Source organism: Pseudorca crassidens, chromosome 13 (genome assembly GCF_039906515.1).
Source record: "Pseudorca crassidens isolate mPseCra1 chromosome 13, mPseCra1.hap1, whole genome shotgun sequence".
Lineage (NCBI taxonomy): Eukaryota > Metazoa > Chordata > Mammalia > Artiodactyla > Delphinidae > Pseudorca > Pseudorca crassidens.
Window position 1 is genome coordinate 53,749,825 of NC_090308.1, and position 72,089 is coordinate 53,821,913.

At 38.3% G+C, this 72,089-nt stretch overlaps 1 pseudogene; it reads right to left on the bottom strand.

Moving 5' to 3' along the window:
- Window positions 1–28,997: 28,997 nt before the first annotated feature.
- LOC137204698 (S-phase kinase-associated protein 1 pseudogene) lies at window positions 28,998–30,443 on the bottom strand (annotated as a pseudogene).
- Between the last annotated feature and the right edge of the window lie 41,646 nt (window positions 30,444–72,089).

Genomic DNA, 72,089 nt, shown 5'->3' on the forward strand with positions numbered 1-72,089 from the left:
AATGGAAAAGTTTTCTTTTTTTTTTCTTCCTTTTTTATTTCCCTCTCCCTCTCTCTCTCTCTTTCCATCCCTCCCTCTCTGCCTTCCTCCCTTTCTTTCTTTCTTTCTTTTTTTTTTTTCCCTAAAGAAGCCTGGGTAAGAGAAGAAATTGGTTGAAGATGCAGATAAATCTTAATAATGAAAAAGAGATATGGAGGAAACACAGTAACAGGGGAAGTAGGGGGATCTGCAGAATGGGTGGTTTTGAGGGCTTGTAGGGAAAGAAATTTTAGACACTTGCACTATGGGGAAGATAATTGAAAGTTAAATAGAAATGAATAAAACATTGCTGAGTTGCAGCATGCTGTAACTGAGGTTCTGGAATCTGAATGCGAAGCCTTAGAATTATCGAACATCCCTAAGAAGTCTGGCGGGGGGTGGGAGCTGGGCAGAGATCTGACGTCCTGGTGGAGTCCACTTGCAGTGTGAGATTGATGATGCTCGTTAAGGGGAAGGATAAGGGAGTAAAAGCCATGCTGAATATTTTCTGTGTTCCAGAAGTTATGTATTTTTCTCCCCCCACCCTCTCTTCTCGAATATATTAACCTATGATATCTTAATATTCCCTCTGCTCATTTATCCAGTTTTTATTCTTTCTCTCTTTTTCTCACAGCCTCCTCCATGTCAGCTTGTATCATTTTTCATCGTCACTTCATGATATATTTGCCATAGGCTCCTGCTGTTTCTCCTTCTCTTACTATTTCAGTACCTGTTTCCTGTGCCTTCTCACTGAAGTTTATTTTATTTTTCTCTTCTGTTTTCTCTGAGTTTTAGTTTTTTGTCTTTATCAGTTTGTATACTTCATATCTTATTTCTCAAGCTCCCTGATTCTTCTAGTCTTTATCCTCTGACCTTTAATTTTCTTTTTCTTAAAAAAAAAAAATCAATTCCTTCTTCCCTTTTCTCTCCTCCTCATTTCAGCCTCTGTCTTGGCCTTTCTCCCCACTTTCCCAAGGGACTTGGGGTCTTTATTTTCCAATTCTCTTGGCTATTTCCCACTCATTCTTTTCTAAGCTGCTTTTTAGCCTTCAGACTGGTTTTATTTCCAGCTCAACTCAACCTGGTACAATAGTACTCCTAGCCCAGGTAGATCACACATGAATAAGGACCTCTCCCTGATAATAGGGCTGTTCAGGGTCAGACATGGGGGAAGAAACAACAGTAATAAACGACAACACATCGTGACTCGATATTCAATGCCTCTGCTAGGTTTTTAAGTTCTTCCATGCTTTGGCCATGCTCAGCATCTCCAACAGTCTTCCAGAAATCAAACCTCCTTTAGTCAAATGAATCCCATGAATCCCAAATCCTAAATTCTTGCTATTGCTCATATTGTTTCTTCGCTTGGAATATTCATTTTTCTTCTCTCTTTCAGAGCTTCAAGACATTGCCTTGCATGACTATTCTAGTTTTCTACTGATCTTTCTTTTCTTTGAATTTCTATAGCATTGGATGTACCAAGCAATTTAACTCTAATCACATAGTGTCTTAAATATTTTCCTGTGTGTTAGTTTGCTTTGACCAATTGTAGAGGAAGCTCTGAGAATGGAGCATATATCATTTAATTCTGTATTATCCACAGCATCTAGAATGGTTCTGAGTACATAGTAGGCTCTTTTGAATATTTAATTTTCTTGCTTTTAAAAATTATTACCCTTATACAGCATAATTCACATTACATTTTTAAAGCCTACTTACAATATAAATTTTGCTCTCAGATTAAATGACCAAGGGGCATGCTATCATTTATTCCATGCACCAATGATCTGTGCAACATCTCCTCCGGTGTCTTCCTGAGCTGGCAGGAGCCAGCCATTCATTTAAATTGGCAGCAGACATGGAAATGAATTTGTGTGCTGTCTTACTTGGTAATAAAACTTAAAGTGCAGTGTAATTTGTGATGGTTTGAAGCAGTAATGCAGTTTTGGCAAGTGTGCTATATCTCTACAAGACTTACTGTTAGAAGATTTTCAAGCCAGCAGGTTATAGACTCTCCTCCTAAAAACAATTGATTAAAACTACCTCCATCTGGACTTGGCCCAGTCCTTATTGGCAGTAACTGAAGCACAGGTTACATTTTTGGTTGAAGTTTTCAGACCAACTTGGCTTTTTCTGGTCTATTTCTGGTCTATTTTTTATCACCAGATATAATACTTCTCTTAATTTAAGAGATACAAGATAATAAAAAGTGTGTCCAATTCAAGTTGAATTCAGAATTGAAGCAGCAAAGGAAATAATCTGTAACCCAAGGAAAAAAAATGGTGGGAGTAAGAGCATAAAATCTCTCCAACTTTCTCTACAGCAATAATCCTCACATTCTTGGTTATGTAAATGTGAAGCAGTTGGATGTCAGTATGCTAGATTTGATAGCTTTTCAATAGCTAGCTCTATCTGGAAATTTTAAACCAGGGAAGTAAATATTTCTACATGCAATGTCCTCCGATCTAGAATTTATTTCAAAAGAGTGAGTTTTAAAAAAAATGAATTCTGACTTTATATTTATTCCTTGGTTCTAATAAAGGCTTTTCTTAAGTAATCCCTAGGTTTTCTATTATGCTGGACCTAATAATCATTCTTAAAGTGATGTATGTCTTTAGAATTGCAAAGTTTACTAGAATTCATCTTGTCTTGCTGGATAAAGTATATTAAGCTCCCATGACACATTCATGTGTTCATCAAAAGGGATCGATTTATTAGCCACCTGCCTAGTAGTAACTCCCAGTGACAGAGTAGTTCTGCTGGAAGTCTCTTCTGGGAGGTTTACCAAAGAGAGCATGCAAATCTTACTTGATTTAATTGGACTCCTATAAACAGCTGTCATTATGTTTCCAAGGGATTTGCTTTATCTGGGAGTCTAAGAAGTCATAATTTTCATTTAGAAAAAGAACTTGGTCAACACTTTCTTTCCTCCCAGTTGATGAGCTACTTTCCTGGTTTATCTCCTCAACCTCTTTCCTGCCAACGCCCTTAACACCCTCATCCTCTCAACCGACTGCTGCACCCAGCCTGCAGAGCTCCAAATGCTGAACAATCCAACCATCTCGGGTCACCCTTCCTTCCCTCTCACTGCTGAAGAAAATTAGATAACCGCTCAGATTGGTGCAGCTTTAAACATTCCTACTGAAAACACCTAGAATCGTGCTGTGAGCCAGAAATTATTTATGCAATCCTTGGGCAGCTTCATCCATTGCCAACCTCAATTCCTTCCTGACCATTTCTAAGGACAAGTAGTCCTTCCACAAATGCGCTTCCGTTATCTCATGCTCTACATTCTCCTCTCCCTCTTCTCCCTAAGACCATGTCTTTTCAATTAATTCCTGTCTCTGGTCTTTCTGAAACCTTCCGTTCTCCCTCTCCACTGACTGACTGGCTTCAGTATGAGCAAGTCACTCTTGCCCACGCCCACAGTGGTCAATAAACCTATTCACAGACAGTGATAGTTCCTGTCCATTCACATCATATGGTTGAATTTCCTTGTTCCCTTTGAAGTTATGTATGGGCATATGATTAGCTTTGGCTAATAACAGGTGATGAGTTTCACTAATGGCTGGAAGCTCCTAAGGCCAAGGTGATAAAGCCTCCACTTTCTGGGCCCTCAAGTGACTGTAATAAACATAGAAGCGCTGAACAGGAGAAATACAGCTTCAGATTTTTGGGGTTGTTTATTACTGCAGCATAACTTCACCTATCTTGACAGACACAGTTTTCCTTCTTAATAAGCTTTCTGAGACTCTGCTTACATTCTCTTATACTACATTTATTCTTCCTTTAACAACTAAGAAACTCTATTAACTTTTCCCCATCTGTGTGATTCCTTCCCTCTGTTAAATATTTTCTGACCCCATCACTCCATCAAGACTATTCTTGTTAAACTTGCCAATGACCTCTTCATTTTTTGATGCAGTGGACTGATTTTCTTATCTTACTTGACCTTGAGTAGCATGTAACACTGTTGACCTTGCGAAACTTTTCACTTCTCATTCTCTTCTTTCTTTTGCCTCAATGTTTTGCTTTTTATTTGGCCTCTTTCCTTCTATTTGCTGCTCAAATACTGGTGTTCCTCAGTATTTAGCTTTCCCCGCTTTAATCTCTCTTATAGGTTCCATCAGTTACTGCTTATTCAGTCATGATTCCAAACCTACATGTAATAAAGGTAATATTATACAATAGTAAACTAAGACATTTTGATTTTTACCATTAAGTCATGAACTTGCCTCTGCTATTTTGATTATGCTGAAGCCATTCTTTGATAATGAAAGAGAGTCACTCTTATATAGGCATCCTCTCCAAATTATTTCCAATTGTGAGTGGTGAGATAGTCTACTTTCCTGTGGCCTGTTGGGAAAAAAATTGTGTTTGTATGAAAATGGGCTTGAAAGTCAAGTAATACGTAGAAAGGTGGTTTTGCTAAATTTCTTTACGATCCCATTTAAATGTTAAACCTAAAGGAATCAAATCATTAAGTTCTCCCCTTGGTGTAGTTAAAAAAAAAAATTCTTAAAGCTTAGGCAGGAGGCTGGGCCAGGAAGGAGGATCAGAAGAAGTTTTTTGTTTTGTTTTCTGTTTCTTTCTTTCTATCTTTTTTTACCTCTTCTGCTCCTGGGGACTTGTTAAGCAAAGAATAGCAAAAGGGAGGAAGTAAACAAGGTTATCAGATGTGTGTTTTGGTCTCCTCACCTCAGGCTTTAAATAAAAGAGAACACCAACCAGGGCAGACAGGCTTACTCCATCCCTGTTGGGAGCTTTAGGAGAAGACTGCCATGTAAGGTAGACCTCCAACAACAGGTTCATGGTGTCAGCATAGGCAGGCAGAGCCCTGTGATGGAGCAGGGAGGAAAGTCTTTTTTGTCCTGCTAAACCTCCCTTGGTGTAAGCACTTTGTTGAGAGCTGGGGCCTGCCCTGGAGCTGTTGCTGTGGGTCCACAGCAGAGACTGGGAGTGGATCACTCTGGACCTGAAGGGCTGGATGGAGAACAGGGATGTGACTTAGAGACATCTACAGTCATGAAGTAACAAGGAAACTATGTCAGCAGAGAGGGAACCACCAGGCTGTGACTAAAGCAAGAGATGGACCAGACAAGAAACGGATTGCAGAAATTACAGATGTCAACAGAAGGTATAAGTGTACAGAACTTGGTCAACCATACCTGAGAGGACAGTTGACTGACCTTTTGATGTCAAGACCGTGAAGATCCAGAGAACGCCATATGGATTTGAAGACCCCTTCACTTTCCTGCCATGAAGTCACATGAACACTCCACTCCCACATTCATGATGTCATAGTAAATGGGTTATGGGAGGGGCAACTGGAAATAAGAGAGTCTAGGCAGGTGTCTGAAGGAATAATTAAATTAGTTGTCGGAAAACAGTTGAAATCAGGCGGGTCATTTAGTCTCTCCCACAGCTCCCCTTAGTAAATGAGACTTGTGAATAAGGTCAGTTGAAATACACACCAAATAAGAAAACTGCATTTTATATGCTCATTCAGGTTGTAATGTGAATTAAATTTATGATACCTGCGTGCGTGCGCGTGCACACACACACACACACACACACACAATTCAACTATTTTTAGCTGGAAGTCTCATCGTCATCTCACGTTCCAGGGTCTCCCAAATCCCGAAAACCTGCCCTATTTCAGCAATTCTCCTGTCTTGGTCAGTGGCTTTACAAAACATAGAAACCGAACCAAGGACCTGTTAGTCTTCTATAACCTCTCTCCTACTCACTTTTCCTACTCCCTAGTCACCCATTCTATAAATCCAATCTCATAGCCATCTCTGATTTTATCATGCTCACTATAGAGAGATAATAATGTTTACATCAATAGAACTAAGCAAATAGACACTCACTGTTTCTTCCCAGAGATGGAACTGGTGACCAGTATTTTGCAGAAAGTGTTAGAGGGTTAGAAGGGATTAGATCTTCCTAAGATTCACACCATGAAGAACAGGAAAAACTAGACCTTTAAAGATACATATGTAATAAAAGTATAAAAATGTGATGCATACATATCATACACACCGAAGTCTAGGTAGTGGCTAACTCTGAGGATGGAGGTTAGGGAGCCACAAGATTCTGGTTCTTAACCAACAGGAGAAAATTGATGTGGAGCGATATTAGCCTGTGTTAAATCTAGAAAAGATTGTCATTATATTAGCTAATATATAATTCATTATGTCAGAATATTTCACAAATAAATATATTAAAATACTAATTTTGAATATTGGCAGCCATAAAGATAATTACCTACAATTATTTTTTTTTAATTTATTTTTATTTTTTGTGGTACGCGGGCCTCTCACTGGTGTGGCCTCTCCCATTGTGGAGCACAGGCTCAGTGGCCATGGCTCACGGGCCCAGCCGCTCTGCGGCATGTGGGATATTCCCGGACCAGGGCACGAACCCGTGTCCCCTGCATCAGCAGGCGGACTCTCAACCATACCTACAATTATTTTTAAACAACAGTTTTGATACTTACCACAACATTTGGCAGGCAGGTACTAAATAAAAATTTGTAGCATGAATAAAGAAACAAGACTTTTGGGCTTCCCTGGTGGCACAGTGGTTGAGAATCTGCCTGCCAATGCAGGGGGCATGGGTTCAAGCCCTGCTCTGGGAAGATCCCACATGCCACGGAGCACCTAAGCCCACGAGCCACAACTACTGAGCCCACGTGCTGCATCTGCCGAAGCCCGCACACTCTAGAGCCTGTGCTCTGCAACAAGAGAAGCCCTTGCACCACAACGAAGAGTAGCCCCCGCTCGCCGCAACTAGAGAAAGCCTGCGCGCGGCAACGAAGACCCAACACAGCCAAAAAAAATAAATAAATAAAAATAAATAAATTTATAAAAAGAAACAAGGCCTTCATAGCATGAGAGTGGTGTGGGATTAAGGAAAAGGAGTTGCCTTTCTTAAGGCAGTTTGATATTGTTAAAGAACAAAATTCAACTGAATACATTTTGAAGATTTTATTGGCTTTACTAGTTGATTCATGAATCAGGCAGCATCCCATCTACCAAACTGAGAAAAGCTCTGAAGAACTGTACAAAATCAATCCCTCTGTTTCCTTTTTAATGTCCTAAATAGAAGAATTCCTCCAGGTACTGACATAGCTGTTTGATCCAGGTGGACCCAAATGAGAATGCCACCAGCTTTGACTTGTAAGAGAGCCAAGTGGGTAGGTAGCTTCTGTGACAGAACAAAGCCTCAATAGGACAAGTTCCTTTCTGGGTGTCCCACAGGTCACACAAGTATTTCAGAGGTCAAATTGCTCTTTCATATCCTGAGGATGCAATAACCATAGGTGTGAGCTTACTTGCTTTCCTATCTCCTCAGCAGTGTACCAAGTCAATTACAATTTAGATAGTTAAATTCCTGAAATCAAAAGAAGAAATTCATCAGTCCTTAAAACCAGCCTAAGATCCTGTTTCTTCAACCATATTCAAATTGAAAGCCCTTCTGAAATGCAGAAAAAGCAGAGATTCGATTCTTATTTAGGTTGATAGTCTTGGTGCCTAGGACAGGGCTTGACTGAGTTTTCAATACACTGGTTTAAACAAATGAATATGGGGACAGAGTGTGGGTAGGAATATACCAATATCAGAGTACGGGAAGAGAGTAGAATAGGCAGTTTCCCCTCTGCAAATGGATGCAGAAACTGAGAGCTTTATATTGGGCTAATAAGCAAGCACGTGTATTCAGGGAATAAAATAGACTCCGGTGAGATTCCAGATAATAGGTGAAAATATTTGCTGAGTTCTGCCTCATGCGTGGCTTACAGTTAATGACCTCTAAACAATCATCTAGTATTCATTAATCTCAAGGTCATAATGATGCACACATAATGGTTATACATGTGGAGAGTTCCCCAAACACCCGAAAGTTCTTTTGATCTTGTTTATTTAAACAAATCTATTACTCCATCCTCTACACTTTCCGTTGAAAATAGAATACTATAGTATCTATCATTTCCTCAGTGGTCCTGGAAGAATTAAGAACGACGAGAGATCATTTTAAGTTAAGACGGAAAAAAATACTTGCAAGCAAGCACCAAAAGACTAACAGTGGTTGTGGGTTAGAATCATACGCATTTCGCCATCTATTGTTACAATCTGAATAACGTATTGCTTTAAAGTAATACGTTATTTTAATAATGAGAAAAGTAAATGTATTAAAAAACCCTCCAATAAGGTCCTAATCAGGGCTCCTGACTGTAACTCTCATGGCATATTTTCTGCAGCTATACAGTCTGCTCCACGGGGAAGTCCACCGAGCTCACACATGGTAGCATAAATCTGCTTTTGAAAGAGGGGAGGACTTGTTGAACTGGTTCCTCCCACAGAGAACCACTAGCTATTCTATATCATTCTGCTCTGCCATGTGTCCAGAAGTGTATTATTAGAACTTGCTGTTTTAGGAAAGCGCTTATTTACGGACCAGACCTAACTTTACCTTAACTGTGCAACTGCAGGCTGGATTGGGGTTTATTAATACATTCTTCTCCTGGCCTGGCCTCTTTGCACCCTGTTAAGGGCCCACAGTTGTTCATGACAACACACAGTAGAAAGACGTGGAGGTTGAGAAGTCATCCAACTATCCCCATAGCCATAAAAATGCTCAAAATAGAAGAATTTTATTAATATAATTTTATTTATGATGATAAAATTAATTGATTTTTTATGATTTTTGCATCACAAAAGTTAATATTATTCATACCCACCCCTACAGAGAGCTCTTAAATATGGCCCTTTATGTAAATTGTGTCCATCAGCATGTCAGTGGGAATAATCATTCATATTGGAAAAATTCTCACCTCCATTTCAGACAGGCGGTCACAGGTTCACCCTGAGAAACAGCCTGGGCAATTGTAATGAAATCATAATTTTAACAAGCACCCTTTTTATAGACAGAAGACAAGTTTAATGTGTCGACAGGAGCCTGAACAGTGCCCTTGAGAGGCATGCATTTGAGAATCGGAAAGCTGAGGAATCCGCGATTAACTACTGAATATGTAAATTATGTTCTCTCTTGTACCACCTGTAATGACTGCCGACTCATATTAATGAGCTGGTGATACAGTAAGAAACAACGGTGCCCTTTCAAAGCCATAGGTGGTAGCGGCAAGCTGATTTATGATCTAAGGCTTATCTTTCTCCATTATCTGCATCACTTGACAAGCGTCCCCTTCCCCCTCCCCTCCAGTGTTTCATATCCAACACCTAAGCTGCTGGGACTTCTTTTCCTCCACACCGACAGCACCATTTGCTTCTTTGCAAAAGTACTGTCCCAGCCCAGTGATCCAGAAGTTGAACTCAGTCATTCTGCACAATAAAGATTACAGCTCCTGGCCCGAGTCCTATCTCAAAGCTTTCTAGCCCAGTCGTCAGCGGTCGAGCCTCAGACGCGTCTTCATTCAGCCGCGGTCTGTGCACTTGTTCGGCGCCAAGATAAACCTGGAGCAGGAGGTGCTCCGATGGCCAAACAGAACAGCTTGCGGTTTTTGTTTTTTTTTTTTTTTTTGGCGGTACGCGGGCCTCTCACTGTTGTGGCCTCTCCGGTTGCGGAGCACAGGCTCCGGACGTGCAGGCTCAGCGGCCATGGCTCACGGGTCCAGCCCCTCCGCGGCATGTGGGATCCTCCCGGACCGGGGCACGAACCCACGTCCCCTGCATCGGCCGGCGGACTCCCAACCACTGCGCCACCAGGGAAAACCAGCTTAAGGTTTTTGACAAAACCTAGATTGTTGTGGCTTTTTATTCTTAAAAAAATTTCAAGCATTTCATCCTCACATTTCCATCAGGCTTATCTATGGCGGACCAAGGAGTCGTAGTTTAGCTACGGTGTCAATGAGAAACTGACCCCCGAGGAGGAGGGATTTGTTTGGCGCGTCCAGGCACCTGCTGCGTTCCTAAACCCAAGCCCCTTTTCATCTTCTTTGTTCTCTTTCAGGCGGGAATTTTCAAAAGACTAACCCAGCACTCAGCCTCATGTATACCGTATGTCCCCTAATTCCACAGGTTCAGCTTTGTTTTGGCATTACAGGGTTTGGACTAAATGAGAATATAAGGTTTAGCGCCAAACCACACCTCTTGGCCCTTCCTTGAGTAGTTTAGCTGGTGCCCTAGCTCAGCAGCTGGATGTGAAGTTAGCAGCGCCACCAGCCAGGGAAGCACCGCTCCGGCCGGCTCCCCTTTCTCCGACGGGCTCTCATTTGTATTCCGTACTGAACAAGGGCCGTACTGAACAAGGACGCTACAAAACGGTTCTATCCGTCCGCAGGTAAATAAGCCTTAAAGGAAATCTTTCAGCACAGACCCAAAGTGCTTTATTGTCAGCATGCCTTTTAGGCAAATAACAATAGTGCTTTTGTTAAAGATGCGTTCCCTGAGATTCTTAGTGTTCCATTGGAAAAAATGTAGCCCTTCCTGACGGTCGAGTAGGGTCTTGTTTTATCATTATGTTTAGATGGAGTACTGAGTAAATGGAGGGGAAGGTGGCTTCTGCATGGCAAAACAGGAGTGCTCTGTGAAGTGTTTCATCCTGTCCTGAGGCAGCACTGGTCCAGAGCTGCGTCTGCAATTTCAGGTTGCTTTATTGGAAGACTCTCACTTACCTCCTCTTAGAGACCTCTGGTAGCAGGGGGTTAATTCCACAAGCTTCTCTGGTCACTTGTTTAGTTACCTTCCTCTTCAGAGTAGGCCAGAAGTCAGCTAAGCGCTAAGAAGAGGTCAGGGTGGGCGAAATTAGAAAAAAAAGAAAAAGAAACATAGGGTCCTTAGTCACCCATGTCCTATCATTTTTGTTTCAGTCACATAGCTCATAGAGAAACTTAGGGTGTTTGCTGATGACCAACAAGACCATCAATGCAGTTAGTTATCCCCAAAGGCAGTGAGGTCCTAAACTATCCACACCCCTACGCACGTTTGTTTGTTTTTTTTTAATTTGAGAAGTTTCAAGTTACTTAGCACTTTGAACTGCAGATTTAGATGTTCACTTGTGACTGAACTAATTTAAAAAATTTAAAATGTAACCACTTTATTGATGTATAACTGACACAAAAAGCTGTACATATTTAATGTTATAACTCAGTGAGTTTGGGAATGAGTATACATCCATGAAATCATCACCACCATCAAGGCCATAGACATTTTCATCATCTTCCAAAGTTTCCTCCTGCACCCTTTATTATTATTAGTTTATTATTATTATTATTTATATATGTGTGTGTTAAGAACACAACATCTACACTATTAGGAAATTTTAAGAATACAGTATAGTATTGTTAGCTATAGGCACTATGCTGTATAGTAGATCTCAAGAACTTATTTACCTTGTATGACTAAAACTTTGGCCTTTACCTTTCCATTTGCCCCTCCCCACAGCCCCTAGCAACCACCAGTCTACTCTCTGCTTCTGTGAGCCTGACTATTTTAGAATTCATACAGTATTTGTCTTTCTGTGTCTGGCATATTTCACTTAGCAGAACATCTTCCAGGTTTATCCATGTTGTCACAATGGCAAGATTTCCTTCTTTTTTAAGGCCGAATAATTCCATTGTAAGTATATACGATGTTTTCTTTATATTTATTTATGTATTTTAGCAGTTATTCTCATTTGTTTCATTTTGTTTGTAAAAGTGGGGGGAATGTCATAAGATTGCTCTTGGATAAATGAGTGGTTTTTTTTAATACAATATTTTCTTCATCCATTTGTCTGGTGATGGACGTTTAGGATTTTCCCATATATTGGCTATTGTGAAGAATACTGAAATGGACATGGGAGTGAAAATATCCCTCTGAGATTCTCATTACAATTCCTTTGTATAAATACCCAGAAGTGAGAGATTTCTGGGTCATATGGTAGTTCTGTTTTAATTTTTTGAGGAACCTCCATACTGTTTTCCATAGGGCCGTTCTAATTTACATTCCCTTCAACAGTATGCCAGGGTTCCCTTTGCTTCTTATTCTTGCCAATGCTTGTTATTTTTCCTTTTGTTTTGATTTTGCCATCCTAAGAGGTGTGAGGTGATATCTCATCGTGGTTTTGATTTTCATTCCCCTGATGCTCAGTGACGTCTGTTAGCTTTTCATATACCTGTTGGCCATTAGTATGTCTTTTTTGGAGAAAGTGACTGAACTAAATCATAATCATTTCTGATTTCCCTTGCAACCTTTCAGGTGTGAAGTCCTTTAAAGGGAGAGATGTTATCTATACAGACACCTAAAGAGTTAATATTTTCAACTTTGTTTAAGGACAACGACAAATGTCCATGACCTGTAGTGTTAATTCAGCAATGTAACAAGCAATTTAGCAGTTATTGAGTTCCTTTTCTGCACCAGCCACTGGTCTCGAAGCTTGATGTATAAGAGTAAATAAAATAGAGGAGGTTCCTGTTCTTATTGAACTTAACATTTTGGTAATGACACATCATTCTGATGAAAGCAGGAATCTGAGCTGATTCATTTAGCAGATGCAGAAGCAGAGCTCATTGCTTGGGTTCCTGTCTTCTCAAGACTTTTCTGTTTTCTTTTAATTATTGTGAAATGACTAACTTTGTTGAGGAGCTATGCAGTACTGTTGGACAATCTGAAGATTCTTGAAACTGTCCAGGTGTGTTCTTTGTGAATCTGCTGAATTTGAGCCCACACTTGACTTGACTTTCTTTTTTTTTTTTTTTTTTGCGGTACGCGGGCCTCCTCACTGCTGTGGTCTCTCCCATTGCGGAGCAGCCATGGCCCACGGGCCCAGCCGCTCCGCGGCACGCGGGATCCTTCCGGACCGGGGCACGAACCCGCGTCCCCCGCACCGGCAGGCGGACCCCCAACCACCGCGCCACCAGGGAAGCCCCTTGACTTTTCTTTTTAAGGATAAAAGTTATTGGGGGAAAACACTCATCTAGCATTATCCAGTAAATATTATTTTTTCAAGCACTGAATAGTTGAATATCTTCATTGCTTTTTCCCCTTTACGGTCTTCAAAATTCAACCTCAGACAGGCTTTTTCTAGTACTAAAAAGGATCTGATTCAGAGTTATTTGACAATCAAAGCTACGTGTAATCTCTCAGCTGATTATCTGTATTTTGTGGCAAATCTTATCTTCCATTTTATTATAGCTAAACCTATTTTAGATAAATATTGCTTTAATAGACTCTTTAAATTCGATATTCATTGTATACATTGAAGTAATTTGCTTCCCAAATTTTTCTTGTGAATTGTTATCTGTCTCCTCTTTCCATCGTTTCCTCCACCTTTAATCTCAATCTCACCAGAAGTTCTGTAGCAGAAATGAGATAGAGTGAAGGAAAGTCAGTATAAGAGAAAGGAGACTACGCCAACATCTTGTGTCACATATCGTGAGTGGTAAGGCAGGGGAAGAAATATATTTCAGAGAGTATCAAGGTGGAGGAACCAGATCATTTCCTTGTATTTTCAAAATTCAGTTTTCACAGTGTGGCACCATTTGTTGTTGTTCTGGCTCTTGTTTGTTTTGTCTCAGTTAATAGAATACCAAATTAATATTCAAATGTAACACATCCGAAGTCTAACATGAATTATTTTAGTACTATCTATTCTTTAGATCATTCACCCTTTGATGACTCCTATAAATGTGAAAAACAAATTCACTGTGTGGTACTGTAGCCATGAACAGGCAGATGCCCATTAAATCCATTAAATAATGCATCTGCGGAAACTGAGCCACAGAGAGATTAAGTAAGTTACTTGTTCAAGACCCAGAACTAGTGAGTGGCAGAGTGGAGATCTGAACCAAGTTTTCTGGCTTCAGTGCCTGTGCTTCTGAGGTCTACTAAATACTGTCTCTGAAGTACTGGGAACTTTTATGTACTTTAAAGTGTTTTGGAAACACCTGGGGAGTTTGTAAAAATGCAAATTTCTGGGTCCCCTTCCCATGGTTTCTGATTCAGTTGGCATGGGATAGGTATCAGGAAGCTATTTTTAGCAACAGTTCTAAATGATTCTGACGGGCATGGTCCATGGATCATTCTTTGAAAGCACTGGTTTATAGTAATGGGGAAAAGAATGGTAGAGCTGTTAAAGGCAAAGGCTCAGAAATTGAATAGTTTATTTGGGCTGGTGTCCTGACTCCTCTAGCTTTGGGCACACTGCTTAAACTCACCTTTCTAACTTCTGCAAGGGAGGGTGGGGATAATGGGTTTTTATGAAGATTTAGTCCCTTAATCCATTTAAAATGGTAAGTATAGTGCTAGCAAATAGTAAGCTCTCAATTTGTGTTTGCTTTTATTAGTGCAGCATGGGCAACGCGTAATTAATTCAAATGTGTATGTAGATACCACAAAAAATATAACAGAAATGTTTTCTTCCTTGATCCCAAAAGAAAAGAGGATGTCTGACTTTCATTTATTTCTAACATTCCTTTATTTTTTCTCCCTAACTTTAAAATCATTTCCCTCAAGTTTTCAACTTTAGCTTTTAGGTTCCTGACTTTCTCTCTCCATCTGAAAGAACACTAATCTGTTTTTCTGCCTTTTGTATCTCCTGCTGAGTTAACCTGATTGTGTAACATTAAATTGGGTCAGTTGGGGGGAAAAAGGTGGGGGTGAGAGAAGATAAAAGGCTTTTCCGGAAATCTGAGATTAAATTTTCACCAATTGGTGGAAGTGTCATCCAGGTCTTATTTCTCTGTGTCTTCTTTTGTGCTAGTGTGGTTACATGACATAAAGGTGAATTATTTAAGTAATGCTATTTTACTCCTCTTTGCATAATCACCATTCCTTCACTTCTTTCCAATGATGACAGAGAAGCCCCTCAGAGAATATTCAGAAGCCTTTGTAGTAGAAGGGAACTGAAAATGAAAAAATACCTCTTGATAAAAGAAGTACTGGCTGAACTGCATGGGGAGGACATGGATTTTATCTTTAAATATTCCAATATTATTCTAGTCATCAACTAGGAAAGCCAAAAACTATATCAGGTAGTTGGAAATTTAGTCTCCCCCATTAGGATGAAAGAATGAAGAAATTCAAAACAGAACATGGACAGGGAGCACTGCCGTGTGGCCCCATCACATAATCCTGATGGGTCCACTGAGTTCTTGACCATGTAAGTATGACCCCTTGAGTTGAGGAAGAGATATGTGAGGATGGATCAGGACATGAGAGGAAGGGAATATTGTCTTATTCGAGGTACTATCTGGAGCTGCTAAGAAGATATGTGAGTTCCCAACCTAGTTGTAGCAACCTTAGTTCAGATTGCAGGATCCCAAGATTACCTGGTTTCTATTTTGTCCTTTCAGCAACATTCTGGAGAGTCAAGCCTTTCTCACTCTTTTATGAGGTCAGATTGTTTCTCAAAGCCAGGTGAGTGATGTAGTAATGTTGCCTATCTTAAAATTCTTGTGAAGGAAGAAGAAAGTGTTGAAAACTTCCCTAACTATTCTCATTTCCTATTATGACCATGTCTAGATACTGTTACCTTTCAGTTTTTAAGGAAGCAAAAGAAATGCTGTGAATTGATTTGCCCTGTCTCAACAGTTTGACTTAACCCCTGTTACTATTCACAGTCATAGGTATATTAAGCAGTCCTGAAGTGAGCTGAACAAATATTTATCATATGCTATTTAAACATGAGAAATGTGACATATAAAAAACAGGAGCACAGAAGAATAGTCTAAGTCCTTTGTGCATTTTTTAATTGGATTTTTGGTTTTCCTTTTGTTGTTGAGTTGTAGCTGTTCTTTATGTATTCTAGATATTACCTCATTTTCAGATATATGGTTTGCAGATATTTTCTCCCATTCCATAGGTTGCCTTTCACTCTATTGACTGTTTCTTTTGCTGCACATAAGTTTTAAAGTTTTTTATAGTCCAGTTTGTCAATTTTTGCTTTTGTTGCCTGTGCTTTTGGGGTCATATCCAAGAAAATATTGCCAAATCGTGTGTCGTGAAGCTATTCTCCTATGTGTTCTTCTAGGAGTTTTAAAATTTTAGGTCTTACGTTTATGTCTTTAATCTATTTGAGTTAATTTTTGCACATGGTGTGAGGTAAGGGTACAACGCCATACTGTTACATGTAGATATCCAGTTCTCCCAACATTTACTGAAGAACCTGTCCTTTCTCCATCATGTAGCCTTGGCATTCTTATGGAAGATCATTTGACCATATGCATGAAGGTTTATTTTTGGGTTCTCTATTCTGTTCCATTGGTCTGTATGTCTAGCTTTATGCCACTACCATACTGTTTGGATTACCTTAGATGCTATGGACTAAATGTTTGTGTGTCCCCCACCCCCCCAAATTCATTTGTTGAAGCCTTAACCCCCAATGTGATTACGTTTGTATATAAGTCCTGTGAGGAAGTCATAAAGGTCTGTGAGGGGGTGATACAGATAAAAGTGGGGTCCTAATATGATAGAGCTGTTATTGGAGGAGGTCATTGAGAGGATGTGACCACTGATTGATCCGAGAATAGGACTCAGGCAATTGGAGGCTCCTCACCCCCTCCTGCATCCCTGGAATGTAACTTCTCCCCACAGTTCCCACAGTGGGAGCTGTTTTCAAGGACTCAGCCTTGAGAGAGTACTGTGTTGTTGAGACCATCTGGAATGAATATGTGACTGAACCCCATTAAGGGCTCTATATAGACTTTTAAGATTCTGGTGGGTGGGTGTGGAGATTTAATAGTCTTACAGCTGCCCAAGAAAAGCCTAGTATGTAAGTTGTCTCATTTATTAAACTTGAAACCTGCCAATCTGGAGCAGTCTGCCTCTTTCTTCAGTCTCTTCTTGCCCTTCGTGTATGGGGGCCAGTTTTAGATTTCACCCTGGAAGCTCCGGGGGTTTTGAGCCAACAGCTGGTGCTCTTAGAAGAAGAATAAGCGACTCTAGAGCTTTTTCTCTCCACAAGTGCACAAAGAGGTCATGTGCGCATGCATGGAGATGGCTGCCGTACGCAAACCACGAAGATCTCTTACCAGGCATTGAAGAGGCTGACACCGACGTCTCAACCTCCAGAACCATGAGATATACATTTCTTGTTTAAGTTACCCAGTCTGTGGTATTTTATTATAGCACCCGGAACAAACTAAGACAGTAACTTTGTAATATGTTTTGAAACAAGGAGGTGTGAGACCTCCAACTTTGTCTTTTTTCTTGAAACTGTTCAGGCTATTCAGGGTCCTTAGAGCTTCCAGATGAATTTGAATAGTTTTTTTTCTATTTCTGCAACAAATGCCTTTGCCATTTGATAGAGATTGCACGGATTGCACTGGTATACTTTGGGTATTATGGACATTTTAATAATAGTAAGTTCTCCAATGCTTGAATAAGGATGTCTTTCCATTTATTTGTGTCTCCTTTAATTTCTTTCAGCAATGTTTTATGTTTTTCAGTGTATAAATCATCCAACTCTTTGATTAAGTTTATTTCTATGTATTTTATTCTTTTGATGCTATTATAAATGGGGTTGTTTTCTTAATTTTCTTGTTTGGGTTGTTGTTAGTGTATAGAATGCAACTGATTTTTGTGTGTTAATTTTGTATCCTGCAACTTTGCTGAATTGGTTTTTTAAATTCTTATGGGTATTTTGTGTATGTGTGTGTAATCTTTAGTGTTTTCTATATATATATGATACATATATATCATATACATAATATATATATACACATATGTGTATATGATTATATATATATATATATATGATCATGTCCTCTGTGAACAGAGATCATTTGACTTCTTCATTTCCAACTTGGATGCCTTTTATTTATTTTTTTCTTGCCAAATGCCCTGGCTAGGACTTCCAGTCCTAAGTTAAATAGAAGTAGTGCAAGTAGGTATCCTTGTCTTGTTTCTGATCTTAGAGGAAAACCTTTCAGTTTTTCACCATTGAATACAATCTTTGCTGTGGGCTTTTTATTTATGGCCTTTATTACATAGGGACAATTTCCTTCTATTCCTAGTTTGTTGAATGTTTTTATCATGACAGGGTGCAGTATCACTGATTTTGAAGATTGAGGAAGGGGGCAGTGAGCCAAGGAATGTGAGGGGCCTCCAGAAGCTGAAAAAAAGGAAGGAAAGGGTTTTTCTATAGTGCCTTTAGAAAGGAATGCAGCCCTGGGCTAAAACATTTATTTCAGCCTAGTGAGACCCATGTCGAACTTCTGACCTACTGAACTGTTGATAATGAATTTGTGTTGTTTTAAGCCACGTATTTTGGGGTAGTTTGTTAACATCAGCAATAGAAGACTGATACATTATGCCTATCTCCATATTGGGAGTTTTTCTGCATATTGGAAGACTCATGTAAAGTTAGTGATCTCTATACATTGGGCTTTAGAGTTTGCAAAGCACCATATGTATCCATCCACCTATCATTCGTTCAGCCAGATGATGTTTAATCTTGCCTACTATGATCTTTTGTAGGCTTTAGGGAAATTAAGTGAATGAAATAGTAATTATTCCTGTTGGATACTTTGAGGTAGTTACTTTTACTCCCCTTTCTAAATAAAAAGTATTGAGATTCTGATAAATTGACTTGCCCAAGATAACACAAATAACCTTCTCACTACAAACTCAGGGCTATTTTCACTAGAAACTCTTAGAAAAATAGCAGATTACATTTAGTTGGATATCTATTCTGATATAACTTGAAATTCCATTGCCATTTCCTATCTATTATACAAACATAAGCAAGCCAGTTAGCCTTTGAGCATCTATGTTTTCTGTGAAATGAGAAGTTAATTTTTAAGCAAATAATCCAAGGATGAGTGAGATATGGGTAGAGCTCCTTGACATGTGTTGGAGGAAAATGTTTACAAATAAGTGCTAAGATTGTATCTATTATTTTAGACATCAGGATATTCTGGTTATATGTGTTTCACTTTTAAGGAGCATGGAATTTAGCAAATAATCATTAGTAGATTGTGGGATTGATGTATTAAATAGTGGCATGAAATAGTCATACTAGCAGACAGGCTATGGTCATAAAAAATACTGACCTTAAGTATCATCTGCTTATTATCTCATTTGCTGAAAAGTTATTTTGAATCATTACAATTCTACAGATGTCTTTAAGGATATATTTCTGCAGCTTGTTATTAAGCTAACTTCTGTGCACTATGGCAGATTTTCATAGCATATTAATGAGAACATTATGGAATTGTAAATAAATATGTTTGTAGCAATCGAGATGAAGAGCAGAACTGTAAAAATGGTTATTAAAGTCTAATTAACATTTTAACAGTAAAAAACTTGATGCCTTGATACCACAGGAGAATGGTCTCAGTCAGTAGATAAAACGAAGAATTCCCAAGTGGGCTTAGGAGTGGATGAAACACTGCTGTCAATATTTAATGGTATATGTCAGATTTTACCACCATTTGAAAGAATGCAAAGAGGGGTTACCGTAGAAATCACCTTGACAAAAATCTGCACAAAATGAAACACAAACTATCCCTCAAGCAGCCTTGCAGGGGTTACTATGATGTCCATCTATAGTCTTTTCATGTAATCTCTTGATAGAGTGGAAAAATGACAGAGTGTGTGTGTGTGTGTGTGTGTGTGTGTGTGTGTGAATGTGCATTTATGCGCAATATAACTTGAAAATTGTAAGAACAGTATGGAAATTCTAGAGGCAGGTATATTCTTTTTCATTTTAAAAGGCATTTACTGTACATTAGGAAACAAACCACATAGTGGTTCAAAACACCACCAATTCTCAGTAGGTCAAATAGGTACTGATTGCAGATTTAAACTAGGTTCATCCTTCTGAGTTTTACATGTGGACGTTGGATTTGGAATGCAGGATGCAGGGTGTGTGTGTGTGTGTGCATGTGTACTTCATTTTTCTTTATATCATAATTACTCTTTGATAAAGCTATAAATGTCAAAATTATTTATAGCTTTAACAAAGCATCCGTCATAGCCAGGCAACTACAGAGACAAGGCAACCCGGGAGATGCTCATACTATTTGAATTTAATATGCTATTTTACATTTTAGTGATAATCTTTTGTATCATGGCTCTGTGATAGTTAAGTATTACATTTTAGCAGCCTGGTCTTGCACCAGTTAGACCAGTTGCCTTTCCAAATGCAATCTTCCATTGTCATTGAAAAAAAAGTTTCTTTCTTAAATCTTTGAAAAAACTTAGCCGCACATGCTCCCCTTGAACTATTCTGCAATTACAACATAAGCTCAAAGCTCAAAAAAATCGTACTTATTTCACAGAATCTTTAGTAAAATAATATTGTAAATTCCCCTGCTCATTAAAAATGAGTGGAATAGAAATATGGGGTTGTAAAAGGAATGAAAAAAATTAGTTGCTGACCCAAAGTGGAGGGTGTGGAATTGTAGACATACAAATGTTAAAAAAAAGGTAATGATTATTTTAAAAGGTAAGGAGAAGAGTCTGACACTTTTTTCTAAACAATTTATTATGTTTAACTTGAATGAATACGATTTTTCGTAACATAAACATAGACATTATTCAATAAATAAAACAAATAAGAATCCTAGGTCACTTTATGACCTATTAAGGGAGAGAGAAAGAGGAAAAGAAAAATGGAAATATTGAAGGGAAAAGATAGAATAGGTAATAGAAAAAAAGAGAAGTTGGTCTGAAGGAGAGTAATAAATACAGGAAGCTTTGAACAGGAAGAGACAGAGCCAATGAGGGGAGGGAGGAAAGAAAACACAAATAAAGGGAGGCAAGATCCTCTCTCTCCAGCTTGCCCTGAAAATATTTTACAGATTTAAAAGAAGAGAATTCACATCCCTCAGAGGTATTTAAAAATTAGATAGCGGTAATTCAGAAAAAGAAATGGGTTCATTTCTTGTCAGACTTAATAGCACTTTGTTTCTTTCTCATGTGTCACTTGTGTTAGGCCTTGGGTTTTATTGTTATAAGTGTACCCATCAGTCTCTCCCACTGGTCTATAAACTCTTAATTCATTTTTTAATCTCTCCATTTCAAAGCTCCTAACCACAAAGGATTGAAAGACATAAAGAGAAACTGATAAACCTTCAAACACAGAGAGAGGTTTAATACACTTCTCCCTGAAACACAGAACAAACAGCCAGAAGAACTGAAGAGAGAAAGAATTGGAGATTTAAATAACCCATTGAAAGCTTGATTAAATAAAAACGTATAAAGGCTTGTACTTGGGCTTCCCTGGTGGCGCAGTGGTTGAGAGTCCACCTGCCGATGCAGGGGACACGGGTTCGTGCCCCGGTCCGGGAGGATCCCACATGCCGCGGAGCGGCTGGGCCCGTGAGCCATGGCCGCTGAGCCTGCGCGTCCGGAGCCTGTGCTCCGCAGCGGGAGAGGCCACAACAGTGAGAGGCCCGCGTACCGCAAAAAAAAAAAAAAAAAGACTTGTACTCAACTGAAAATAAACATATTTCAAAGTACACACAGATTATTTAAAAAATTTACTTGTGTAAGGCTACAGTGGAAATCTCAACAAATTTCAAAAATGTCAACATCATACAGACAACATTCTCAACCACATGTAATATTTTAGAAATCAGAAAAATTTTTAAATTTTCTCCTCTTGCCTGTCCTGGATGATGATTTGGGGGGAGAGTATACTTAACAAATAATATGTGGGTTAAAGAAGAAATTAATTAGAAAATATTTAGAACTGAATAAATATTGAAGCACTATGTATCAAAACAGAAGATACAGTTAAAGTGGATCTTAGGGAGCAATTTGTATTCTAAATTTCTATATTGGGACAATATAAATATTTGAAAATGTAAAGTCATTGTCAAAATCAAGATAGAAGTAACAACAGAGAAAAACCAAATAATTTAGAAGAAAGGAAATTAAAGAGACGGAACCAAAAGTTAATGAAATGGAAAAAAGACCACCAGATAAAAGTCATTAACATAATTAAAGAGTTTCTTGAAAAGACTGATGAAATAAATAAACTTCTGTCAAATTTGATACAAAAGATAAACAGCACAGGCCAAAATGAAGAATATTATCTGTAGAAAAGGACATTTAAATCCAAATATAATATGTAAGTAGAGATTCAATAATCACAAGAATGTCCATTAAGAAATCTTATGCCTATATATTTCAAAACTCAGAAGAAATGTAAAAATCTTTAGGACAAATATAAACAAACTAATAGTGGTTCAAGGAGAAACGGATAACCTGAATAATAAAAAAGTATTAAAGACTGTTGTTAAAAACTCCCACTGGCCTACCCAAAACACCAGGTTTAGATAGTGTTTGGGGAGCTAGCTGTTTGTTATTATTGCTATTATTATTATTATTATACAAGTCTAAGATTATCTTATACATACTTCTCAGATTGTATTACAAGAGGAAAGCTACCATAATTCATTTTGTGATGTTAGTTTTACCTTGGTACTGAAATTGAAAAAAGATTTTAAGAAAAGTAGATCTCACTTGTGAAATTGGATATAAACACTGAAAATCAAATATTAATAAGGAGAGATCAGTAATATACTAAAAATTATATGTTATGATCATATAGGCTTTATTCAGGAATGCAAGAATGGTTCAACATTTGAAAATCCATTAAAGACATTCATTTATAAATGGTGAACTGGATGCAAACATTTATTTCTGCTCCCTTCAAAAACATACACAAAAATGCCACTAGAAGGAAAAAAAAAAGTGGGAACAGTTAATGAGAGAGCAGACAATACCAGGTAAGAGAGGTTAATGAAGTTTTGGAAGCACAAAAGCAAATGAATGAGTGGTTACTGACAACAGATTTGGAAAAGCAGAAATGTAAGCCTGCGAAGAGGAAATCCAAGAAGAAGCAAGGCAATTTGAGAAGACAAACCTTAAAAACTCCCATAAAGGACTTCCCTGGTGGTGCAGTGGTTAAGAACCCGCCTGCCAATGCAGGGGACACGGGCTTGAACCCTGGTCTCGGAAGATCCCACATGCTGTGGAGCAACTAAGCCCGTGTGCCACAACTACTGAGCCCACATGCCACAACTACTGAGCCCACGTGCCACAACTACTGAAGCCTGCGTGCCTAGAGTCCGTGCTCCGCAACAAGAGAAGCCACTGCAATGAGAAGCCTTCGCACGGCAACGAAGACCCAATGCAGCCCAAAAAAACAAAAACAAAAAAACTCCTATAAATTAGGAGGACCAGATACCTATGAAGTCAGGAATATTGGTTCAGAGTCGATTTAAGAAGCAAAACCACAGGTCACCTCCTCTGTGCCACTCAGCTACACCTATTCCTTCTCCACCATGGCAGAAGACCGGAGGTTTGCTTGTGGAGTGACTGGGCCAGAGGTGTTCTTCACTCATGGGCACAAGGCCTGGCTGAGAGACTGGGGACAGTTATGCAAACAGGGGATTAAGTGTGAGAATCTTGGTCCCTCTTTCCCCTTTTTGCTCAGAGAATGCAGTCAGCTGGCTTCTATCCCTCAAAGTGGAAGATTGATTGGGAGACTGATCATTTTGTGTGTGTGTGTGTATGTGCATATGTACCTGTGTGTGCATGTGTATTATGCACTTACTCTATGTCATACACTAAATATTACCTAACTTAATTTTTATCTAAGAACAGACTAAGATGGAAAAGGATGAAGCAAGGAGCCTGCAAGTTAGATATTCTTGTTTATGACAAAGTATGAGGTAATTAAAATGATTCTAAATGTGTGGCCATTTATTCGTTTATTCTTTCAACAGACAAATATTGAGAAATACTACATTCGAGGTCTTTAAAAATATGTCTGGCATTGATTTTAGAGGACAGGAAAAGTCAAGTAGACGTTGATCTTATTACCTTTATAGGAATTAGTTAAAAACCGATTGTCATCTATTTCAAGAAACTCAGTGTTACCCATGACCCAATATTAGTTGCTTCTATTAAAATAAAAGTGTAAAGAGAAAAAGTATGAACTTTCATGTGGTTATGTGGTTTTTAACAAATGAATTAGAAATGGTGTAATTTATTCCTATATAAGCTACCTTTTTTGAATCCGAAGAATTGTGATGGTGAATTAATACCTTTTATTTATGGTAAAATAACAGTGCTTAGAATTCAAAATGAGTCACAAATATAATATCATTGGCTTCTCACAACAAGCCTTTGAGGTAGTTGAGGCAAATGGCATCCTTTTTATTCACAGGTATTCTAACAGTGAAAATGGAATTGTTAAGCATTGGACTTGAAACTGAGCGCTTCAGGTTGGGGACGGGGGTCTTGACTCTGTTACAATAAGCACTGTGAACTTGGGTGAGCACTGTCTATCAAATAAAAGGGTTAAAATTGTGTTTTTCATAGCAGTCTTATGTCTATAATCTGAGAAAGAAAACTTCACTAATGAGAAATTGTGCCAGTTGGTCCCAAAACTGTCACTTAAAAATGTTTTTAAAAATTTTAAAACTCTATAGTTATTTTAGATATTTCCTCTCCTTCTTTCCCTGTCTCCTCCTCTGCCTTCCTCTTTCCCTCCTCTCTTCCTTCTTTCCCTTCTAAGAATTAGACGTAATAAATCATAGGAAAAAAAGTCCCAAGAGACAGCAGCTTCTGGGTTGGTTGATTCAGCCACGCAATAATGACATTATCTAAAACTTGAATTCTTGTCAAAGTTTTACTCTCCATTCCTCAGCATATTGACTTGTTTTTGGCTAATGCCCCTTCTGTTTGCAAGATAACTGTGACAGTTCCATGGAAATGTGAAAACATGACAATGTCCAGAAGAAGACATACTGAAGACATACTGCTTTTTCAGTGTGTCTCTTTGTATATGGAAGAAATACCACTTCCTCCTCCAGACTTTCTATGTGTCATTGGCCATAGAATTGCTTCACATATTTATGCCTAATTCATTAGTGGCAAGGAAAATGGAATCATCACAAATGGATTGGACCAGTCAGAAAACACACCTCCCCTCTGGAGCTGGGGCCAGAGCCTCCTTTCTTGCTACATGTATCTTGAGAAAAATGGTATCTTTGCACATGGGATTTGCTTCCTGTCTTACTCTACTGTGTGTGTACTTGCTGATCTTTTGCCTGGAAATTCCATTCTCAGTTATCTGCCAGGAAAAATCTTCATTCTTCTTTCAAAACACATGTTGGATGTTACTTTTGTAGGAATCATAATGATGAGGAATAAAACCACATAAGTTTGTACATTCAAGTATAAATGGTATTTTAGGAATAGTCTTTAATATCTGAATAAAAAAACATGCTTAAAATAAAAACAAATTTGAGAGTATGGGAGCAATGGAAAAACAAGTCATTGAACATCAAATAGTGTCAATAAGATACAATGGGAAGCAAATATTCTGGTTCCTTGGAGAATCTAGGTCACCAAAACATAATATTTGCACTTCTTGCAGGGAAGCAAATAACATCAAGGTTTTTGGACAAAGGAATTCACAGACTCAGAATGAGGTAGCACGGACACCAAAACACTCCTCACACTGTAATGTTGTGGCAGTCCAAAAAGGGGGATGTACCAGCCCACTCTGAATACAGCAGGCAGCAATCTTAGTGGAAACCCAAGTAGAGTTGAAGAAAGAAAATGGTATGTATGTATATATGTATTTATGTATGTATTTATTCATACTTACTTACCTACCTACCTAAACAGGATCTACCACATCTGGGAAATGACAGACCTCTTATTTCTCCCTCTCTCTGACTGACAGTGTAAATGAAGAGACATTTGCAGATTTATGTTGCTTCACTTCCTTTTATCTTAGGATGTGGGAAAGAGAGTAATTCACTCAGCAATCTTTGTTGGTTGAACTGGGATCATAGCCGCTATGACAGGTCACTACCGTGACCAAACCATCCTCTCAGCTACTTATGAGACCTGAGAAGTTGTGAGTCACCTGGCGCATGAGTCAGAGACGGAGGTTATTAGCAGCCTCCTCCAGGCAGTCCTCTTTGATCCTGCCCAGCCATGAATGCAGTTACCTTCTCCGTCTGTATATTCTCTGACTTGTTATTATTCTATATTTTGTACTGACTTTTTAGCTTATGTATTTTCTCCTCAATTTCCAAAAGATTGTGAATGTCATGAAGCTCTAATCACTTTTTATCCCTAGTCCCAAGTCTTTAATACAGTAGGTGCTCAACACTTGGGCTAATCTCACCACACTCTGTGGCTGCATTCAAGTGGCTGAATGGAGCTGGAGAAAAACACACAACCATAAAGACTGGCTCCACTTCATGACCACAGACCACAGGAGAACTGTCAGTACTGCTCGAGAATCCTACTATGACCTTGCTTCTTATTCCCCTGAGCAAATAGAAGTTGTAGAAGACAACTTCCACATGTGCCCTTGAAGAATACTCCAAATTACCTGCATCCATGTACTGTGCATTCCCTTCTTTCACAATCAATGGACTATCTGAGGCTGCATCCTATCTTGGGCACTGGATCTCACCCTCTCCTGTCAGAGGTTTTGGTCCAAAAGTGATTTATTTCTCTGTATCATCAATATTCCTCTCTGCACTGAACCTTTATCAATAGCATACAAATATAGTATCTTCCATGAAGAAAAACCTTGTTCTCTACATTCTTCTCAAGCCACTGCACCACTTCTGTTCCTATTGATAGCAAAACCCTTACTCGTAGAAAGTATTGTGTCTTCTCACTGCCTCCATTTTATTTCTCTCACATTTAGATCAACTTTCTGTCGATACCACACCACTGAGAGAGCTCTTGCGAAGGTGACTCCTAACTGCTAAGTAGCATCCTCACTATATGTGATCTACCAGTTACACTTTCCATAATTGATCATCCTCTTTTTCTTAGAACATTCTCAGCACCAGGTTTCTGGGTTTCAGCTCTTTCTCATTCTCCTTTGCCCTGACTGGCTTCTCCTACTCAGTCTCCTGTGCGGGTCATCCTCTCCCCAGCCATAATTGGTGAGAGCACTTCAGGCTGTGTCTTTGGACCTCTTGTCTTTTCTAGAAATACTCATCCCCTAAATGCCTTATTCAGATGCATGGCTCCTGTCTTCGTCTGCTTGGGCTGCTATAACAAAATACCATAGAATGGGTGGCTTAAACAATACACATTTATGTCTCACAGTTCTGGAGGTTGGGAAGTCCAAGATCAAGGTGCCAGCAGATTTGGTTTCTAATGAGAGCCCTCTTCCTGGCTCATAGATGACTGCCTTCTTGCTGTGTCCTCAAATGGATGAGAGAGAGTTCTGGTTTCTTTTCTTCCTTTTGTAAGGACACTAATATCATCCTGGTGACCCCACCCTTATGACCTCATCTAAACTTAATTACCTCCCAAAGTCCCTGTCTCCTAATACCTTCACACTGAGGGTTTGGGCTTTAATATATGAATTTTGGGGATACACAAACATTCAATCCATAACATATATATATATTCTTAGTCCATAATCATATATTTAACTGCCTATTTGACATCTCTGAGTGTGTTCCTGGCCTCCTATTACTCATCCAACCTCTCTAAGCTCCTGTGTTCTTCACCTGCCCAAGCCACATCAGATCTCTTGTGACTCTTTGAGGAGACCAAGCGTGCCTCAGCAGCAGGGACTTTCTTTTCTCTGCCTAGAACTGTCTTCTCCCACAAAAGCATGGCTTACTTTTTCCTTTACTTCAGATCTTTGTTCAAATATGCTATTATCAGAAAGTTCTTCCTGCCAACTCTCTATAAAATCTGGTCCCTTTTACTTTCCAAACTTTATTTTTCTTCAAAACACCTTTCCTCACCTGCATATATTATTTTTCTTTATTATCTCTCCTCCCCACTAGTTCATGAGAGCAAGAACTTTGGCTGTTTTGTTTATTGCTTTGTCCTGTGTACTTTAAAGAATGCCAGGCACATGACAGGTCCTCAATAAATATTTCTTATAAAGAGGGAATGAATGAAGAAAGCATTGAATGATTATACAGTTGATGGGACAAGGGATTGAGCATTAAGGAGAAAGCATAGCATAGCATAGTAGGATCACCGATTTTTGCAGTTGAAAGGGAACTTAGATGGTTGAATTTCCTTACTTTGAATATTGAGAACCTAAAACTCAGGAAGTTTAGGAAACTAGCTCTCTATTAAAGAGTTAGAGGCAGAGATAGTTCTAATTTGTAGGTGCCTGAGACCCTCATTCTAGTGTTCTTTTTGTAGATCATGCTGAACTTTGGCTGCTGGTAGTATAATTTTATTGAGGTCTCTATAATTCAGTTAAAACCCATTAATATAAATTTTCATTGAGCTGACAAGAATGTAATATACAATAAATATGATATTTAGATTGTCTCAGATTTTGTCTTGCTGACAATACCCATCATATTTTCTTCTACTTTTGTCTGATTTACTCTATCTTAATGTCCCTAGCCCTTTCCCCTTCTCATTCTATGTGCTACTATATCTATTACCATAATTTATTCTACCATTTTTATTGTGACAACTTCTGAATCTGTATCTTAAATCCACATTTTCCTCTTGAGCTCTAGACTTGCCTTTCAGGAATTTGTGTTCATATGTCCAATACAAGTTGCAGGTATTCCAAACTGAGCCTTATCATCTCCTGCCCTTCCTAACCAGGATCTCCACCCCCACCATCCCTCCAACAATCCCATTCTTCCTCCTGGGTCTTGTGGCCCATGGATGATGCCATGATTAGCAAAGCACTGATTAAGTTAGTAAAGCAGCTTTGTGGGAATCACCCTTGACTCTTTTCTTTGCGTCTCTCCCATGTTGAACCATTGCCAAATATGGGTGTTCCTTGCTCATAAATCTCTCTCCAATTTCTCTCTCTCTTTTTTCTATCCTAAATACCATATTCCCTGCATCAGTTTCTCATGTCTCTTCCTTCATCACTGCATTAAGTCTCCATATAGGGTATGGTCCTCTAGTGTTCCACAGTGTTGCCACATCTTTCTAAAATCTTATTATGTCTTACCCCTTCTTAGAATTCTTTAACAACTCCCTATTGCTTCTGAGAGTAAAATCTCGAAGTTTTAATATGACACAAAATGCTCTTTCTTTTTTTTTTTTTTTACATAACTTACTTTTTATTGAAAGTATCTTGCATTCGTGACTGATGCTTTCTGGGTAACGCCATACATTTTAACATTAAAGGTTAAATTATTTTTTACATGCAAGTAGTGTTTATGGTTTTCCCCACATAGGATTACTGATTATAAAAAGATGACACACCACATGGGTTAAGTGTCTCTTTTAATAGAAAAGCCAGCAAACTGTCTAATTCTGTTTCCTCCCAAACCACAAACTGAGTAGTAAATGAGCCTCTAGCCAACATATTCAAAGCTGAGAGGATTAAAAATGCAAAAATAAGTCCTCAGATCCAATTAAGGGAGCCCTGCTACATACAGGTTAATCAATACCAGTGGACTCCAGGAAGCTGGAAGACATTCTGATAACCCCACTCTGATAACATTTACCTCAATTAGCGTTTCTCCAGTTTCCAACTCATGAATAAAGATAATATGTTGTTAATTCTATTTCAGAAAATGTTTTGCAAGTTGTTTTATTTACAATGCCAACTTTTAAAAGTCACTAAACTAAAGTTAACTGGACAATAAACTAGGCATAAGTTGCTTTACAAAAAGAGGGAAAGCCCAAAATGCCACTTTCTATAGAGAACCCACAGTTCAATTTTATTCAGAGCAAAGAATAAAGAACTTTTGATCATACTAGAAGAAACTGAATCATAAGTTTGGAATCTGTACTGAAACTACACATGCATTGAGGGCAACATTCTGCTAATACAACTGATTTGCTGCTGCATTTGTGGACTGTTTTTCTAATATTAACAATTATAAACTAAGCAGTGCAACCAGTATTTGGAACAATCCTTACAGTGTTACAGCATCAGACACAAAATTTCACTTCTCCTCACACCACTGGTTCTCTTTGCGTACCTGGGCTTCCTCTTCTTCAGTAAAATCATTTTTGATATTGAATGTCTTTCGAATCTCCTCAGGAGTTTTCTCCTTGGTCATATTGGCAACAGTCTTGCAGGTAACATCAAGCAGACCTTTGATGTCTAAGTAGTTTGCTGCCAGTATAATCTCAAAAAGTTTTCCTTGGTCAACTTTCAGGAATTCTTGATCCCAAACAGGGATATCATCTGTTCACTCTTCTTTGTCCTCACCATCCTCAGGAGGAGGCGGATCGTCCTTGTGGTGGGTGCACCCCTGAATGACCTTTTTTAATATTGCTGCATTAACATTTGGCAAGGGGACTGCATCATCACCTCCTTCATCATCCATTCCTAAATCTTCCAACGTGGTCTTAATAGTCACAGATTGTTTCGCAATTTCAACATCAACTTCAAATATCTCTCCGTCACAACTCTGCAACTTAATTGAAGGCATGGTGTTAAGATTCAAGGAGATGGCGGGCCAGAGGCTGATGAGAGCAGGGTGGCGTCTGCAAAAAAAAAAAAACACAGAAAATCGGAGAACAAGGCCAACACTCAAAATGCTCTTTCTGATTTGACTCCTGCTAAACTTTCTGGTCCTGTCTTCTTGCTTTTCTCATCCTTTCTCCTTTCCAACCATGTTGAAACCTGCAGGTGTCTGGTTATGCCTTGAACTCTCACCCCTTCCTGGAATTTGCTTGACTGCTCTGTCCACTTCTCCTTCTTGCAAGCTAGGAGCCATCTCTTTCAAGGAGCCTTTTCTCCCCCCAGACTGGGTTTGAGGCTGCTCTTTGGTGTTCTAGTTGTGCCTGCCAGACATCCATAATAGCATCACTGAATTTCACAGTAGTTATCAGATTACCTGTTGAACTCTTCCATTAGACCATAAGATGCTTGTGGACTGAGGTGTGTTCATATCTTTTGCTTATTTAGCATTTAGAAGGCTGTCTGGCACGTGAATGTTGATTGCACAAAGAACTGAATGAGATGTCTGCAAAATAGCATCTTTTGCTATGTGTATTGTCATTCAACGTATTTGATGATAATGAGCCTGAGAGATCATGAGTTCACTTCCGACTGGCCTTAACTTTGGCCCACTATAGTGCTTGCCTGGTTTTGATTACAATTATCAATAGTATGATTAAATTACAGTTCCCATTTTTATATCACTCAAATTTTATGTAATACTTAGAGATACATATTAAAATTCAACTTTCCTCAAACAAAGAAAACTAGTGAAATTATTATGATCGCATTTCTACAAATGAGAGTACTGAGAAATAGAGAGGAAAACTGACTTGTCCAAGGTCACACATGTGGAAGTCACAAACTGGGAATTTGAACTCGGTTTTTCTGGGTCTTTGTTAAGTGTCTTACAAGTATGCCTCCTTGGTTCTATGCACTTTATTTACTTTAGTTACAGTGATTGAAAGGCATCATTTTGCTTTATACATTTCTCAGATGTCCAGAGAGTAACATTTCAGAGAAAAATCCCGTGCTACCTTAGAGTTTAAGGGCAGAGGGAAACTGAGAATTTTTTTTTTTTTTTTTTGCTGTACGCGGGCCTCTCACCGCTGCGGCCTCTCCCATTGCAGAGCACAGGCTCCGGACGTGCAGATTCAGCGGCCATGGCCCACGGGCCCAGCTGCTCTGCGGCACGTGGGATCCTCCGGGACCGGGGCACGAACCCGCGTCCCCTGCATCGGCAGGCGGACTCCCAACCATTGCGCCACCCGGGAAGCCTGAGAATTGTTTTATAGTGATGTTTTCATTTGAAGGATGATAGGAGAAGAAAAGTGAGAAAAGATGAGAGAAAAAAAGGACAGTGTATAAAAGGGGATTCTTTTGGATATTAAGGGATGCATATGTTCAAGATTGAATTTCAGACACAAAATTGTCTTGATCTGAAACTTCTCAGAGTTCTAAAATTTCCTTACTCTGTTTTTTATATTTTTTTCAATTTGGTTTTCTCAGGCTTCTTATTGTATCACATACAACAAAGAAACTGTTACATGAAGACAGCTTCTCTGGTGATATTTTAGAACAATAATAAATTGAGTACCAAAAATTACATAAGAAGTAGTTTGTTTATTTTTAACATCTTTATTGGAGTATAATTGCTTTAAAATGGTGTGTTAGTTTCTGCTTTATAACAAAGTGAATCAGCTATATGCATACGTATATCCCCATATCCCCTCGCTTGCCTCTCCCTCCCACCCTCCTTATCCCACCGCTCTAGGTGGTCATAAAGCACCGAGTTGATCTCCCTGTGCTTTGCAGCTGCTTCCCACTAGCTATCTGTTTTACATTTGGTAGTGTATATATGACAATGTTATTCTCTCACTTCATCCCAGCTTACCCTTCCCCCTCCCCATGTCCTCAAGTCCATTCTCTACATCTGCGTCTTTATTCCTGTCCTGCCCCTAGGTTCATCAGTACCGTTTTTTTTTAGATTCCATATATATGTGTTAGCATATGGTATTTGTTTTTCTCTTTCTGACTTACTTCACTCTGTATGACAGACTCTAGGTCCATCCACCTCACTACAAATAACTCAATTTCATTTCTTTTTTATAGCTGAGTAATATTCCCTTGTATATATGTGCCACATCTTCTTTATCCATTCATCTGTTGACAGACACTTAGGTTGCTTCCATATCCTGGCTATTGTAAATAGTGCTGCAGTGATCATTGTGGTACGTGACTCTTTTTAATTAATTTATTAATTTATTTATTTATTTTTGGCTATGTTGGGTCTTCGTTTTTTGTGAGTGGACTTTCTCTAGTTGTGGCGAGTGGGGGCTACTCTTCATTGTGGTGAATGGGCTTCTCATTGCACTGGCTTCTCTTGCTGCGGAGCATGGGGTCTAGGCATGTGGGCTTCAGTAGTTGTGACTCATGGGCTCTACAGTGCAGGCTCGGTAGTTGTGGTGCACGGGCTTAGTTGCTCCACGGCATGTGGAATCTTCCTGGACCAGGGCTTGAACCTGTGTCCCCTCCATTGGAGGTGGATTCTTAACTACTGTGCCACCAGGGAAGCCCCATGACTCTTTCTGAATTATGGTTTTCTCAGGGTATATGCCCAGTAGTGGGATTGCTGGGTCATATGGTAGTTCTATTTTTAGTTTTTTAAGGAACCTCCATACTGTTCTCCGTAGTGGCTGTATCAACTTACATTCCCACCAACAGTGCAAGAGGGTTCCCTTTTCTCCACACCCTCTCCAGCATTTCTTGTTTGGAGATTTTTTGATGATGGCCATTCTGACCAGTGTGAGGTAATACCTCATTGTAGTTTTGATTTGCATTTCTCTGATGATTAGTGATGTTGAGCATCTTTTCATGTGTTTGTTGGCAATCTGTATATCTTCTTTGGAGAAATGTCTATTTAGGTCTTCTGCCCATTTTTGGATTGGGTTGTTTGTTTTTTTGATATTGAGCTACACGAGCTGCTTCTATATTTTGGAGATTAATCCTTTGTCAGATGCTTCGTTCGCAAATATTTTCTTCCATTCGGAGGGTTGTCTTTTCGTCTTGTTTATGGTTTCCTTTGCTGTGCAAAAGCTTTTAAGTTTCATTAGGTCCCATTTGTTTATTTTTGTTTTTATTTCCATTTCTCTAGGAGGTGGGTCAAAAAGGATCTTGCTGTGATTTATGTCATAGAGCATTCTGCCTATGTTTTCCTCTAAGAGTTTTATAGTGTCTGGCCTTACATTTAAGTCTTAATAGTTTACTTTTGTGTATGGTGTTAGGAAGTGTTCTAATTTCATTCTTTTACATGTAGCTGTCCAGTTTTCCCAGCACCACTTATTGAAGAGGCTGTATTTTCCCCACTGAATATTCTTGCCTCCTTTATCAAAGATAAGGTGTATGGGTTTATCTCTGGACTTTCTATCTTGTTCCATTGAGCTATATTTCTGTTTTTGTGCCAGTACCATACTGCCTTGATTACTGTAGCTTTGTAATATAGTCTGCAGCCAGGGAGCCTGATTCCTCTATATACGTTTTTCTTTCTAAGATTGCTTTGGGTATTCGGGGTCTTCTGTGTTTCCATACAAACTGCAATTTTTTGTTCTAGTTCTGTGAAAAATGCCATTGGTGGTTTGAAAGGGATTGCATTTAATCTGTATATTGCTTGGAGTAGTATAGTCATTTTCACAATGTTGATTCTTCCAATCCAAGAACATGGTATATCTCTCCATCTGTTTGTATCATCTTTAATTTCTTTCATCAGTGTCTTATAGTTTTCTGCATACAGGTCTTTTGTCTCCTTAGGTAGCTTCATTCCTAGGTATTTTATTCTTTTTGTTGCAGTGGTAAATGGGAGTGTTTCCTTAATTTCTCCTTCAGGTATTCCATCATTAGTGTATGGGAATGCCAGAGATTTCTGTGCATTAATTTTGTATCCTGCTACTTTACCAAATTCATTGATTAGCTCTAGTAGTTTTCTGGTAGCATCTTTAGGATTCTCTATGTATAGTATCATGCTATCTGCAAACAGTGGCAGTTTTACTTCTTCTTTTCTGATTTGGATTCCTTTTATTTGTTCTTCTTCTCTGATTGCTCTGGCTAAAACTTCCAAAACTATGTTGAGTAATAGTGGTGCGAGTGGGCAATCTTGTTCTGTTCCTGATCTTAGAGGAAATGTTTTTTAGTTTTTCACCATTGAGAACAGTGTTGGCTGTGGGTTTGTCATATATGGCCTTTGTTATGTTGAGGTAGTTTCCCTCTATGCCACTTTCTGGAGAGATTTTATCATAAATGGGTTTTGAATTTTGCCAAAAGCTTCTTCTGCTTTTATTGTGGTGATCATATGGTTTTTCTCCTTCAGTTTGTTAATATGGTGTATCACATTGATTGATTTGTGTATATTGAAGAATCCTTGCATTCCTGGGATAAACCCCACTTGACCATGGTGTATGAACCTTTTCATGTGCTGTTGGATTCTGTTTGCTACTGTTTTGTTGAGGATTTTTGCATCTATCTTCATCAGAGGTATTGGCCTGTAGTTTTCTTTCTTTGTGACATCTTTGTCTGCTTTTGGTGTCAGAGTGATGGTGACTTCGTAGAATGAGTTTTGGAGTGTTCCTCCCTCTGCTATATTTTGGAAGAGTTTGAGAAGGATGGGTGTTAGCTCTTCTCTAAACGTTTGATAAAATTTGCCTGTAAAGCCATGTGATCCTGGGCTTTTGTTTGTTGGAAGTTTTTTAATCACAGTCTCAATTTCAGTGCTTGTTGTCAGTCTGTTTATATTTTCTATTTCTTCCTGATGCAGTCTCGGAAGGTTGTGCTTTTCTAAGAATTTGTCCATTTCTTCCAGGTTGTCCATTTTATTGGCATATGGGTGCTTGTAGTAATCTCTCATGATCTTTTGTATTTCTGCAGTGTCAGTTGTTACTTCTCCTTTTTCATTTCAAATTCTATAGATTTGAGTCTTCTCCCTTTTTTTCTTGATGAGTCTGGCTAATGTTTAATCAATTTTGTTTATCTTCTCAAAGAACCAGCTTTCTGTTTTATTGATCTTTGCTATTGTTTTCTTCATTTCTTTTTCATTTATTTCTGATCTGATCTTTATAATTTCTTTCCTTCTGCTAACTTTGGGTTTTCTTTTTTTGTTCTTCTTTCTCTAATTGCTTTTGCTGTAAGGTTAAGTTGTTTATTTGAGATGTTTCTTGTTTCTTGAGGTAGGATTGTATTACTGTAAACTTCTCTCTTAGAACTGCTTTTGCTGCATCCCATAGGTTTGCGTCATCATGTTTTCATTGCCATTTTTTTCTAGGTACTTTTTGATTTCCTCTTTGATTTCTTCAGTGATCTCTTGGTTATTTAGTAGCATTTTGTTTAGTCTCCATTTGCTTGTATTTTTTACAGTTTTTTTTCCTGTAATCGATAATCTAGTCTCATAGCGTTGTGGTCGGAAAAGATACTTGATAAAGTTTTAATTTTCTTAAATTTACCGAGGATTGATTTGTGACCCAAGATATGATCTATCCTGGAGAATGTTTCATGAGGACTTGAAAAGAAAGTGTATTCTGTTGTTTTTGGATGGAATGTCATATATATATCAGTTAAGTCCGTTTTGTTTAATGTATCATCTAAAGCTTGTGTTTTCTTATTTATTTTCATTTTGCATGATCTGTTCACTGGTGAAAGTGGGGTGTTAAAGTTCCCTACTATGACTGTGTTACTGTCGATTTTCCCTTTTATGACTGTTAACATTTGCCTTATGTATTGAGGTGCTCCTGTGTTGGGTGCATAAATATTTACAATTGTTATATCTTCTTCTTGAATTGATCCCTTGATCATTATGTAGTGTCCTTCTTTGTCTCTTGTAATAGTCTTTATTTTAAAGTCTATTTTGTCTGATATGAGAATTGCTACTCCAACTTTCTTTTGATTTCTATTTGCATGGAATATCTTTTTCCATCCCCTCACTTTCAGTCTGTATGTTTCCCTAGGTCTGAAGTGGGTCTCTTGTAGACAGTATATGTACAGGTTTTGTTTTTGTATCCATTTAGCCAGTCTTTGTCTTTTGTTTGGGGCATTTAATCCATTTACATTTAAGGTAATTATCGATATGTATGTTCCTATTACCATTTTCTTAATTGTTTTGGGTTTGTTATTGTAGGTCTTTTCTTTCTCTTGTGTTTCCTGCTTAGAGAGGTTCCTTTAGCATTTGTTGTAAAGCTGGTTTGGTGGTGCTGAGTTCTCTTAACTTTTGTTTGTCTGTAAAGATTTTAATTTCTCCATCGAATCTGAATGAGACCCTTGCTGGGTAGAGTAATCTTGGTTGTAGGTTTTTCCCTTTCATCACTTTTAACAAGTCCTGCCACGCCCTTCTGGCTTGCAGAGTTTCTGCTGAAAGGTCAGCTGTTAAGCTTATGAAGATTCCATTGTATGTTGTTTGTTGCTTTTCCCTTGATGCTTTTAATATTTTTTCTTTGTATTTAATTTTTGATAGTTTGATTAATATGTGTCTCAGCATGTTTCTCTTTGGGTTTATCCTGTATGGGACTCTCTGTGCTTCCTGACTTGATTTACTATTTCCTTCCCATGTTAGGGAAGTTTTCTACTATAATCTCTTCAAATATTTTCTCAGACCCTTTCTTTTTCTCTTCTTCTTCTGGGACCCCTATAATTTGAATGTTGGTGCATTTAATGTTTTCCCAGGTGTCTTTGAGACTCTCCTCAATTCTTTTCATTCTTTTTTCTTTATTCTGCTCCCTGGCAGTTAATCCACCATTTTATCTTCCAGCTCATTTATCAGTACTTCTTCCTCAGTTATTCTGCTATTGATTTCTTCTAAGGTATTTTTAATTTCAGTAGTTTTGTTGCTCATCGCTCTTTGTTTTCTCTTTAGTTCTTCTAGATGCTTGTTAAATGTTTCTTGTGTTTTCTCCATTCTGTTTGTGAGATGTTGGATCATCTTTACTATACTTACTCTGAATTCTTTTTCAGGTGGGTTGCCTATTTCATCTTCATTTATTTGGTCTTGTAGGTTTTTACCTTGCTCCTTCGTCTATAACTTTTTTTTTTTTTTTTTTGCGGTACGCGGGCCTCTCACTGTTGTGGCCTCTCCCGTTGCGGAGCACAGGCTCTGGATGCGCAGGCTCAGCAGCCATGGCTCACGGGCCCAGCCGCTCCGTGGCATGTGGGATCTTCCCGGACCGGGGCACAAATCCGTGTCCCCTGCATCGGCAGGAGGACTCTCAACCACTGTGCCACCAGGGAAGCCCTATAACATATTTTTTTTGTCATTTCTTTTTTTTTTTTTTTTTTTTGGATGGGTAATCCTGTATTCCTGTCTTACTGGTTGTTTGGCCTGAGACGTGCAGCACTGAAGTTTGCAGGCAGTTGGATAGAGCCGGGTCTTGGTGCTGAGATGAGGACCTCTGGGAGGCCTCACTCTGATTAATAGTCCCTGGGGTCTGAGGTTCTCTGTCACTCCAGCGGTTTGGACTCAGAGCTCCCACCACAGGAGCTCAGGCTCAGCCTCTGACCTGGGAACCAAGATCCCCCAAGCTGGTCACTGGGTGTTCCTCCCGTCCCCCACTCGTACCTGGTAGGTGCCCTAGTTGTGCAGGGACGTGAATTCCACATCCTCCTGGTACGCCATCTTGACTTTGTCCCCAGAAGTTCTGTTTTTATGAGACTCTTTTTAGGACAGATTTGGAGGCTCTAAAAATTATTCAAGCTTCACATCTATACAAATGTTCAAACCTCTGATGTGTTTTCAGTTGTCCAAAAGGTTAAATCAACATTCTGTATTATTTTGGCATTTATTATTTTTCTTTTTTCTTTACTGTCGGTGTTGCCACCAAGGAACCAATTTCTAGCCACAAGGCAGGGCAGAAGGCTTGCAGCCAGTGCTACAATCAATGCTAATGTTGTTCTTTAGCCAGCTAGAAATTTGACCTGGGTATTTCTCTGGAGCCTGAAATCATCAGGTCATAACACTAACATCTCCCAGCACACAGCCCAATCTTATTTAACCTTGCTTCTGGGCATTGTACATTTTAAAACTATTTTACTTTCCTGAACAGGCCTCCAACTGACTTATGTTGTGAGTATGAAATTATTTTTTTTATGTAGAAGAAAATACAGTACAAGAAGTGAGCAATAATTCAGTAAGAATTAGGTGTATGCGCATACATTTAAATAAATGGTGTGGAGACCTTACCTTAATTTGTTAAAGATGCAAATGGCTGATTACAAATTGATGCTATGGATAATTGAATTTCAAATGTGTTTAATAACTAAAGTGAAGGTGCAATTTCATATTTTGAAGTTTTTGCTTTTGATTTCTGGCAAGTCATCATCATTTTGGAGTAAAAATAAGTTTATGGAAATCCTTATAGTATAGGAACAGCTTCAGTGGTTCTCTGTCACTATGGAAAAGGTGTGTTTGACTGTTATCTACAACTGACTGCTGGAATAGAGTAGGTATTTTTGTATCAACTGGAGCAATGAATAGCTGATGAGTTTAACTCATGTTACTGGGGAATCAAATCTTCCCATTGGCTCCTCTCATCATTGTTTCTTTCTTGTGTTCTTCTAGCAGCTGTAGTTTATTTAATCAACATTAAAAGGAGTTGGATCTTTTTTTCCAAAGAAGAGTATGTCAGTCTGTAAGATCATTTGGAGATATACTTTCCAGAGCACCTGTCTGATCCTGGTGTCTATGGTGGCTAACATCAGATATCTCCAAATGTATTAGTTGTATTTTGATGCAGTTCTTATCTATTAAAGAGGCCCTGACTGAAGTGCAGCTACTCTGAGATTTGGAGCACCAGATGTTAAATCAGAGACATAGTATTGTCCAGTGGTTGTAGAATGGGAATGCAAATCAGCATTCCATTTATAGGATTTACTTATTTATCAATAATAAGAACGATTTAAATCATATGTAGTGAATCTCATGGGTTCATTTGCTCAGCGATTGCTCTGGTAGACTTTCAGTGAGTGACTGAACTCCCTTGACCACATTAGGAGAAGGTTGACCCAAATTGAGACAATCAGAATCTCCCTCACCCGGGAGTTGAACTCGAGAAAGGTAAGGAAGGATGGAAGATGGTGGGAATTAAGTCACCTAATGGTAACATTTCTGTGCATTCCTGCCACAAAAGCCTCTGGTACTGCACTGATACTTCCCCTTCTTTAAGCAAGAGAAATAGTCTCTTTCCCTTTTAGAATTTTCTGAAGATAATTGGAGTCTGTTTCTTTTGAAAACAAAGAATCAGAACTGGTTCAGCCTATTTTCTGCCTAATTAAGGTATAGAATATGGCTAATTAAGAAACTTAATTTTCACATAATTGTGAAATATTTTAATTCACAAGAGATATGAACTTGCTAGAAATTATTGCCATGAGAGACAATTACTCATAGAATTGGTTGTAAACAAACTTGTGAAGTGGGCTAGATTTATCCTGAAGTTTTCTGTTTCATTTTTCTGGACCCTTTATTACCATCCTTCTCCTGCCCATGCCCCTCAAAAAATTTTTATTTTTTAAGCCACTGTTATAAGTGACCCCACATCTCAAATGTCTAGCAGTTTGGGTTTATGTCTATTACACTGGTGTAATTACTAATGACACCGCCTTTTACTCGCAAAAGTCCCTCAGTTTACAGTCATCTTACTTAAATGTTTTTAATAGCCTTGATAGAAACTTCTACCGTGAAGAAAAGTTGACATGGTCAAGTGATCATCAGATTACTGAATTTTTCTGTTATCTTTTTTATTTAAAAAAAATAGATATAAAGACCTCATACAACTCACTAAGCAAAAAAAGCAAACAATGTGATTTAAAAATGGGCAGAGAATCTGAATACACATTTTTCCAAAGAAGACATACAAATGGACAACAGGTACATAAGAAGATATACAACATCACTAATCATCAAGGAAATGCAAATCAAAGCCACAATGAGATATCACCTTATACCTGTTAGAATGGCTATTATCAACAAGGTAACCAAGAGATAACAAATGCTTGTGAGGATGTGGAGAAAAGGGAAATCTCGTACACTGTTGGTGAGAATGTAAATTGTGTGATCTGACAAGTAATCCTATTACTGAAATAGCTAAAATCATATCTTAAATGAGCCACTTTCTGTACTGAAATCTGTGATGAGTTTCTTCATCCCATTGTAAATTGATCTTATTTCTTTTGTTTGAAATTTTTCTGCCCTAGCTTCAGTTATAAACATGTCAGCATTTTTCCAGGGTCCAATAATAGCTTATTAACAAGTGGGACTTCAAAAAAAAAAATCCAAAAAACAGAAGTTCTAATTACCCAACCATGGAATTTTGGGTATAAAATAAACTGAAAATTTTTCTTTAAAGGCAGCATTCCCATAAGAATGGTTGCAACTATTGCCCTTCTTTGAAAAGCACACGTATTTGCTAATCTGCCAGGTAAATCTACCTGTTTCCACTTGGCTTTAGTAGTTTTTCTGAACTAAATGTAGACAGATAGAAGCACCACAGCACCTCCTTTACCGCTGCTTAATTCTCCTGTGTAATTTTCTTTATTGCAGATGTCTACCTTTAAACAGATTTGATGAGCTTTGTGAGGTTTTGACTTCAAAAGGGGCTCTTGAATTTTTAATCACCTCACCCAGGAACAATGTTTTCTTGGTGTGCCTTCCATTTCTCTTTTATATGGGGAAATTACGCACATCTTTACTAAGTCATCAATCCCTGCTTGAAATTCTACCCTCAGCTTCATGCATGCATGGCTTTATAAAAGTGGGATAAGTTTTATATGCTTCAGGGACTGTGCAGCCAAAGCAGTGTCCAGCAGAGATTTGGCCATATCTGACAAATACCTGCTGTCAGATTTTTCCCTTCTCCTTTGTTTGACACGATAGAATCCCTTACACACGTCGATTCAGACCAGCATGCTGCATACTAAATTATGACAACAGTATTCACACATTAGCATCAAAAAAAGTGGACTCATCATGTGGTATTGTCGTGAAGCGAAACCTTGGTGATGAGACAAGAAAAGAAGACTGTCCATCAATTATCTCAGTATTTTGAAGGCTGTAGCATAGGGTGGATGTTTGACTCTTGCTGGGGGATGGCAGGTTTGCTGTGATTTGTGTGAATCTCACTATATGATTTTGGTTTTGCTGACAGATGTTAGAGGAATAATATTCAACTTTTCTGATGTGTTCTAAAATCCTTGGGGTAAAAATGAATCTATGCAGAATTGAAGAATATTGTAGTTGTATTTGTTAATTGAAGCTGCTGCGCTTTGTACCTTATTTCAGAGCATCATGCCTGAACAGACATAGAAGGAAAGCAATTATTTTTAGCAAATGTGAGATTGGTTTGCAGCCTTGTTGGCATGTGGTGAGCCTCTAGACACATAAGGAAGGGAAAGTGGGGGGAGGGGTCAAAGGCTGGGTTTTCACTTGTAGGATATTCTTGTCATTTCTGGAAAGCAATAGTGTTTTACATGTGTTTTGTTCCAATCCTTGATGCACAATAAGTTGGCTTTAAATATGATGGAGTTAAGTAAAGTGGACGTATCTGTGACAACTGAAAGATCTACAGCCATTCTCTCATTCTTTCAATGATTCAACAATTTAGCCATTTTAAATCCTTATAACACGTAGCATTGAAGATTATATTTTCCTGTTCCACATTCAGGCTGGGAATCATTAGAATAGAAAACAGCCTTAAGTATATACCCAGTGGAAGGGGTCTCCATGACACATAACAGGAAAGGGTTAGTCCATGGGGAGTGAACATTCAGGAGCAAATGTTGAGACAACTGAAACAACCACACTGCTCTCTTTGCTAAAAATGAGCAATGGGAAATGAATTTAACAAGACATTCTTTTGTCCAAACCATTCTGAATACTACTTCACAATTAACTCTTAAATGTATTTTAATCGTGTCACAGTATTGATAAAACAATGTAAATGGCTCTGCATTTCCTAAACTACAATGGCCATGTGGCACACTGCTAGCAAGGTCTTTCTCAAACAGGCTGGTGAATCTAATCCCCAAGGTAGACTCTCTTGGTCTTAGCTTTGGGTTTCTACTAAAAGGCATCGGCAATTATGGTGTCTAGCCTACTGGAGAACTTCTTAGCCACTGTTAATAGTAATTGCTAACATCTTTAAGTGCCGGTTATTGTACTGAGTGCTTTATGTGCATCAGCTCTTTACCTCTTTTATCTCATTTATCTCTTGTCACAACAACATTGTGCAGTAGGTTTTATTTTCCTCATGATGAGAGTTAGACGCCCAGATGGATGGAACTTCCCCGAGGTTGCAAAGCTCAAATATGAGGCAGTCGGTATGATTCTAGTGTTAAGAGTAGCTTAATTCTAGAATTAACCACTAAACTGCACTGTTTCCATTTTGCTTCAGTTTTTCTATTCAATATCTCTGTGGATTCTGCCCTAGACTAACCTCTTGGGCTTGCTACCTTGGCTGGTCTGTCTGCGTGGCTTTCCGTGTTGCACCTGAGCCCCGTCTCACATCAAACTTGGCTTCACATTTCCTAGTCCTTAAACCACCCTATTTCCTCTAGATCCAATCTGACCTCCACTTCCTGCTGGGGGCAGCCTCTCTGCCAATATCCTGAAGAAGCATTATATTAATTTACCTCTGCCTCATCACTTTCATCGACTTTTCTTTCATCTGTCCAGAAGTCTTGGAAGTATCTCCTTAACTATCAATTAATGAATTCCACTTCTGTGGCTTTCTGAAAACAGCATTATTCTAGTTCTTCTCCATCCTTTCTAAGTGCCCTCCTTCTTTTGTCCCCTAAACTTGGGCACTCTGTATGGTTCTGACCTTTCATTGTATCTCCCCGCTTTTCATACTTTCTCTTTAGATATCTCACCCACTCCCATAGCTTGTTACTGTTATTAGGTGGATAATTCTGAAATCTGGGCCTTCTCCCAGAATTTGTCATGCAGTACCTTGCTTTTATTTGTCCTCCGACTAGTTTTTCCACCACAACCCCATATTTCTGTAACCAGTCTTTAGTTTCCACGTGTATACCCCTTCCCTTTGCCCTAAACCTCTTCCTTCTCCTTTTGATGCCCCCTATTTTTTTAATGCTCTTACAGTATATCAGATAACTAGGATCCAATTTCAGCAGGATTTGATTTCTCCCTATTCTTCTTATATTGAATGACAGTAATAACAATAATTAATGCTTATTGTACTATTACTATGTACCAAACAGTGTTCTAAGTGTTTTCATGGATTATCTCATTTAAATATGTAGATTTCGAAGTAGCTACTCATTGTTATCCCCGTTTTATGGACAGAGACCCAATCAATCATACTGTCCTGTTAATTTCTTGGTCACAAATTCTCCCTTATCCATCCTTCTGCCAGTGGTATTAGCAGTGACAGTTCATATTGGTATTGTCCCAACCTTGCACTGGTCTTTTTTCCTCTAGACCTTACTCCCCTCAACAGTGCCTTCTGCATAGTTGTCAAGGATTATTCTTCCTAAAATATTGCGTTAATAGTGCCACTTTCTGGCTCCAAGGCCCTTCATGACTTTTTTTGTTTTACATATTACAGTCCAAAATTTTCCCCTCATATTCAGAGTTACCACCTGTATTTCCAAAAATTATTTTCTATTGCCATTGCACAAAAGCTGTCAGCAAACTAATTTCCTCCAATATCTTTTGAATTTTCAAAGTTATTTCTTTCCAACCTCCTTACTTTTATTATTTGACTCTTTGAGTGTGAAGGCTACTCATCTCCCTCTTCCTCGCTCCTGTCTCTGTCTATAGAAATCTTATAATATAAAGGCTGGGCTTGAATGCTATCTTGCACACTAAGTATCCAAACAAAAGGGATGTCCCTCTTCTGAAATTTCATGGGACATTTGTTCCTCTCACAGAAAACCTTGTTTCTGGTCATTTTTGTATGTTCCATTTTTTCCTACTAGGCTGTAAACCTCTGGGGGAGTCGTAGCTGTCACATTCACCATGTATTCCCCTCGGAATAAAAGAGATATTTTTATGGAAGGAACCCTTAGAAAATATTTGACTGTAGGACTGAGTGAAGAATCTCCTTTATGATGTATCCATTTTCTTAGTTATTAATGTTTTGGGCATAGTTCCTTTTTAGAATCTGATAATACTGAGAATTTTTAGCCAGAAAAAAGAGAACTACACATAGGGGTAAGATTTTGTATGACTTTAGTGCATTACTGGATCCCCTGAAGCCAATCCATGTTAAGATGCTTTCAATTCTATTCATCCATGTATTTTATGGTCTGCAGTTAAGCAGTGTAACGATGGAGGTCACCCAAGCTGGGAGGAGTCCTTTCACATTTCTGTGTCAAGGTTTCCAAACTATAAATAATACTTCTGTGTCTGCCTCAATGGAATGTGAGGTAATAATAAATACATCTGGGAAGTGTTTATTGGCACAGGGTACATGACTCAGGGTACATGGCACATAGGGTACTGTATTAGGGATAGGGGAAATTATAAAGACCCACCCCCAGAATCATTCTTACTCTCTGAGGCTATAATTTGTATATTATAATGAGGTAGAGAATGAAGGACTTCAGCCGTATATGTAGGGTACAGTTGTATACCTTACTATAAATAAGACTCACATCCACTCCACTATCCTTTCTTCTAGGATCCTTAATGAAAAGAGGCAACAATATTGTCAGTGACTATATCAGAGTCATGTGTGGTGTTCCTCTTCCCTTTACCAGCCATCCTCACCTGCGTTCTCTGGAGAAAGCTGTTATGATTTTGAAGAATAGATGTAACCATTGCCTCCACTATCCCATTGATGTAGGGGGATCAGAAGATGGACCAAAATTCAAGATAAGGAAAATAGAAGGTAGAAGAATAGTGTGCCTGACCTTCTGTATGTAACTCTGTGGGTGTCATTAGTGGCTGGCTGTAGATCTTATATCTGAAGTGTGGCTTTTTTGGAATCACATGCTGCTTCCTGGTTGTAGTCACAGTTACTGCCTTGATGGTGATCCAAAGACTTTCTCCTTCCATTGCTTCTTTCAACTGCTCCTGACCTTGCAAGAGAGCCATATTTGCAGTTTATTTCTAATAGAAAGTATGATCCACAAAACTCAAGTGTCTATGTGAATTCATCCTAACTTCTCTTTGTAAAAGCTGAAGGTAGATAGGTATTAGGGAAGGCAACATCATGGAAGAGGCAGATGAAATAAACAGCCAGTTAAACCGACATGTATTAAGCACAAATGATGGGCTGCACACTAGGTGTTGGAAATCTAGAAATGAGTAAGACATAATTTGTGTCCTCAAAGTGGTTAGAATCCAGAAAAAGAGGCAGGTGTCTCAACACACAAGACTTTTGTAAGAGCAGTGACTGATATATTCTCTAGGCATTGTGGCAGCACAGAGGAGCATCTCAACCGAACTGAGTGGGTTAGGGAAGATTTTCTTAAAAGAGCCGCCATCACTATCAAAATTAATTTGCTAACATATGTGATGTTATGTTGATGCTTTATAGAGCCACATATAGAAGGGAATCCAGTCCTTTAAGACCTCATACAGTAACATAAACATACTGACTTAGAATGTAAGACAACCCAAGAGCAGCCATGTTTACGGCAGTAACACTTCGTTCAGTGTTGTGTCTATAAGGCTGATAGTTCAGTGTGTGTGTGTGTCTGTGTGTTTATTCCTTAGGTCCTCAGATCAGTCTAAAAATAAAGGTCTTAATTAATGCAAAATTTTATGATGTGATGGAGACCACCGGAAATGGGCTAAAGCTAATAATTCATTGCACCAAGGTCTCTGCAGCTAATCTCAGATAGGAATACCTTTTGCTCTCTGATGAACTGATATGCTTGTGAGAGAGTTAATGTCACCTTCCAAGTCTCAGGAGCAATCTATCCCACTGTCACATCTTTCTTTTGAACCATGACATTCTGAAAAAAATGATTGTAATTCTTTATTCTATTATTTCACAAAGGTTATACTGTCAAGCACTCTCCAGGAGGTATATTTTTAAGATTTGGCTTCCTCCCTGGAATCATGAGCTCTTCAGATGCTATGATAATGGACTTGAAAGTCATCTATGAGCTGGTGGTTCTATTTATATGAATAATGGGCATTCTAATTTCTAGTTATAATGGTTTTAGTGATTGGATCTTTCCACACTTCTCCTGGCAGATGAAACATTCTAGTTAGAAAATGGACCTCTGGCCCATTCCCCAAGGAAGTAACAAGTACTTTAGAAACTTTTAATTAAAGATAGAAAATTTGGGTTAATAGAGTGGGAATATATGTAAGAAAATCACATAGTTTCAATTAGACTTTAGAAAAAGAACACAAATCAGTGATGAATTTGATTTTATTTTAGAAAAAGATGATACGTAAACTTAGCTACATTTTATGCATCTACATAAATACTTGACCTGCTGACCTGATCTACATTCCATTCTTTGTAATTAAGTTGCAGGCCTTTTTGCCTTGAGAAACATAGTTTGTTTATCTATATCCATTGATCTATCATCTGTCTACCTATATATCTATCTCTCATCTGTCATCTATCTCATATATCTGTCTATCCTATATATTATAGATAATTTTGAATATGTATACATATGTACCATTTTCTTATGTTACAATTACTATTGAACACACTTAAAAGGACAATATTCATTGCATTTCTGTTAGATAATAATTATTATAATTTTAACCATCTTATAAAAAGTGAAAATGCGTATGTTAGTTATTCCTATTGTCCTTGCCCTTTTCTGCTAATTTTGGGATTTCAATTTGTGTTGAAACTGATTAGAAGTGAATGAATTTACACATTCAATTCCCCAGACGAATATGAAGAATATGATGGCAAAAGATTTATTTCAAACAATATATTCCTTGATATAAACATGTGCTAGGTCAGTTTCCTTGCTAATTTTTGAAATAGATCTAATTCAAAAGCTTTTTAGAGCAGAACATCCTGCATTTGATAGTAATTGTGACTGATTTTCTAATGCACTGATGTAGCATGTCAAATCTTAGGCAGTTAGTTAAATTCTGGGAAAGAAATTAAATTTGGCAATAGTTGGAATTTTTTTGCCTTGCAGTTAAAGAAGGCTCTGCTTCTTGTTATGCTTCGTGTGCATTGCTTTCTTTTAGCATCACTTAAGTGTACTCTAATTTTTCTGTCAAATTCTAAGTGACTTATCATTTTTTCAGTTTCCATTTTCAAGCCCCAATTCTGTCCTTGAACTACTTGTGCAAATTCAATGTGGAATTAAGTGAAGGAAAGAAACTGTTTCAACTTTCTGTCCTTTATTTCTTAAGGAAAATGTTTCTCCTTCCATGAGGATTGTCTCCTGCTCAAAGCATGTTTTATAGAGCGGTGAACAATAGGAAATGGACATACTTCTCTCTTAAAAAGTAAACATTTGATATCACCCAGAGGTTGTTTTTTTAGTTATTAAGTAAATCATGCAAGGAAATATACAAAGTGTTTTGGTTTTCAGAAGGCCAGTTATGTCAAGTATATGTCCTAAATAAACCAAGAGGTTTAGAAGACCGATGCATTAGTATTTAAACTATCTCCAGAAAAGCAAATTTAGATTTGTGCATATTGGTCAATAAAATAAATTCCAAAAAAATTCTCTTCCCCACCCCATCACCTTATTTTGTGCATGCTGGAAAAGGTATAAAAGTGGACACAGGGCTTCCCTGGTGGCGCAGTGGTTGAGAGTCAGCCTGCCGATGCAGGGGACACGGGTTCGTGCCCCGGTCCGGGAAGATCCCACATGCCGCGGAGCGGCTGGGCCCGTGAGCCATTGCCGCTGAGCCTGCGCGTCCGGAGCCTGTGCTCCTCAACGGGAGAGGCCACAACACTGAGAGGCCCGCGTACCGCAAAAAAAAAAAAAAAAAAAAGTGGACATAGCCCAGACAGCTGCAGCAGGGCAGGTAAAGTTGGTGCAATAGAACTACGTGACAGGACTCTATTACAGTAAGTAATGCAATTCCAGAAATAACTTATGTGGAACATATTGCCTCTGCTACACATGTCAGAAAATGAACTTTGATTGATGGTGTTGCAACACAAAACCATATACTAAAATTTGGTAATTATGATGACTGTGTAAAAGTGTACACAGCCTTGCTAGTAGTGTTAGTGGCTCTTATAATTAACAAATGGGCAAAGCACAACAATTTTGTATGCAGCTCACGTCTTACAAGTGTTTCTGGTTGCTGCCATCAGCATGTACGTAAGCAGGAGGGCACGATGCTTCTGGTGATCACCACCTCTGAGAGGTGGAGGCATTCTCTGGGGGGTGATTATCCACGGATAACCACACCACCTGGAGTGCTATCGCTACTCGAAAAGTTCATTAATGTGCGAGAAAAATGTGTCCTTTTGTGCTGGAGGAGGAAGTCAGCAATTTAGAATACCAAACGGTGATATCTCTGGCTGTGGTTTATACACATTAAATCCTATAGAACACTCACCCATAAGTTGAAATACTCTGTCACTTAAACAACTTCATAAAACTTACAAAAAAATAAACCCAACGAATGTTCACAGCATTTCTGTAGAAGCATTTGCTGACAGTGAAAGTGGCAAAACTGCTAGGTTTTAGATTGTCTAGAGAAGTGGCTTACTTTGAAAGATGAGTGATTTGATTTAGAAAAAGTTGGCTACAAATTCTGACTTTTCAAAAAGTGTATTTGCAAATTGAAGTTAAAACGTATGGGGCATTTTTATTTGCTCATTTTTTAAATTGCAAGACTGCCTTATAAAGGAAATTAAATAAAAGAAGAAAAACCACATGGACTACCACCAAACATACAATTTTTTCCATATTTCGTTGCTGCTTTAGTCCATAGCAGGGTTTTTTTTTTTTAGTTAATTAATTAATTAATTTTTGGCTGTGTTGGGTCTTCGTTTCTGTGCAAGGGCTTTCTCCAGTTGAGGCGAGCGGGGGCCGCTCTTCATCGCGGTGCGCGGGCCTCTCACTGTTGCGGCCTCTCCCGTTGCGGCCTCCCCCGTTGCAGAGCACAGGCTTAGAGCGCAGGTTCAGTAGTTGTGGCTCACGGGCTTAGTTGCTCCGCGGCATGTGGGATCTTCCCAGACCAGGGCTCGAACCCGTGTCCCCTGCATTGGCAGGTGGATTCTCAACCACTGTGCCCCAGGGAAGCCCCATAGCAGGTTTTAAAAAAACTGAATACAACTTGGAAAAGAACCAATTATAATAACAAAGCTTACAAGGAATTTATACATTTTCTATAGTTCAAAATAATTTCTATAATTAAATATATTGTAAATAAGTCTTTTTCCCAGAATATATTTCACCAATGAATATACTGAAATAACTAATTATTTCAGTGTCTTATAGAAACAGTCTTAGTCAAAGTCATCTGTATATTCCTCTGTAGGTGTGTGTGTTTGTCTGTGTGGGCAAGTTTTAACTGTATCTAATTCCAAGAATTTCGTATTAAATTTTTTTCTAAAGAGTCTGTAAGGCTAGGAATATTATTTTTTGCATTGGTGACAACATTGATTTCTCCCCTAGGTGAAATTTAGAGGTTGTTAAAGGTTTGGATCTATAGTTTAGAAATTGGGAATTGACTCATTTTTTTTTCTTTTAAAATCAAATTTTAAGCCACCTGCTCTGTTTTTCTTATTTCTTCTTAATTCCTTTTAGTTTTAAATATAAAGTAAATAATATTACTACATTTGGTTTAACTTTGAATTTCCAAGGTAAAATTAGTAAAACATGCAGAAGTGTTTAAGCTCTGTGAGGCATAAGGCTGTGCCTGTCTTGTTCTCCATTGGTCTCTCATAATAATGCTGAATATTTGTTGAGAGACTGCTTTCTGCCAGATGTTGTTTATAGGACGTTCATGTGATATCTTGTTTGGTCGTCTTGACCACTGCTCCTTTCTGCCTTAAGGTAGCTGGAGTAAATGCTTTAGAGAGCCTCAGCATTGAGAAAGATTACAGTGTCTCATGTCCTACTTTTTGCTATAGGTAATTCCTTTTTTTTTTTTAAAGAAAAGTAAACCAAACCCAAAGGCACAAAACTTTCATAAATACTGAAATTAAGTCCATTTTTAAAATTAGATTTTATTCTGATCAAATTATGGGTAATTTCCTCAAAGCTGAGCTTTAGTCATTTTTAATCCTCCCCTCAGTATTCAATATGTGCTTAATTTGCCTTCTATGAAATTCATCTATGACCCTCTGTGCCTATTACAGTCCTGGAGCCATACCACAGTGCCGGCTGATACGGTGATAGAAACAGGTATATGACATTACCACTGTCTTCAAATAACTGGGGAGATAGGGAATGCACATTTTTATGGACAGCTTAAAAGTAAAAGAACATTTTAAGGGAATACCAAGAAGAGCTTACTGACAGAAAAGCATTCATTTCCATTTCATTCATCTATTCATTTTTTTCCGGTTTCTGTATTGCTGGGAAAAAGACACATTGAGCCCATACAAGGAATGAAATGTTGATGGCATGAAAATGATACAAAATAAATAAAAGAAAATGCACACTCCAAGTCCTAATAAGATTTACATGTTTCAGCATCACCAGAGTAGGGTGAAGAGTGCCCCAATATAGTAGTCAGAGCACTGGGTTTCAATTCTGCCACTGAGTTGCTTGAAACAAGCTACTTAATTTATCTGGCCTTCAGTTTATCTATAAAATACGATTGCTGAGTAGCAGTTTGTGATGATTCTTGTGGTAGATCCTTGCTCTAGTGTTATCTTCAGATTGTTTTTCTCTTTGAAGTTATTTCCCTTTTCCAGAGATCTTTCAGAAGCATTTGGAGTACCAACTTATGAAAAAATGAAAGCTGACATTTAAATACAAACGGGTGAGGGTTATGGTTATTTTTTCAATAATTTCATTCTGCCTACATGTACTGAGTCTGCACCTATGGTGTGTAAAATATTGTGGTAGTGCAAAAATGACGAAGATAGAGTCTTTTTCCAAGACAGAGTTCTAGAACATGACCAATGAGAGAACCAAGGGCTCTGGTATAGAATCTTTAACGTGAGGAAAGTGAAATGAGGGAGGACTTCATGGCAGAGATGACATCTGAACTGGGTCTTTTAATCAGTCAATTATCATTACATCTGTATAAATGTAGCATTTATTACCTGAAGCACATGATGTGGTTATCAGTATAGGAAACACAAGCAAGAAGATACAGACCCAGATTTCATTTTTCATCCACTAAGTGGATTTCTGAGAACAGTGAAATTCATTTTTAAAATATTGCCTCTGATTTTCTTAGCATCTGACATTCAGATAAAGACATGAATAACCTCATGGGATTTTTAATAATTCATATTTTATTGGGAAAAGTACAAAATCATTTCCATTTTCTTAATCTAATAAGACTTATCTCTCGCTTGGATTATTGTTCATTCTGTAAAATAGCCTGTAATTTCATGTTGGAAGAAACATTACTGCATCCAATAGAATGTAGTTTACTATTCTCTGTCCTTTCCAAAATCATGCTCTGCTTGAAACTTGGTTTATGGGCTTTTCCCCTCATGAGAGTACTAACCTGAATGTATCCTATGGAATGTCACATTGCACAAAAACTAGCTTTTCCAGCTTTCGTGAAGAAGATTATATAGTCCTTGGGTTCCGCCTGGCAAGATTTTCCTTACTGTACACCTCCACTCATGGTAAGCCCCACGGACTGCGAACAGCTCTGCCTTTAATGGATGTTACTACATTTCCTCAGTGACTGATTTTTATTAGTTTCAAAAGATAACAGCATATCTATGCACACACGCTGATGTTTCTGAAGGGCACTGTGATGAAAGATTAGCTGCCTTTGCTTTCTTCCTGATCAAACAGTGTGTTTTAGAGAGCATGCGTGCGTTTAGCTGTGGCACCAAAAAGAATAAACTCTGTTGACATTGTTACTTACCAGCTTTGTTCAATCTTAATGCCAAAGTCTGCCTGTTTGGTCAGTAAAGGTTGAGATCATGAGGTTAGATATCAAGTAAAATTCAGAATTTTCCGAATGTAATGCTAATCCAGAAATTATTCCAAAGGGAAGAGGCAAGAAGCCCATGATTTCAGCACAGGTGTTTAATGGCCAACCACGGGTTAGATTCACTTTATAACAGTGAACCTGGGGGATTGAAAATTAACACAGAGCGTAGGTCTTCATTATAGTGAATACCAATGAGAGAAAAGCACAATTGTGAGATCTGAACAAAATTAATTCAGCTACACCTGGCAAGCTGTATATCATAAAAGACTTTAGTACACATACTGGCAGCGTTGTAAAAGAGCAAAAGGAAATCACTGGGCCTGGCAAGATGCATCATGGTTTTATCTTAGACACTGAAATCTGAGGGGTGTTTCAAATCCTCAGTTACAGCTTCTACAATGGCATTTATGCAGTTATGTCAAACAATCTAAGTATAATGTATGAAAACATTGGCATCGGTCAGATACACAAGAAGCATAGGAAGTCTGTCTGTAAAAGTATAGGACTTTCCTTTGCAGCCTAGAAATCTTATCTTAAATGGATAATGTGTGCAGCACATAAGGAACAACTTCTGAAGTCATATTCACTCTACAAGCCCATATGGTGCTTCTGCAATGTGCTGGATACTGTAGTAACAGACTCAGTCAGTAATAACATGAATAAAATGCTTAAACTGTGGGCTCTTTCTTCAGGCTGTTCCTGGTCTGATAACATAGGATAATCTTCAGCATCCCTCAGCTAGATGGGACATGATCTATACAGGGAAGAAAAATGATATCCAAGTAGCTCGTGCATAGCTGGCTTAAGATAGTGTTACGGTTTGTGGAAAGTCTGGAATTCACAACTGAAGGGTCATTGAAGAACAGTTAATTAATGATGATGGAAAGTATATGTGACAGAAATTCATAGGGTTTCTTTTTCATAGGTTTTGTCTTTTGGTACTTTCAACATCTTGGTAAGAAATTGTCAGCATCTTCAGGTGTAGTATCAGAAATCTCAATACCCTTTGACTTAGATTAAAACAAAACAAAACAAGTTATTGGCTCACATACTTGCGAAACCCAGGGGCAGGTCTGATTGCGACACTGATCTCTTCACATTTTGGGTGTGCTTTACAGGGCATTGGTCTCCTACCAGGCTCCACCTGGTGACCTGTGGTCCAAACTCAGTGAACGAGAACGTCTCTTCCCAACAGCTCCCAGACAAGTCTTTGAGTTCCCTCTGCTTAAATGAGCCATGTGCACATCCTACTTCTCAGTATGCTCTCTTCTGCTCTCCTGCCCTCTCTTCTCACTCTATAACTGTCCCTTGGTGATCGCATCTGCACCTAACTTCAACCACCACCTGCATGCTCATGACTCCCATGGAGCTCCTGTAGTATTCCTGAACCACAGACCTATATGTGAAATTGCATACTAGAAATCTTTACTGTGTGTCCCAGAGGCACCTAGGTATTCAGAAGGCTTTGTTGTGTAGACTGCCACCTGCTTCATTTCAAGAGCAGGTGTGGGACTGTGCAAAATGGATTTTAAGGGAAGCAGTATGTGTCTATAAGCTAGGAGTCTAAGAAAAATGAGATTATATCTTGCTTCTATACTTACTACAATAAACATCAGTTTCATTATTTGCAAAATGAACACAGCAGTACTCACCAATTGTGTTGCAAGGATTTATAAATGTTATATACGCAAAAGTTTCATTCAAGTGTTGGAAATATAATGGACTAAGGCGTGTTGACTCTGATTGATAGTGATTATTGGCGTGCTCTGCTAGGAAGGATTATGAAGCAGTGTCCAAGCTCTTCAGGAAAGGGATTGGTGATTGGTTAGTGATATCTAACCTGGGCATGAGAAGGGGAAGAGGCAGTCTTCATGCCTCATACTTGCTTCTCTAATAGGAACTCAAGGAATAGAAGAAACATTTGTATGTTCAGTTGTGGTTGTTAATGTTCCCATCATTCTTTACTAAACATTTTTAGTATATAAGTTTCAGGTGTACAGCATTGTAGTTTAACATATATATTCACTACAGATTGATCACCACCATCATCCGTCACCATACAGTTGACCCACTTGACCCATTTCACCTACCCCCCTAACCCTTTTCCCTTCTGGTAACTACTGATCTGTTCCTTGTATCTATGAGTTTGGTTTTTTTTGTTCATTTGTTGGTTTTGTTTTTTATTTATTTACTTGTTTTTAATATAATTTATTTTTTAATCTTTGAAAATAAAAGTTTACCTAAACTTCAGATCTACAAGGTTAATTATGAAAAATAGCGATCATTTGTGCCTCTCTGTCCCTTCCCTTTTTCTAGAGACAACAAATTTCAATTATTCTAGCTGTTTCTTTTAGTTTTTACTTCTTGATCTCTAATTAATATGATTATAATGCTACTTCTTGATTTTTATTTTTTTTGTCATTATCTGTAGTGATAAAGACTAGCTTTCTTTCACCACCATTCCAACATACACACATACACTTTCCATCATCCCAAATAAAAAAATATTGCTAGATCAATATTCGGTATTTATATTGTTATGATTATACAATTATATTCTGATTACATTGTTACTCTTACACACCTTTTTGTTTTCCATATTCAACTGGCTTCTTTATTTGCTTTCTCAATATGTGTCCTTAATTCATCCCCAACTGTACCACAAGTATAAATCTCTCAGCTATCATATTAGTATCATCTTTACTGTCATCCTGAGGATTCCTTTCACCCGTCTCCTCCTTTGGATCCTCCAATTTCTGGACCCACTATCTTCTTATTCCTTGTTCATCTTTTTTTTTTTTTTTTTTTGCGGTGTGCGGGCCTCTCACTGTTGTGGCCTCTCCCGTTGCAGAGCACAGGCTCCGGACGCGCAGGCTCAGCGGCCATGGCTCATGGGCCCAGCCGCTCCGCGGCATGTGGGATCCTCCCAGACCGGGGCACGAACCCGCCTCCCCTGCATCGGCAGGCGGACTCTCAACCACTGCACCACCAGGGAAGCCCCCTTGTTCATCTTTTTAGTGGAACATATCCTCTAGAAATTTTCCCAAAAAAGGATGCATTGGAGGTAAGGTTTTTGAAAACTTGCGTGATTGAAAATCTTCTTTTTTCTACCTTCACACATGATTTATGGCTTGGCAGCAAATGCTGTTGGAAAAATGGCAAGGTTGCCACAAACCTTCAGTTTGTAAAATATAGTATCTGTAAAGTGCACTACAGTGAATCACAATAAAATGAGGTATGCCTGTACAAATATTCAGTTCAATGGATCGTGGGCTTAAATGTAAAACGTAAAGTTATAAAAATTTTAGAGACAACACAGAAAATCTTCAGAATTTAGGGAGAAGCTAAGTTTTCTTAGATTTGACACTATAAGTATGGTTTATAAAAGGAAAAACTGATAAATTGCACTTTATCACAATGAAAAATATTTTGTTCTGCAAAATATCCTGATAAGAGGATAAAAAGACAAACTGCATACAAGGAGAAAATGTTTGCAAATCACATATATGACAAAGTATCTAGAATATATCAAGAACTCTCAATAATCAACAGTAAAACACCAAGCTACCTAATTAGAAAACAGGTGAAAGACATGACAAGACATTTGATGAAAGATGAATATAGATGACAAATAAGCACATGAAAAGATTTCAACATCATTAGCCATTAGAAAATTGCAAATTAAAACCGTGAATATCACTACATACCTTTTAAAATTGTGTATATAAATTAGGATACATAATCAACAAGTCACTTATGCTCTTTATTTTTTTCACAATTTTTTCTTCTTTGTTTTCAGATTGATTAATTTCTGTTGATCTCTCTTCATGTTCATTAACCCTTTATTGTGCAGTCTTCAATCTAATTTTTGCCCCTTCCATTGCATTTTTCATTTCTAATTGTATGAAATACAATTATCCTTACAAATACATTTCATTGTATTTTCCAGTTCTAGAATTTTCATTTAGTTCTTTTTAAAATTTCTTTGTTGAGACTATTTATCTATTCACTCTTTATGCCAATCTTGTGTATTTGAGTAAATTAATAATAGTTGTTTTAAAGTCTTTGCTGCTAATTCTAACATCTGGATGATCTTGGGTGCCTATTTCTGTTTCTATTGACTGTTTCTGTTTTCCTTGATTAGGGATTACATTTTCCTCTCTCTTTGTGAATCTTGTCATTTTGGATCATATGCTAGACATTCTTGGTGATAGTTGTAGATAACCAGAATTACATTGCCTTTCTTTAAAGAGTACCCAGTTTTCTTCTGGCTTGGAGTGAAACCACTGTTGAATACCTTCTATGATGTCAGGTTTTAGTTTTTCTTTGTTAGAGTGGGTTATTCAGTTTTGTCCTCGATCCTATGGCGTTTTCTTTTCTCTAGATATGATTCTTATTCCTAAGTAATCATCTTTCTGGAGTCTCAAGGAATTAGTGATGTCTTGGTAAGATCCCTCTAATCTGGCTGGGTTAGACCTCCCATAATTACCAGGGTTGTGTACCCCGGTATATCCACTAAACTCTCAGCCCCACACAGTCTGTAGAATTTTCAGAGTCCCACCTTGGGCTATAGTCCAACCCTTAGCTAAGGATCTATAAAGAACCTACACAGAATTCTGGGAGGACACCTTTGCCTAGCTCCTACCCTTCTGGCAATATGCCCTGCAAACTATAGCTTCTTCAGAATCCACAAACTCTTTTTTTTTTTTTTTTTGATTGGAGTATAATTGTTTGCAATGTTGTGTTAGTTTCTGCCGTACAATGAAGTGAATCAGCTGTATGTATACCTATATCCCCTCCCTCTTGGACCTCCCCCCTCCCCCCATCCCACACATCTAGGTTGTCGCAGAGCACCGAGCGCTCCCTGTGCTCTATGGCAGGTTCCCACTAGCTATCTATTTTACGCATGGTAGTGTATATATGTCAATCCTAATCTCCCAGTTCGTGGAATTTACAAACTCTCATCTCTACTTCTTCATCTCAAACTATCTGCTGCCTTTTGCCTTGGCCTCATCTCCATGATTTGCCCCCAGAAGAAAACTGAGGTCACCATGAGGCTCAGATCATATGTTCCCTTCCTTCCAGAATCGCAGGTTTGTATTCATTGTTGTCCAGTGCCTAAAAACAGCTACCTCATATATTTTGCCAAGTTTTAAGCTATTTATGGTAGGAAAGCATGTCTGAGACTGATTACTCCAGCACAGCCAAGAGGCAGTTGGCATAGAAAACTTTACTTTAATTCTCTTCTTTTTTTCTGGCTCTATTTTATATGTTTAAAATTTTAAGTCGTGTGCAATTTTTTTTTTTTTTTTTGGTGACTGTTGTAAGGTAAAAATCTAAACATTCCTTCCTTAATTTATTGAAACAAAAGCTTTCAGCATTCTTACTGTTTTTGCTGTTTAACTGTGTAGGTAACTTTTTATATATTATATTTCAAGGATATAGAGTATACTGTATTATCTTGCTTCCTTTTACTATGATATCTAATGGTTTTATTTATTGTTTTATAAGAGATTTAATGTCTGTAAATCTTAGTGTGCCATTATTACTCAACATGTAAAATTTCTTAGTTATATTTATGACTTATTCTCCCAGTTTAGAATTATTTTGTAATATTAAAGAACAGTTCAACCCAGATATTTAGATAATATTAATATTTAAATCAGCATGCAAAAATTGTTCTTATTACATCATTTCATGGACAGAATTAATTTGAGGAAAAAGAAAAGATACCTGGCTTACTTCCAAATAGTTTTCCTCTGGTTTACAGAGAAGGTCTCTTTAACAAAGTTATTTCTATAGACTTCGTTATTATAGAAATAACAAAGTTATTTCTATTTCAAAGTTATTTCTATATTTCTATTTCTATTTAGAGATATGTCTATTGTTTTCTTTGAGGGCACAGCAAGGACTGGGAAAGATTAAACAAATGAAGGTGATTTACCAGTCTATTTTCAAAATGTCTGAACATGGAGGTATTAAGTTTTATATCATGTTATTTTTAACTTTATATCAAAAGAATTTCTTATCCTTATAATAGAATGAACCTCCTGTAATTACAGTCTGGCACAATTTACCAGGCAATGGTGAGGGAATTCCTCAAATATATATGGTCACAGAGCTTTAGTTTATCAAATATGTTAATAGGTATATATTTAAAATAACTCTTCTTTGAAGCCAACCCTCACAAAATATTCATAGTGATATAAACTGTGATTGATGACATGGAAATGTGTTTACACTGAGAACATCAAGCTTTTCCAATTTACTTAAAATTTTTGTACTTTTAAGTGAAAAGTCAATCATCTCTATTTGAACATGTCTCATTGAAGACCAACATAAGTTTTTGTAGTGTTGAAGTCTTACTAAAACCTTCAGGTTAAATTCAAATCTTTTTCAGAGTGAGGATTGATAGGATATTTATTTCCCCTTCTGTGTTTTGAAGATTTAGTGTACTTTCTACAGAACTGCTAAAAATACATGTCTTTTAGTTCAATTCAATTCAGGGAAAACATGCTTTCTTACTCTGTATGTTTGTGTATGTGCTATAACTCATAATGACCATACCGAGACTCGAAGATATTCAACATACTTTTTACTTATCAGCAAGAAATACAAAGCTGTGCTGCCTTTAGCACTGGGTTAAAATTCATTCTAGAAAATGCTTAAAATGTCATGACCTCAGAGAAGTTATTCTGATGAAATGAGAGGAAACTTGGCTTTCATTACTTTGCCATTTTTATACTTGATATTTACATGTATTTTTCTTTCTTTATTCATTATTTGTTGGGTGTTGGTGACCATAATCTAGTAAAAAGCATCTGGTTGGCATGTGAGCTGCACTGCCAAAGTCTCTAAAACTAAAGGGTATGTAATTCATTATTATCCTCTCTTTTTTGAAGCAAACATTCCACATTTCTTTACTGGAAAAAGGACAATACTATACTTTATTAAAATTAGACAAATGGAGAGTGGATTTGGGGGATCTAGACAAAGATAAAACCCTACAGGTATAAGAAACAAATCCGTGTGTTACTTATGAGAGACCAGATTAAATTAAATACTGTTACACAGTAGACATGGAAGAGATTAGAGTGAGAAGAATGAGATGATTCATAATAAAAATAAAATAATACTAATCATTTATTGAGCACTAATACGTCAGACACTGTGACTAAGCACTAAACATGTATTTTTTCAAATATAATTCTCAGGTAAATCCTGTGATCCAGATACTGTTATTATTATTACCTTTTTTGAGTCTCAGAAAGTGACTTGCTCAAAAATAAAGTAACTTTAATATTACAGAAATCTGTAGAATATCAGGAGAGGAATAGATCTGGCAGGCCATTTAGTCAAATGATAAAAATAATAATGGCAACAAGATCACTAATTGTAATTGCTAATGTTTATTATGTGCTTACTATATGCCTTTCACTTACTCTACAGGTATTATCTCATTTATGGTCACAATTCGTCTATGAGATAGGTACTACTGTTCTCATTTTACAGAAAAGACGATGAAGGCACTGAAAGATTATAAAACATTTGAGCATGTCCTCCAAAGTATCAGCACTTCTTTCCCAAATTCTGAACCTGTTGAAAAGGAAGCCAAAATGGCAGCTAGTGGAAAATCAAAATACCATGTTTATGAATGTGGCTCATTTCTGTGGACAACTGAACCTGCTAAGAACAAAGCTGAGGCATAGCCCTGCTAGCCTAGGCAGGCCTCTCCAAATGGGGGTGGTGGGCCGTAAGAGGTAGGGCATGACGGAGCAGAGAAGCTGCGCTCTCTGCTGGTGGGTCCCTTCCAGAAAGAGAAAAAGCGCAGGTGTTTGGCCTTGAATTCTCACTTTCCCCTACTCACTTCACCAACCAGGTAGCCATCCGTTCCTATGGTTAAGTGAGGCAATGAGGAGGACCAGAGGACAAAGATCCCTTTTGGTGGAAGAAAACAGCAAGAGTGCAGAACAAGTGTTTTCCCCAACAAACTGCTAAGTGATGAAGCAGGTCTACTCATTGGCATATCCCGGCATTCTTTCTAGTATATCAGTAAGGTAATGAATATAAAGCACTTAGTACAATGTCTGGCACTTGGACGCACACAGTAAATGGTAGCTATTTATATTATTATCAATATAGAAGCTGATGCTCTGTCTTGGAGTTAGGTTTTTGTGTCTCCTTTGCTCACACACTTAGCCCCGTGTTGCTTTCCAAGGCTTGGTTGTGGGAGGGGAGTGTGTTTTCATTGTGTTGGCTGGTGATCCTTCAATAGAGTAGCTTGGTCTTATCCTCAGCTACCTAAGACAGGATAATGAGAGGCAGAGACGTCCAGTGTGCATCGATAGACGTCAGCAGCTGCACGGGGAGCCTTTGGCCATCACTCAGTAGGAAGGAGTCTGTCTTGCAGTGGCCCAGCAGTGGTTTAGGAAACTCAGGCTTTGTTCTTTGCAAATCAGGCTTAACTGGGTCTGGAGTAAAACAAAAGTAATGGTTTTTTAGCAAACTACTGCTTCGGCTACAAACACCTTGGCAGCTTCAAAGACTCGTTTCTGTGGGAACTAAACAGCTTGAGCAGAATGCTGCCAATTTACAGGAAGTTTGAAGACTCTTGGGGAGTCTTTGATGGCAGCAACTACTTTTTCATTAATTTGAAAGGCTCTTTCATGAGTAGCCCACAGTTTGCAGAAAAAAATAAAATGAAGAAAAAATACTTTGACAAAACTTTGGTTTTTTCTTGTGGATTTCTGGATGCTAGAGTCAGATGTTGAAGCTTTTTAGGTATGTGTTACGTGTATACATATATGTAATATGCATATATGGGGAGAGAGAGAGAGAGAGAGAGGGACGGAGAGAGAGAGACTGGCATGGATCTCTTCATGCCTGTTTTGTGACTTCTACTGCTCATTTATTTTCTGGGAGCTTCCTATGTGCTAGGCACTGCTCTATTTGCTGCACTATCTCATTTAAGAGCTGCCTGTCTTGCTCACTTCCGTCTTCCTGGTCTGGCACAGTGCCTCATACATTGGTAAGCATTTAGTAAGTATATCCGTTGATTGCTGAATCCATGAAATACTAAAAATGAAACCATGAGTCAATATGAAGGTATTACATCAGTGATGTTTCTGATATTCTATAGTTTTCCATTTCTGCTCCTGGTTAATTCAACAATAAATAATTACTGAGCACCTCCTATGTGACATAAGGTGTACAAAACTCTGAGGATATAACTAAACAATTCATAACCCCTGGATTTAATGATGTCAGCTTATTTCCCAGCATATGCCAATATTAACTGGTAAATTTTTTTTAATTTAAAGATTTTCATTTTAATTGAATTATTATACATATATTCATATAGAATTACTATACATATGTCTATACCAAATGAATGATTTAATTAAATATTTTAACTGCTAAATAATCAGGGATAACTGGTGAATCTTGAGACTTACTAAATCTTATGATTTATTTGAAGCTTTCTGTATTAAACAGATTTGGAGGGGTGGCATCTCTGTGTTTGAAGTGCTGATAAATGCTGATTTTTAATGGTTCTGAACTGATGATCTGGTGATGACAATGTTCCGAATCTTACTTTGTTCTTCTTAGAGTTAATGAAAGCAACATCCTTCTGCCTAATTTTGCATTTAACCAGCTAAGTCAAGCAACCAGAGTTTGACTTTACTTTTGTAGAACATACTCTTCAAAGAAGATGATGATGATAATCTGAACTATTCTTTTTTTTTTTTTTTTTTTTTTTTTTTTGCGGTACGCGAGCCTCTCACTGTTGTGGCCTCTCCCGTTGCGGAGCACAGGCTCCGGACACGCAGGCTCAGCGGCCATGGCTCACGGGCCCAGCCGCTCCGCGGCATGTGGGATCTTCCCGGACTGGGGCACGAACCCGTGTCCCCTGCATCGGCAGGCGGACTCCCAACCACTGCGCCACCAGGGAAGCCCTGAACTATTCTTTATTATCCTTTAAGAATCTACCTCAGTGCCAGTATTGGTCACTTGACATGTTGTCCCTCATCCTTAAAACATCCTGCAAGGTGGGAGTTATTATTCCAGTTTTACAGATGAGGAAAACCAGTCTCAGAAAGGAGACTTGACTTGGTCATGCCACACAGTTAGTGAGTGAGTGGTGCACGGAGGACTCAGACCAGGGCTCACCTCAAGAGCTTTGCCTTTTATCAGGCAGAGCTGCCCTTCTTCATGATCTGTGATCACATTATCAGTGAATGTCTTATATAACTGAAACTCCTTTTTATTTCATTCATTTACCAGAAGTCCCAAGATTATTTAAAGTCCTAACCTTATTTATTAGAAACATGGTAACTAGCCCAGAGAATCAGCAAAAAATTAGATTACATCAAAAGTATCTAACCTTCACTAAATTCTAAATAGCTAAAAGTACAGAAATTAATATTTTTAAATGTAATGGCAAATATATAGTGCATTATAAAACACACACATATTCCAAGCAAAGAATAGATGAATTTCTTTTTTTTTGGATTCAGCTTATTCAACTCACATATTTTTAAATAATTTATCTCCAACTTCTATAATATGGCCTTTATTCTTTGATCTTAATCCTATTTTTCATTCATAGGAAAGTGATATTTTTATGGGCCAGTGAAGCTTATATACAGTTGAGTGACGTTTAGATACCGTAGTTATTTCCATGTGAGGAGAATTAATCTCTTCAAAGAGGGAACTCAGTCCTTCTCTCCACTGCTGGTTCCATCACCGAATATCTCCAGTTACACTTGCTGCCTGAAAGAACACAGCCTTCAATGCTGTTTTAAATCTTAAAACTTTTTAATGAAGTTTCAATATAATAATTTGCTTGTTGAGCCACCTTTGTGTCCTACTTTGTGACAGATTATTAACAAATATATACTGTTATGTTTTGATTGTCAATTTTATTAGAAATTAACCTTACTTGCTTCCTAGGATTATGAATGAATTGAATGTGATAGTAAGTGGTTTAAAACTTTTGCAGCTGTAAACAAAAAAAAATACTAGAACATATTCATGAAAATGGAATTGTAGCTTTCACATTGAATTAAATGTTTTTAAAAGAATTAAGTATCTCAGGTTGATTCTTTTTAAATATTGATTTAATTTTTACAGTTTAGTTTTATGTTCAGTCTTGTCTCAGGGAATCTTTCCTTGTTTTTTCTTTCTTTTCTTTTTTTTTTAAAGTAGAGCTCTCTGACTTTCCTCTTTTTACAGGCAGTGGCACATGTGCTTGTTAAATGGGCAATTTTTCTTTCTTTACCTGCCATTCTCCTTTCTTTCCTCCTTCCCGTCTTGAAGCCTTATTCCTTGGTTCCTCTGTGACAATACATCTATTACCAATGGCTCAACAGACCTGAATATAAACAACATTGGGAATGTTTTCAGGTTTTTTGTTTTCTGGGTTTTTTTGGTCTTTTTTAGTCTGGGCTTTGGCAAAGGTCCATGACAGACAGTAAATTGCTTTATGAAAAATGTTAGTTTAGCTTCTGGTTGGTAATTGGGAGTGGATTTGACCCTATGGACTTGCTTCCAATTTCCATAGTGGGGTAACTGTTCCAATGGGAATTAAATTGGCATTGAGCTTGGAAGTCCGCTGCCCCTGGGCCGTCCTGGGTTTGCTTTGTCTGCCTATTGACCTTTCTGTATCAGTTTTATAACTGGATCACTAAGCTCTGTTGGTGGTGAGATTAAAAAAGAGGGAGGGGAGAAAGAGAGAAAGGAGAAGGATTCAGTGGTGGTGGTGAAAATCCCAAAGGAAACTCAAATTCAGCATGAACCGTGTCTCCTTGTTAGTATTCCGCTTTTAGATAAATGACCGCAGTAGGATGTCTGAGGCAAAGAGTGGAAACAGATGATGGAAATAGTCCTAATCATTAAGAGACAAAAACTGAGGAACAGGTGAGTGCCCTCTGTTTCGGGAGCAGGTAAGGCCCTGACAGTCAGATACATCAGGTTGCACAAATTATAGGCTTTTATGGAGAGGATTTTGGAGCAAGGTTAAGGTTTTAATATGAATTCCTTCTGGTGACAATTATCAGTTTGAAGAAACTGTATTATACCTTGCAGAAAGAGGGCACCCATCTCAGGTCACTGAATGCTTAGTCTTCTAGTCCTGCTTGAACCATCCTATGTAAAAAAATGTGTGCCTGATTTAAACGCCTAAAATGGAGGCAGGCATTTTTAGAGAAAGAAAGCAGAGGTGTGCACAAGCTCTTCAGGCTTTAATTCTGCATCTATTTCATGGGAAAAAATAGCTCCCCCGAAGAAACAAACACCATTCTACTTATATCATGTTCTTTAAAACATAATTCCTTTTCTTCAGTTATTCTTGAAGCAGGAGAATTTTCACATTGTGAGGTCGCCTCCTCCCAGAAAAGATGTTAGCCCCTTCCCCCTAGTTTTAGTGATTCAGTATGTGAAATTCTTTGATGCTTAATATTTTAATTTCTTTGTTGTGATTATTCTACAGCTTTAAAGGTTACTTTGAATTTTATACCTTCTTTCCTAATAGTTTAATAGGGTATCTGTACCTTATAAGAAGAGTAATGAAATGAAAGGTGTTGTTTGAATGGGAAAAGGGAGAGGGTAGAAAATGGGGAAAAAACATAGCTGGTTTTTCTTATCATTGGAGGTACAAAAAAGAACGGTTTGAATGAAAAAGAAAAAAATAAGGAAGTAAATACCAGGCATGGTTAGAAGCCAAATGATGTGTGTGTTTGTGTGTCAGAGCGAGAGTGACGGATTGTGATGTTGGTTTAAACACAATTGGTTTCAAGGATCCCAGAATTCCATTCTTCCTGTATTGAGATTTAGGTTTTCAGATTTCCTTTTTGTTTAGTTGTTTTTTGGGTTTTTTTTCTGTTTTCTTTTCAGTTAACTTCTTATGAGCCCTTCACTGTTTGTTAGTGTTTTTCTGCACACGCACAGTAATGAAGATAATTTTTTAAAACATTTAAATATTGAATTTAAGGTGGAGTAGAGAGCATTTTCTTCAGGTCTTGTGGATGAAGCCTAAGCTACAGTCTCCACAGGGTTTCAACATGATGTTCTGACACAGGAACCACTAAGAGTCAACTTGCGCTGGGGCCAAAGGACCTTCATGGGAGAACCCATTTCTCAGTGGAGAGTCAGTGCCTTAGAATTTGCTCTAATATTAATGCTTAGGGCTCCGTGATGAGGGGTAATGAGATATCAGTCTGCTATGTGCCTTTCCTTACCACTTCTTGGCAAGTAAAATATTGGGAACATGAAACATCTCTGTTTTGGTATAGACATGACTTGGCGCGACACATAGGGGGAGAGGACATCGTTGCATCTGAGGGCAGAACCCAGTGTGTTTCTGTGTATTCAGGTGCTCTGGAGAACATAGCACAGCTGTGGCATATTAATGGTCAGACTCCCAGAATTGAGGCAGTTCCCAGGTTGCCAAGACCAGTTTCTGGGCCCAGCAGAACAAGCACTGGAGGTACCACCATCTGTGAGAAATATCCCTGGTACCTTTCGAAGCTGCGCAAGGCACCACCCTTGCACAGAGGTCAGGACCCTCATCGTCAACAGAGGTTCATGATGCAGCAGCGGCTGAGACAAGGCTTGGGGCCAACTAACGACTGGGAGATTCCTTCTCATTATTGGCTTAGTACCTCGTGGGGCTTGGATGCCGTGAGTGCCTTCTGTGTCAGAAATGTCAGGCACCAGACTGGGCTACAGAGACCTTCAACATTTTCTCAAGAGGTGGGGGCCAGGGAGGAGGGAAAACCACGTGCCCTTTGATGGTCAGGAGGGCTGATTTCTAAACATATGGGATCTTTCCTCTGGATTTCCGGAATAATTGGAGGCAGGGGTGAAGTGGGGCAGCCATTAGGGTAATACGTATCAGGCAATAATAGATGAGTCCCAGATCCAAACAATATTGTATTTTTTGTAGTGTAACTTGAGTTTACCCCTGCCTGCCTCTTTGTTGCCCTTCTCACTTCTACCCCTCATCAGACTGGAGAGACCCAGTGAAATGTATTCATCACCTGGCACTAGTCATAGTTTGGGTGGGAACAGCTACAAAATCCCTTGCAGTTGAGCTCCAGAATCAGGAAGACTCTAGAAAAAAACAACTGCTTTGAAGTTTCCGATTTCTTACATAGGACTCATTTTCTGCCCTTGATAAGTACAATCCAAATGACACAACTATTTCCCCAAATAGCCAGTTAGGTGGATTTTTGGAAATATTTGAAAACACATGACTCTGCAGTTTCAATCAAATGTAAGCATAATAGAGAAGAAAAAAAATCTCATTCACTAGTTTTTCATCCAATGAATGGCCAAATACTCAGTATTAGTCCCCTAGAGACCTTCATCTTCAGGCAAAATTTGTTAACTTGATCCATATAAAGCATAAAGGCAGCTTCTTATCTTTTCCTTCAGAATTTATAGTGTTGCCAAACCTAAACATGTTCCTGAAATATTCTCCTTTCATTCAAAGAAATTCTATAAGATAACAAAATTGTTACTTCGAGAGGCAATTATAACTTTGCCATAAAGGCAGGGTAAGAATTAACCAATTATCCTTTCTGTTTTCTGGAAACTGTTTCTCATGGCAGGAGAAGAACAAATATTAGATAGACAGTTGGACTGTTTGCTTTTTTGGCTCAAGAACAAGCGAACTATCTCGCAGGAGGCTGAGCAGTGTTCACAAGCCGTCCATGGTATGATTTATTGTTAGGACTTACTGACGTATGTTATGCACAGTGGAATGGGATGCCTTCTTTTTTCCCTGTGGCTTGTTAAGTATTTAAATGAGCAGACAGAACCATGCATCTCCTTCCTCCCCCCGTGGGCCATGCTTTTTCCTCTTTCTCCTTATTGGAATAGACAAGAAAGGAAATGTTTGCTAATGGGGTTTTCTTCCTAATTTAACAAGGCTCAAGAAAGTGCCAACTTCTTTCCAAGCATTATCTCCAGTTGCTCTTTGCACAGATTCATTTTCTCCCTTCAGACTTTACAGGGCAACGGGCCACGGAAGAAGTTTGCACAGCTCCACTTCCTCTACCTACCATCGAATACTATCGTTTGCCCCTGTGATCTATCCAAGTTATAAGCTGCTGACTTCCTGTTCTGGAATTTTACAATGAGGAAGAAAAAAATAAAACCAGTCAGAAAAAAAAAAAGTGTCCCCAAGTGAGTCAGTATCAATTAAAGGGACTACCTGCTGCAGATACCACATCAGCATCAATTTTGTCACTTAAGAATTTTAAGATCAGAAGCAATTACATTCAATAGCACCTTGTTTTTATGTGTCTACCCTTCATAGCCTTGGCTAGTAAGTCGGCCTGCACCATAATTTACACTGACATCTAATTTCAGCAGATCTGCAAGCGATCTAACAGAAGATGGAGCTACTAAGAGGAGAGGAGTCCAGCTTTATCACTGCAGACATGAAGATTCATTATTTTTGCCAATTTCAAAAGTGAACCTTATATATATCTATGCTTTTCCCCTCTGTTTTGCATATCTCATTACTTAATTTATGTGTTAGGGGAATGATTTCTGCTTAAAACTAGATGATTAAACACTTTCGCTGGTTACAAGAAACACCTAAGTATGGTAACTACTCCAGTTATAGATTTTTTAGAGAATTTGCTAAAGAAAGAGCAAACACTAAGATTTTTTTTTTTAAAGTACAGTTATACCAAGAAAGCTCTATTTTGTGGTACACACTATTTAGAATGTCTACCCAGGTCATTGCAGTTTTCCCACTCTGAGGATGGCATCCATACAAGGAAGGGGGCTTCAAGAGGCCATCCCAGGCCCTACCTCCCTGTGGCCCTTCCCTTCTTGATTGAAGTTGAGTGGCAATTGACTCAAATAAGTCTATTTAGAAGCCATCCTGGAGAGCTAAAAAAATTTGGAACTAGGAAGAAATTTCAGTCTTTCTTTGATGGTGAGACCACCAGACAAGCGGCCTGAAAAGTAAAGATTTCCTATTACTGAATATACAGAAGGAGTAGGATGGAGTAGATGAGGGTTTCTCAGCTTCAGAGCTGTTGATACTTGGGGCCTGAAAATTCTTTTTTGGGGGGACTGTCCTGGGCATTGTAGGATGTTTAACAGCTCCCTTGACATTGACCCATTCAATTCCTGTAGCATCACTCAGTTGTGACAACCAAAAATGTCTCCAGACATGCCAGATGTCCCCTGGGGAGCAATATGACCTCACGCCTCCGATAACATCCGTGAGAGCAAACAAAGGCAGCACATGGAGAGAAGCAGAAGCTGGAGATGGTAGGGAGTTTCCTACAGACATTGTCTGAAAGATCTTTGAATTATTTTTCTTGTCTTAAAGCCTCAGATGTACTTCTGCCCTTTCCACTGTTACATGAAACAGTTAGCATAGTTTTTTTCTTTTTTTTCCATTCTTACTTCCTAAAACTTTGAGTTGAGCTTCTGGGAAACAAAAATAGTCCTGACTGATATGGTAATAGATGGTGCTAGATTAAGCTTATTTTTAAAAGACCATTTCAGAAGGAAAAGATATACATACTGGACGTATCCACCAATCTTCCCCTGAGTTTTAGAAACAGACGTTTTTAAATAAATAAGTAAATTTAAGAAGGTAGGTGTGGGTTGTGGGGTGGAATGGGGAACGCTTGTTTAATAGGCACAGAGTTTTAGTTCTGCAAGATGAAAGGAGTTCTGTGTCTGGATGGTGGTTAAAATAGCACAACAATGTGAATGCACTTAATGTCACAGAACTGTACACTTAAACAGTGGTTAAAATGGTAGATTTTTGTGTTATGTGTATTTTACCACAATTTTTTAAAAAGGTAGCTGTAGGGGAGAGAGAAGGAGAGAAGAAGAAGAATGGGTTGGGCCAGGTTCCGGTTATGATTCCTGATGCGCTTACTGGTCGGCAATTCATCGTGAAGCAGGGACACCACCCCCAGTTTACAAAACTGACAGCATTTTTCCTCTGCCTGTGATGTTATTATTCCTTCAGCAGTTGCTTTTGAAGAAGATGTATTGAGGCACAGAAGAAAACCTTCTGAATTATTCTCTGTCAGTTTCTTTGTTTTAACACTGTGTCAGGTCACCTTCAGAGACCTCCAGACCTGGTAGGAACTGTCGTATATCACAGGATTGCAAAGCTGTCTTGGCCACGTGTGGGTTTAACCCATTCACAATCCTACCTCTTGGGATTCACAGTTTGAAGAGGGTTTATTTTTTTCCTCCTCATAAATGGTTTGTCTTCTCAATCCCAGGGATTGATCAGCTGTAGCTAGGGGCATTTAGGGCTGTGTCCTTTGAACACTGAAAATGGGCAAGTGCTCATCTGGGGTCTCCAGTGTAGAATGCGGATTGATTCTGACCATGAAGGGAAAAGGATGTCTACAGGCAAAGACTGGTAAAAATGACCATGTCAGGGGGGCAATAGGACCAAGAAGAAAAGAGGATCTTGTAGGAATCATGTGCTTAAAGTAAGAGACATGTTTATTTTTTTCTGAATTCTTCCTGAGGTATCTTGCTCGGTTAGTGTAACTTGAAATAGAATTTATAATATCAGCAGATGCATTTTTTTTTTTTACAGCTAAAACATAACATACACGCAGATTCCTTGCTTTGAGTGGCTGATTAGAAACTATTTGCATTTAACAGAAGTTTAAAAAACTTCTCTAAAGGAAGCATTTTGGGGGTGCGGTGGAGGGAAGGCAAATTTATAAAACATTCAAAGTGCCTTTAACTCTTAATCATTTAGACATAATTAGTTTTCTTTTGCCCTTAACTTTGCAGATGGAGCTGGTAATCAGGCAGTAAGGCCATAATCAAATTTCTCCAAGAGTAAGTGAATAAAACTCCAAATTTTTATAAAAGCAAAAAATGAAGACAAGAAAATCGAGTAAAAAAGGAATACCCAGGGCTTCCCTGGTGGCACAGTGGTTGAGAGTCCGCCTGCCGATGCAGGGGACGTGGGTTCGTGCCCCGGTCCGGGAAGATCGCACATGCCGTGGAGCGGGAGGCCCGCGTACCCTGAAGAAAAAAAAAAAAAGGAATATCCATCAGATTTTCTAATCAAGTTAATCTTCTCCAATACACAGCTGTATTAGAAATATAGGAGAAAGTCTTTGAGACAACTGGCATATTTTCCTTGTATTCAGATTTAAATTATAGTTATTAACTATTCTGTATTTTTATCAGTCATATTATATCCAAGGCATAAACACTGTTAAAATGATTAAAGTCTTAGTATTATAAATATCTTCTAAACCAAGAATTCTCTGGTGCAAGTATTTCTAAGTAATGTTAGGTGCACAAAGTGCTCTGCTACCTCATTGAACAGACGGGATGCAGGATCACATCTAAGGCAGTGTCGCCAAATTCTCTGTGTTGTATTTGTTTTCATACCCACTGCCATTTCTCATTTATAATCTGAGGCAGCATGGTGTTTTGGTGAGATAGTTAATTGGTGGGTTTTGAGAGTCACGATCTGCTTCTTGGTCTTTGTCTTAATTGTAAAAATCCTTCACATGTGTTTTCAAGGGAGCACATGTATGTTTCATTAGAAAAAAAAGAATTCTGTTTGTGTAAGTTTAAACAGTGTACTGCATGAAAGCTTGAAGAGACCTTGAGCTTAAACTTTGGTTGGACCATGGACACCTTTGAGAATCTAGGATAATCATATAATTTATCATACAAACCTGAACTCTTTGAGAGAGTAAGTGGGGTCCAATGAATAATTATTCTGAGCAAAGAGGCATAAATGAGGATTAGCCCAGGCAAATTGGGAGGTATAGCCATTTTAAGGTTTGATGAAAAGTATGGACCCACTTTTCAGGAAAAAAAAGTGCTCATGCATGAACACCCCCTGTTTCTCATGCATCACTCTGTAGAATTCACATCTTCATTTTAAGAACCCTGAGACCAGATACATTTGTCCAACATTTATTTGTTGTTGGTCTACTTTGTCCCAGGCACTGTTTTCAGATGCAGGAGATACAGCACGGCACAAAACTAAAACAGTCCTGCTCTCATGTGATTTATATTATACTGCGGTAGTCTGACAACCTGGTAGGCAGAATTCTAAAGATGGTCCCCCAAGATTCCCATCACCTGGTTATTCAATCAAACCCTAATTCAGATACTGCTGTGGAGGGACTCTGCCAGTGTAATTAAGGGTAAGGGTCTTAGAATATGGAGAGATGCCTGGATTATCCAGGTGGAGCCAATCTAAATACTCCAGCCTTGAGAATCAGAGAGTTTTCTTCAGCTGGAGTCAAAAGAGACTTGGCGGAAGAGGACAGAAGGAGTGATGAGGCCAGAGGGTACTTATAGAGATTCAAAGCAGGAGAAGGATTAGACCTGCTGCTGGTGCCTTTCGAAGTGAAGGAAAAGGTCATGAGTTAAGAATGCACGCGGCCTTTAGAAACTGAGAGAGACTCAAGGCTGACAACTGAAAAGGAGATGGGGGCTTCAGTCTTACAACCACATGGAACTGAATTCTGCAAGTAAATTTAATGAATTGGGAAGCAAATTCTAGAATCTCCTGCTAAGAGCCCAGCCAGCTAACACCTTGATTTCAGCTTCGTGAGACCTGGACCCATGAAGCCCACTGGACTTGTGATCTGCAGAACCGTGAGATAAATTTCTGTTGTTTTTAAGCTACGAAGTTTGTGGTAATTTGTTATGATAGCAATAGAAAACTAGC